The sequence below is a fragment of the Manacus candei genome, unplaced genomic scaffold, assembly GCF_025592945.1.
Source record: "Manacus candei isolate 608988 ecotype Guabito, Panama unplaced genomic scaffold, ASM2559294v1 h1tg000023l, whole genome shotgun sequence".
Classification (NCBI taxonomy): Eukaryota; Metazoa; Chordata; class Aves; order Passeriformes; family Pipridae; genus Manacus; species Manacus candei.
The window spans coordinates 14,392,588-14,464,676 of NW_026138071.1; the positions used below are offsets into that span (position 1 = coordinate 14,392,588).

The window sequence follows — 72,089 nt, forward strand, 5'->3', positions numbered from 1 at the left end:
ACAACAATGTATGATAGAGAGAAATATTATTTCTATTCACCTGTCCTTCATATCAACACAGATAACTAATCCAGGTGAATCTACCTACATTTGTCATTGCTAGGCTTTCAAACTTTGTCTGAACTTCAAACATTCAGAATTCACAAAAAGGAACAAAATTCCACCTTTTTGAAATTTCACTGTTATAAACTACTAATCTGGAAAGTGGGATTTTCAGTAATGACTATCAGTGCCATGCTATGGCTACTAGTAATCAATGAATGAGAAAGTCAGGAGGAAGGGGAGGGGAGAATGCATTTTAGCAGTGTTTATTTTTTTATGATGATTTGTTTGTGCTGCTCACCAGAGATGCACCAAACTATTTTCTGAAGCAGTCCGGTGTCATCTTCTTGTCATGTGCAGCAGGTTATTGAATGAGAGTAATTTCCAGCAGTGGAAACGGCAGCTGAGTAATTTAAATATTTATCTAAAAAGAATACTTTCAAAGCTTTTCCCCCTACCCTGCCCCTACTAATTTGTTTCATCAGTTGCCTTGTTTGGGGATAGATCAAAACTGAAACTGCCCAGCTCCTGGGAGCATTCAGTCACATGAATGTTTCATCCAAATTTTCACAGCTGAGAAGGGTGAGACATGAACTGAGTGGTACCAGTGAAATGGTATCAGCCAGGGTTTGCAGAAAGCCTGGAACCATTCTTGAAAGAAGTGGAATGTTTCTGTCTTTCAATAGATTGGAACCTTTGCTATTGCTCAGGGTGAGAAAGGACAGATGCCATCTCTTGCTGTGGTTGCTGGAGAATCTACACTGTCTGAGCTCTGTCTGGAAGCACTGACTAACATAACTGTTGCTTCAAGGTGACACACTTATTTCTTCGAAGGATAATATCATATCCAACTACTGCTCTAAAGAGGAGACAGAGATTTAAAGATAGAGGAATGAGGAAAGGTGTTATGGTACATCCAAATAATCTTACTCTGGTTCTGATGTTACCTAGGGAGAAAACACTGGAGGAAGGGGATGCAATGAAAATGTGATCTAAATAGCTTTTAAAAATCCTGAAGGAGAAAAGCAGTTTTTTTTCATTCATGCTGACAATGACGTGCAGAATGGCATCTCTTTCCCACATCTAAGAAATGCTGAAACTTGTGTATTTTGTTATACGGCATCTGACTTGGTGCTAAATGTGTTTCACATCATGTTTCCACGGTGATTTAGCAAAGGTGGGTTTTTCCTCTCCAGTACTGGTAGAGCTGCAACAGGGAGGGTAATTCTGTTCTGCCTTACCGGCAGGCAGCCGTTCTAAAATCAACAGAGTTTACAGGAAAGTAGAATTTGGCTGTACAGCAGACAAACCTGCTTCAAACCTATAGCCAGCAACATTTTGAGTTTGAAAAACCAGGTTCCTTTTTAGCACATGAAAACTGTGTGAGTAATTATTGGCACTTACACTTCCAACTCCCTCATTTGTAGGCCCAAGAGGTAGTTAGACATCTAAGTAGCAATAACCAGGAGCACAAAATTGCTGGCACGAAAGGGAGTTAAAAAAAATCAGGCCATTAAGATGTGAGACAAAGACTCAAAAGGACAAAGATGACTAAAAATGACAAACAATGAAGAAGAACCCATAAATGGATGAAATTTTCCATAACCTCAATTTCAAGTTAAAATTTTTAATTGTAATAATTTACAAGAATAAACAAGAAGGAATGTGATGCATAGAAATAAATTTGTGCCTAAAATAGCAAATGAACTTTGTAACGAAGTACAGTTGAGAAGTATATTGCTACCTTTAAATATTAAGTTATTCCTATAAGGTACTTTTTTAGGGTGTGATATAATTTTTTTCCTTATTTTAATAGAAATAATAAAAATGAGATATTATAAAGACATCATTAGTTGGAGGAGTAAGATCTCCTGCTCTTAAGAGAACACCGTGCTAGGATTGCTGCTGTACCTGATATCAGCAAGTCACCACTTGTTTAGTGATTTTTAACCACGTGAGGTGAAAAGCTGTGACCTGCATTTCAGGTGAGACTGATATACATGTGAACTCTGCATGTGTATAGTGTTTCTGGCAAAAAAAAATAGCTGGCAGTAACTGAACTCTCTCTCCATTGAAAGAATGCTATAGGGCTGGATATAGCCACTGCAATAGTGCAATAAAATGAGATGAGCTTAACACTACCAGATGGTACCCTGTGCAGTGCCTGAAATAAAATGGAGAATTAGGGTGCCCTAAGGTGTGCACAGGAAAGGCATTTACATGAAATAAATGGGCCTCAGACCTAGATGATGCTCAAGTATGCTACACAGGAGACAGATAGTACATCTGGTGAACAGATTTTATCACACACTGGAAAGCTATAAAGCATTCTGTTGAATTTCAGATCTGGGCTTCACAATGACATTTTACCTGTGTTGGTATTCAGTGCTGTTTATTTTTAAAGGTGCTGTAATCTCAATGATGTGTTTTAAAAGCCTTCTTAACATTGTTTTCTGATGTGCCCCATTTTTTTGGACAGATTGATGTAACATGATGCTTTTTTCATGGATAAAATACAAACTACTTTGGCTGTAGATGATCATGTTTTTATTTAATATATCACGTTCCCGATGTGATTTTAGTAATATGGTTATACTTGTCAGCACTCACTGCTTGGGAGAAAGCCAGTATGTTTTTAAAGTTAACTCCTACTTTTCCGTTTCACTGCAAGGTCTCACTGTCTATAAAAGAGCACAAATTCCTGGAAGTTTAGGGCAGATATATCAGATTATGTGAGGATATGTACTAGAGTGAATCAGAGCAATATTTTACTCTTACCTCTAGATGAAATTTCTCTTGGTTTTGTAAACTTCCTGCTCCACTTGACATTAGGTCTTTTTAAGTTTACATTTATCATAACAGAGTTCAAATTGTTAGAGGTGCTGATGAGGAGGACAACATTCAATCTGTGGTGCTGTGATTTTATAATGGGGAAATAATTTAGAGCTTTTCTCAGGCTTCACTGTTTTTGATATCTCTCTCTCTAATTCCTCTCCTTTCACCTCTCTCATATAAAGCTATTCAAGGGAGCTAAAATTTCTACCAAACCTGCATAAAAGAAAAAATCTGAGTGACTGTAAGGTGAATATTCCTGACAGAAAGATCTATGAGCTGTGAAATAGTGTCTCTACGGAAGTCATGAAAGTTCCATTCCCTTGAGACATTTAAAATAAGAAGAAACAAAGCACTATTACACTGAGGATATGATCCTGTTCTGGCCCCCTGTGAACAGATGAAATATTTCTAATATCTGAGACTCTCTATACTATTACTGTTCATAATGCAAAGCTACAATTTTCATAATGTTAAGGGTTTTACTTGAGGCTTGCTTATACAAGAAAATTTACTCATTACTATACTGGTATAACTATATTGCTGGAGTCCTATTAGTACAATCACTATATCTCAATGCTACTTCTCCAATAAGTGCCTTATTTGAGCTATTGTATACCAGTTCTAAAATCCACAGAAATAGGATAACATGAGTAAATTTTCTACACTAAGCTCACCTTCCCCGCTGTTGGCAAGGTGAGAATCTTTTAATTATTAAGTTCTAGTTGAAGAAGAAAATACATAAATAAAGTCATGATGTATCAAACTCACACTGAAGTTTATTATTAGCTGCATGTGCCACAGAAGATGGATATTGATGGCAAAAGGAAAGTGTCACTTAAAACTCACAACAGTAGCCTCACTTGCAAAATGCAAGCAAAATTATCCTGTGTTCCGAGTAGGGACAAACTCGTTCTCTGTTTTTTGCTTATGTCTAAACAGCCTCAAAACAGGGCTGTTTCTAACCTGCTCTTCAACACTTTTGAATTTTTTTTTGCTACTGTTATAGTAATTTAGTATCAAAAGACAGGAAAATGATGGGAAAGGTTTATGTGACTTTCTCTGAAATAAATCAATTACTTCAACAGAGTCCTTCCCTTGAGAGTACATCTACTGCATAAAATTGTGCAAAACTTCTTGTCTATAATTTGAAGCAATAGGTAGCACAATTTTGAGAAGACCACTTATGAATTTTCTTAGTTCTAGGGAATTCACCACAGCCACTATTGAAAGGAAGCAGGGGTTTGGAATATTTTCATAGTTCAATTAAAATTGTGGCACCAACTTTGAGTTTGGGTATCAGCCTAAGCAAATTTTACAGGCTAACAAAGGGTTATAAAATATATACAATGACAAGTCATCAAATAAAGCAGTGCAGTTGTGCAGTACCCTGTGTACAATTAGCACTGCCAAACAGTGCCTTTCAACAGTCAGTTATTCAAGAGCTCTGCTTGTCCTGCTATGCCTGCAGCTCAGTATTTCACTAAGTGACAGTCCTGAACAGATCTTGAATAGGTTGCTGAATAGGAACAGTTCTTTAGCTAAGCAAGAAATGAAGAGATGAAGAAAATAAATGTGGGAAAGAGAAAAATAAAAAGAAGGGAAGAGAAAAATCCTTATATTGCACAGATATTTGCCCTGGCTAGTTACACAGTTTTGCAAATCCCTCCTCCCACACACACACAGCCCCCAGCCCAGAGAGGAGCCTCATACACCATGGTTTCTGTTACGTAGCTTCAGTCTACAAAACTAACTTATTTTCTAAGTGGCAGTGACCTTTATTCAGCATTGGTACAGCTACAGAAATCATGAAAGAACAGGAGTAAGACCTCCCAGAGAGAACATTGGTGAATATGGCTCCTCCGTAACAAGCTGCCTCCATACCAGCTATGTGTTGATTTGATTAAAAACTCCAACTAAAGACAGAGGGCCAAATCCTCTTGTAGTGTAAATTATGTAAGCTTCAATACACTCAGTGGTACTATGACAGTAGTATAGTATCTTATTAAGGATCTTGTCCTCAGGGTTTTTCCCATAGCAGCAATCTTCCAATGCACTGAAGGCTAAGGGTGGGATTCAGGTGGATATAGGATCTGGTTGCCATAGCAGGCATCCAAGTTCAAAGTTTAGATCCTCAGTTGCCCACACCCACCCACAGCATCCCAGCCATCAAAATCTCAGAGCACCTAAGCTTTCAGGCTTACCTGTGCTCAGGTTAGGCACTTCACATTCATGCTGATCATGTTTAGCACATTAAAGCCATTCTCATGTCAAAGCCCCACAGGGTCTCCAGCACCAGGATTACCCCACGCTTCTGCAGCTTCACCAAACACCCAGGTGATGTTATGATGCGTGTGGCAGACACTGCACAAGCAAGAGGGACAGGTGATGAGAACAGCTCTGTGTTACCACCCAGGGGCTGGCAAACATCCAGCACTGAAAGCCTTTGTGTCTGCCTGACAATGCTCCACCAGTGACACACAGCAGATCTTTGTCCGATTTTCATTTTTTTCATCTGTTTAGGTAACACAAGCTGCTCAGCATTTAAGGGCTGAGCTGCACTGCCTAGACATGTCTGAGCCTGTTACTCTTTCTCTGCTTCTTGAATGGCCAACACTAGTCAGCTGTGCACAGCAGTGCCAAATTGAGACTAGGAGAAAAGATTCTGTGGGTCACTGTACAGTTTGTGTGGGCCTGTGAGATTCAACTGATTAGTGGCTGTTGTTGACAGTGAGCACAAAAGGGATACAATGATAACTGCAATTAATTGCTGTAGAGATTAATGCAACGATTCAAAGAATTTTTAAGTTGATTTTCATTCACACCTTCTTGGCTGTTAGAGCTCTGCTATGAATGTACTTTTTAAATTTATGTGATTCATATTTGTATGATCTAAATATTGTGCAGTTCACGTAGTGGAAACATTATTCTGAAAATGTTCATTGCCAAAAGAATAAGCTCTAAAATGAGTTCACTGCTAAATTAACATCCCAAGTTATCTTAAGCAGAATATTAGCAAACTTGCAAGTAAGTTGTTTTGCAGGAGGTGGGTTTTAATTATGATGGAATAGTGTAAATAAATGGAATATCAAAAAATTTCTATGCATTCAAGAGAACATTAATGATTATTGCAAAAAATAGACTAACTTTCAGTAAGATTATGGAAAATTAGAATCACTTCACTGTGGTACTAATGTTTAAAATGTATCTTTCAGGAACTTCACATCTATTAGTTTGGAATCCACAAAAGCAAGATAATAGAAATACCTAGAAGGAAAGCAGAGGTAAATGGACATTGGATTACGCTGCTCTCTGAATAGAAGGGGGAACTGAACATACTCTGGTTTATTTGGACTCACAGTGCATTAAAGAAGAGTACTTCTTTGGAAATACGTTTACATATTACTTACAAATCATGATTAACCTATAGAAATGCAATCTGACAATATGGCAAAAGGAAACAAATGTGTATTGGTTGCTTTTTGCATGATTAATGCTTCTTTCCATCAGACACATACATTTCATTTTATTAAAGATCACATTTCTGATTGCAAGAACTTGATCATAAATAAAGCATGCAAGTGGAAGTTGAAAATCCTCTAATATTAATGACAAGAAAAATGGATTTATTGAATAGTTACCTGCAGTTCATACATACATAAGCACATAAAATGATAACCCAGCAGAGGTACCATCTCCAACCTGGGAGAAGAGACCCTGTTTTATAAATAGCTTAATAATAATAGCAGTACATTTAGAGAAAGTTATTTCTGTCTTCTCTGTCTAAAAAGAACAGAATAACAGCCATTTATCAGCTATTTTCTACCTTGTCACTGTATCTAGGAATTATGAAGTTTGTCTTTACTCGTTCAACTCTGAATCCAACATGGGTGGAATTCAATTTAATAGTTCTGAACTTAGGTATTTTTTGCCAATTTGGAAATTGGTAAAAAAAAAAAAAAAAGGGTTGCTGATTAATAAAGAAAAGGCTAAGAGCTAATCAAATGGGATTTTTTTTGTCCAAAGAGATGATATATAAAAAATCTAGTGTATTATTTAAAACTTGTATAGTTCTGGGAAAAAAATTAACACATCAATAAACAAACATAATTTAAACAGGGCTAATAGCCTTCACATGACATAGTTCAGTGTTGCTGAGGAAATATCTAGAGCAGTGCAGGGCTGGTTAGGATGTAAAGCAATTAGGAAACTCCTCCCTAAGGCTGGCAGGCAGCAGAAATAATTCAGTTGCACTGTGGAAAGTACCTGTCAGAAAAGTTCATTTTGTGAATCTACCAATAGCTTTCCTATCACCCACATGAGGCTGCCTGACTGTTTGCCCCACATAGAAAGGAACATCTGAGGACAAAAAATCTGCAGTTTTGTCCCCTACACATCACACCCCAGGTTGGTTCATGGATCCTGGGGATGCTGTTGCCTCACTGGCTGTTTACTCCATCAAAGCTGCTCACTGTGTCCCAGCTCTGCTGGGCAATCTCCCTTCCAGTTACCACCAGCTCAGCAGATCGTGGGAGTACCTCTTGCTCAGTCACTGTCCAAAAGAACTGGGTGGTTGCAGATGTCCATTACTTCTGACACAGACTAGCAAAGCACAAAACAGAGAGAGCAGAGCTGGGAGAGTCAGAGGGGTAGGTGGCAGGTAGAAAAAATCTGAGCAAGCTTTGGGCTCACAGTGAGCACCCAACTGTTTTGGAAAGAGCAACTCTGGAAGATCTGCTGCTTGCATGTCTCCAGCAGGCAGGGCAGCTGCCCCAGCTGGCATGGGACACATCCTCCAAAGAATGCTCAGTGCATCCAGGGATGCTGAGAGCCAAACTGAAAAGAGGTGTTTCTCACATAAACATCCTTGCAGGATATAGTCAAGCCTATGATTTGTCAAGTAAATTCTTTTTAAAATAAATAGTAGCACTTACTTACAAAAAGTACAAGTTGGATTCCTGTTCCCTGCTCCTGTTCACACAACGTCACATAGAAATTTAAAGACAAATCTACTGACTCTAAAAAAATGCCTGCCAGGCAAGGTTACATCAGTCACACATGCAGCTATACAAGAAGGATAGGAACTACCATAGAAAGCAGGCAATAACTTTTGTGCTGAAACAAAACTAATTAAATGGGAGATGATACATGTCTCATAACAATAGCAAATGAACTGAACAGTTCCTTGAAAACCAATTAAATCAACTTCTTACTTCCAAGACTTAGAAAGAAATTAATATAACCTTAATAAATGACATATAAATAAAACTTTAGGAAGCCATTCATGTAAAAACAATATCAGGTTGTCTTATGAACCCACAGAAAATAATTGTAATCTAAACATTTCCAATTCTGATTTGGGAGATCAAGAGTGAGATCTCCATGTTTCTGAGTGGGTGTTCACATTACACAGACTACAGATGGGAAGGGTGTTAGGCCAAAGTACAAGTTTAAATCCCTGTTTAAAAACACTATCTCAAAATATTATACAGATAGAATCAAAGTTGACAGAACTTGTCACAGTGCCATTCCCCAAAATGAATCTATTTTCCTTGGTTTAATTATCCAGATACATATCTTAAATTAAAACCACACCCAAGCCGTCGTTTCTAGCACTCTCCTCTGGCTGCTGTTGACAGCACCAGATCCAGCAGCATCTTACATGTTAGTAGCCACATCCACAGCCTGCTTCCAGGCCTCTCTGCTCAGTTCCTGTGCCAAGCACCATAACCAAGAGGGAAAAAAAAAGATACTTGCACAAGTGCCTGCTTGCATATGTGTGTTTTCACACACATACACCCCACACCAGATAATATGTAGGGAAAAATATCTAATCTCTTATGCTGTGCCAAAAATTGGGGAACAGGTGCATTGATGGGAGCTTATTGTATCCTTCTGTACTTCTAATGAATTAATAATTCCTCTCTTCTTTTTCTTACGTTTTTAAACTAAATTTCTGGTGCCAAGTCTTTTTTTCTGCTTTAGATGGCTATACAGCTATAGTTTCTAATGACTTGCAGTAACAATTCCAGAGTAAGGAACTACCTCTCCCTCTGCTCACAACCCTCATTCCTGTCCCATCCTTTCCCTTGTGCTGACATGATTGTTTTTAGGGACATAGGCACTGGCTCAAGGAAGTAGGTTTCAATTTAAAATAGCACTGGAAAAGTAGATAAAAGCAGAGGAATGTTTTTAATCTGAACCTGCTCCCTTACCTATTTTCCTACACCTCTTTTAAAAGATTTGTATCAAAACAACTAGTGAGGCAGGTGCAGGTCAGGAAAAATCAACTGAGGACTGAAACCCTCTAAATGTTGCTGAACAAGAAGAATGTGAAACTGCACTGTTAAACAGTACCAGGTATTATTTAGCTAGTTAAAGAAGAAGTAATACAGAGTTTGGGAGGTGAGGTTAAAGCCCTGTTTGCCATTAACTTCAAAGCAATGCAAAGAGGGAGATCAAGTCAATCTTCAAGAGTGCCACTGGTGTTTGAAATGTATTCATTAAACAAAGGAACTGCAGGAACTGTAAGCGCATTTCAAATAATTACTAATTTTAATGTTATTTTCTTGCAGAATTTTTTATGCTTATGATGAATTTATTTGTTTTAGGGGCTGCAGGGGACTATTTTACTTTACAGTTTTATTAATTATTTGTTCTTGCTACTGTGCAATAACATGCTTTTTTGCCTTTGTTTGTTTGTTTGTTTGAAGGCTTTTTTCCCTCAGAAAAAGTATTATTACATGATAGAATTACCCACCTGTAACAAACTCACTTCTGTGGGAGAAAATTTGTATTAAATTGCACTTCAAGATGGGAAGACAATCTACCCCTTGAAGAAAGATGAAAATAGTTGTATGGGAAACTTTTGGCAGAGAACAAAGGTTTTCCTAGAAAATGCTGGTCTACTGAGCAGATCCTTTGCTGTTTCTTCAGTTTTTCCATAACTCTTCAAGATTAATTGTCAGTAAGAATATACGGATTAGATTCTGAGTCACTTTATTTCACATATTTCACAGTTAATTCATGATTTACTCAAATAAAGTTCTCAGGGTTTGGCTCCATTAGAATAGTGTATTTAGGATTTTTACACAGTATTATTCATCAATAATTACTTAGCTGCTTAGGCCTTATTTTTCAAAATCTACATCTGTCTTTGGCTACATTTTAAAATACCTAATATCCTGCTAGGACACCTCATAGGAGTGTTAGAATCCAAGGCAGTAAAAAAGAAGTGTCTTTAGGATTTGGTGAATATTTTAATTACTTCAGAATACAGAAAAAATCTTTACCAGAAGACATGGAAAACATAATTATACCGGTTCCTGTACCAAATTAATTTAATTGGAACACAAAATCACTAACATTAAATTCTAGTGAAATATTTTAACTGATGGTATTCAGGCACTTAATCTGGTTGAAATTCTCCCAAAGACTGAAACAGTAGCTAAAATTGCCTGACTTTTAGGAACTTTAGGTTCATTTCTAAATGAACTCAAGATTCATTTCTGTCAAAGGGAGGAATTCATATTGTTCAGAATATATTGTTCCAAACAACCATGCTTATGAAGAATTAATCCAAAATCAGCAGAATAAGTAAAAATACTCACTTTGTGCCCTTTTTTCTAATCTGGCCTTTCACTCAATTCCCTGCCCCAAGGGGTTCTGCTTCTGAGCTCTCTCTTAGTGTCTGCCTGCATCTTTCCTTATTTCCTGGTTTTTCTTTGCTAACATATCTGATTATGAAAAAATTCCCTAGAATCTGGATTTATGACTGGTGTCTATATGGCTTAGTTTTTCCTAGGTATTGCCACTTGACTCAAATATCAGCTTCTCTCTCTTTTTATATATGTCTATCGATATCCATATATTGGTTTTGATGGTGTTAATGAGAAGGTTCATAAAATTTTCACTTTGACTCTTAAGTTTCTATTCAGGTAGTTCCAGCTCTCATAAAGGGTAGTGCCCTGTGTTTACTAAGACAAGTAACAAAACATGCTTCCCTTCCCTGTTTATTAAATCTACAAGGATCTGAGACAGGGATCCAAAGCTGTCTTATGCTTTCATATTGCCATATATCACAGCAGCTTCAAAGTATTCTGTTCTCATCCAGGAGCAAATGGGCAGGAGGGAGGTACTGCCTAGAGTCTGGGTTTGGGTTTTTTTTGCCATTGTTGCTGGGAATTGGAAAACTTATGTTACAACTTTTTCTGCGATATGGCTAAGCCTAAAGACTTAATTTAATATTACATCCCAAGTATATTATAAATATTATTTGATTTGTTATTTTTGGAGCCTGTATGACAGCACTGGTTTTCATCCCAGATTACATCTAAAATAAGAAAGAAAAAAAGGCAGATAGATTTCCTAACAAGCAGTATCTGTTTACCATCAGTTGCCAAGAAACTATGTAGTGGCTTAGAGAAATTGAATGTTTTTTTTCTATGGCTTAGTAGTCCAGACCATCACGGGAACTTATGAAACTGGGAATCCACATGTTTTATAAAATTTCTCTTTTGGAAATAAAAATTTGGCTTAAATTTATTAAATGTTAAAGGTAACACAGAATAATTTTTCAGACTAAAATCCTTAAAGAGGGATTCATGTAATAATGTGACAGAAATTGTTTTTCATATTTCTAACATTCCTTCTCTGTTCATACAGCTCACAATCTATCAGCTACAGGGTTTTATTTGCCTGTATCTCTTAAAGAGTACAACAGAAAGACCAGGAGCTAGCCTTTCCTGTACCGTGATCAGCAGCCATGTATCATTAACTAAGTCACTACTAATGCTTATGTATATAATATTCCTGAGCAATATCTAAAAAAGTTGTTGCTATAGGAGTTTTGTAAATATGAGCCCAAAGTAACTATAATCAGTTTATTGAACACAATGCAATCATTGACTCAACAAAATCCTTCACCACAAAAATGTGCAGGTTAGAAGATCTGAATACAGGTCAGCAGTTGTTCTTGTATTTTCAGTAATTGAACCATTTCTCTAACTCTGTAGAAATATGGAAGAATCATAAAGAGACAAGAACTTTTCATTCTGGCAGTGTAATCACATTTAAATCCTAGTCAGTACCAAGGTTAATCAAAGAAGCAGGCTTCATTACAAGTGTTAACTGTAATTTTAAATACCTTGCAATAAAATCAGGAGTTAACTTTCACAGTCTTTCAAAACATGGATATGCCCCTGAAAAAAGCTATGTACCTGCAGATGCAATAACTAAAGCTAAAGCTGTTTAAATACTGCATTTAAGAGCTTTCTGAAACTGTTTGTAATATTTGATGAAAAAATAACTAAAAATTATTTTCTCCATAATTAGTTGATCCTACTAGTATAACCATAGGATTAAAAAAAAAGCATCTATTCTCCTATCAATTTTTTTTTAAGTGTTGACATAGATGACATACAAGAAACAAAACAAGACAAATATCAATATCTAAGCAATGTCTTCAGGAGAAAGTAGTTTGAATGACTAAATATGGGTTTACCAAAATGACTGAGCAATTGTCCCTTGCCCCTTTCACGTCCTGAGGGTATTCATATCTCCCCTAATCAAAGTGCTCACTTAATCTGAGTTGCTCCTATTCACTCAGTCTGCTTACCTTCTAACCTACCGACACAGCTTTCATCAACATTTATAGAAATTTAAATTAGTTTTTCATCAATAATTGTTTACTCTCCTGAAAACATACTTATGCTGAACCATAGCTTTATTTGTTCAAAATTTTGCCTCTAGATGCGGTAAAGTTCTGCAATTAAGGATTACAGCATAAAGGCAAAGATCTGCAAGTCAGGATTTTGGGGCTCTCAAACTATGACAGTATTCAAGATTTGGAACTAGATAACCAGCTAGAGATATCCCACTATACTTTTTTTTTTTTTAAATGATGTTTCACTTACAATTTGTTAAAAATGGGATAGCAATCTCTGACCCAAGATTCATGTATGGGAATATTTTATTGCTTTTCCTCTAGCTGATTCACAATAATTAACTGAAGCACAGAAGTCCCCTCTTAGTGAGGAATTCTTTCAGCTGGGATATGCTTTGACCTCCTGCATAACAACAGATGGGTGAAGCTTGCCAAATATCTCAGAAAAGGTGGCTCAAATCAATGCTTTTTCTGTGTGTCCAAAACACACGTCTGACAATCACAGATACCATGTACATGCTGCTGCTGTTCCCAGACTGCTATCTCTATTGCTGAGGTCCTGGTAAGATATGACACAAGGGATGGATCTCTAGACATTTAATGTAATAAATGAAGCAAACACTATATTATCTAATTCAGGCTCTGGGCCCCAAATTTTCAAGCTTTTCACAAAAATTGTAGTTAGGACTAGAATTCCCAAAGTATACGTGAGCTTTTTAAAGAAGCCAAATTCTCAGCTTGCCTGAAAAATACATCCATGTATGTCCACAGGTGAGATACAATTCAAGCAGGAGAACTTCCTCTAGTAATAAGTATTTGGAAATAGTTCTAATAGGTATAATAGTGGTGTGATGAGATGAGATCATCTCTCAACTGAGGCTCAGAATAATCTCTCCACTTTCCTTATAAAATATGCAGTTGCAAACAAATAATGATGTCTCTTGATCTCCCTTTCTGGGATCCTTTTGAGGCAGAAGATTATTTTGTTAATAATTATTACTTGTTTAATAATAACAGACAACAGCTAAGGAACAAGTATAATACAAGAGATATATTGGTCATTTCAAGCAAATCAACCATCTCTACCAACTTAGAGGAGAAAGCCAGAAGGCACATACTCAGATGCAAAATTATAATTACAGACAGAAATACAGCATAAATCCTCAGCTACCAAAACTATTCTAGGCTGGAGACCTATTTTTACTCCTTCTTTAATATCTATTATCTTGATATGTAAAGATGACAAAAAAAAATAGTCTTCAGATTTTTCACCAGTATGTTACCGTATGCTCTTTGCTGCCCCACTCAGTGTTTTAAGGTTTTGAATTCATTGGTTTCACTTCTGAAGGGTTGAGAGGAGAGAAAGCCAAACAGAGAAGATGGATTTTTACTTTGTTCTGTTTAGCTCCAGTAAAAAAAATATGGCATAAATAAAATGTGCCAGGCCCGGTCCCTTTGAAGTTCTTACAGGAAGGTCATACACATTCTCACAAACTCTCACATCCCTCACAGAACAGGGAGAACAAGTAAATAAGGGGAGCTCTGGGCAAGCAGCTAAATACCGCATCTGTCCTTAGCTTCTAAAACACACCTATGAGGCTATAGATGGTCAAGCAGTCTGAAGCTGCTCTGAGTTATATCTGGGACTCATTCCAGAAAAAAACCTGCAGAAATGACATGAACTGTCTCTCTCCTTCCCAGCTATGCCAATGATTTCTCTGTTGCAGTCTTATTCTTACTGGAACTCACTGAAGAATCCCAGGCTCCATGATGTAAATAAGGAGAGACACTGTTATCCCTTGTAGAATCATCAGGCCACAACAACTTAATCTTTAAGGCTCGCAGTAGACTGTCCCCATTGCTTTCTGAAGTGACACAGGAGGAGGCATACAGTTAAGAACACTACCTCTGAAATGAACATTGCACACTTGCAAATGAGATCAGTAGAGAATAGAACTAATGAGAGAAAATTCCACATTAAGTTTAATTTTTATTTGTCAGTGCAAACTATTGTTCCAACATTAATTAAGAATATTCTCAGGATTACAAAAAGTGAAGATGAAAAAGCAGTACTGTCAACACTATCCCTCTGAACACTGAAGATGTGAGGACCAACCTTGAATTAAATTTCACTCAGTGGAGTCAGAATAAAGAATAGAGCACTGCAGAATATTCCCATCTCTCTTTTCTCCTCAGCAGTCAACTGTGCTTGAGCTACCTAAACTGCTGTAGGTTCTAGCAAGAGACTACAGATGTAAACTGTCCATGGAGAAAAAATAATCTTTAAAAGGAAATTCTCCTCCATATTGTCATAATCATTCTTTAAATAGATATATTGACCAACTTGTGTCTTACAAGTAGCTATTTATCAAAGCCCACATCCATGTCGTACAGCCTCTCTCTAGTTTCCTCTAGTTTCCACTTTAAATTACTAGGAGATATCTCTCTGCTTCTGTATTGACCACTAAGAATATCAAAGTATTTTTGTAAACTAGTTGCAACAATGGAAATTAAGCTTGATCAGTGTATTTTTTTTAGCAGGTATAAAGTCCTTCATTTAGACAATATTACTGAAGTGCCTACCATGAACTAAAGCAGCTGGGAGTTTAATTGATTCCTAAAAGTGCAATGGAAGCAGAGAACATAAAAAATGACAGAGTTGTTGTTGATGCAAATGAAAATGTTACAGCAAAGCAGCTACGGTGAATACTGTAGATGTTTACATTTTCCCAACATTCTTACATTGTTTCTTCCAGATTTTCCAGGCAAAGCTCACCTGGTTTTGCTCAAGGCCTGGAATGCACCGAATTGTGTACAGCACCTAATATTTATTCATGCCATTGTCAAGAACATCTTTGCAGCTCCTGCCAAAGTCTGTCATTGAATGTGTTTGTTCAGCTGCATAGCAAAAACATAATACACAGTCATCATTTTTACTTCGTCACCTACTCAATATTTTTCTTCTCTGATTAAATTAACTCATAAATACTGTGCTTTTCATGCCAGAAAAAAATCTTACTACATCCATTCAACTAACACCCATTTGTACATTTTTATGTTCTTGAACATTTAGCTACTTCAATAATTAATTCTGGAACAATGAAAAAGCCAAATGCCCTAATTTACTGGGGACTCTGGGAACTCTAATCACAATTCCAAAAGATTATATATTCAGGCAAAACTTTCTGCTAAGCTAAATTTCATCATTACTCACTATCAGCTGTAGAATGATGCATAGGAATGGAGAAAACACAAGGATAGTAAAGCACTTGGTAAAAAAAATATTTAACACCACTCTGCGTTTCCACATGAAAAGACTGACTGTACAAGAGATTGACTGCAGTGCAGATGATGAAGAATAGTGTTAGGTAGCCAGACTAAAACCAGAGCACACGAGGGAACCTGGCCAGACACTTCAGCTTCTAGCCCCCTCAGTTGCTGCTGCTACCCACAGGAGGTAAAGTATGGATATTCTCTAGCACTGCAAAGAGATCTCCTACCCTGGATGGCACAGAAACCGCAGCTTACAGGCATCTGACTTTGTGTCCGGGAATCGGTGGAAAATAAGATTCCCCTGGGAGGTCTACCCTCTCTCTAGGCAAGTTTAATTTGAGAGATGTTCCTCTTAAACCCATTCTTAAACATTTTCAGTGATGAAGACTCCACAGCCCTCTCAAAAAATCAACTTTGCTATCTTTAGAGTCAGAAAGCTGTTTTCTAAGGTCTAATTTGAATTTGCCAGAGCAAATCTTTTCTATCTACCATAGAGAACAAATAATTCCTGTAAAAGGCTGCCCATCAGTCTTCTTTATTCTAGAGAAAGAAATACAATACACTTCTTCCAATTTTTCATATATGTCATGTTGTTGTGACCTGGTTATTCTCCCCTGGGCTCTAACTACCTTTGTATCTTTCCAGAACTTTGGCACCCCAAAACCTGATATAACACAGGCCTTAAACAGTACTGAAATAGTTGTTCAAGACAATATCATGCAACATGGTGTCAAACAGTCAGAATACCTGTGACCTATCATCTTTCCACTTTACTTGTGACCGGTTTTATAAGGGAGTGAAATCAATTTGACATGATTAGTTACTGACAAATTCCTATTCATCAAGTGAATGAATTTCACAAATTCATATCGGCTGCTACTTATTTCCTTCTCATCTTTTAGGGCTTGAATTTTGTTATGAATTACAGAAAAAAACTTTGAATAAATAGACGTGGCTAGCCAGAATTCCTTTTCTCTTTCTCCCCCTTTCTGAAAAAAGGCATCACATTTAACGTTTTACAATTTTTCTCTTTGGTCTTCCCAGTGTCCTCCAAACAATTGCTAGCAAATTTGAGGTGACCACGATGAACTTGATTCTGTGATAATTAGGGAGTGTGTCAAGAATATGAAAAACATTTGTCTTGCCCTTATGTTACTCTAGGCAGAGGCTTTACCCTTTCTAGGTGGTGTTAATTACACTAGCCAGCTGCTACAGTTGATGCATTTAGTAGAATCTGGTCCAATAAAAAGTACAAAATATTTCAGCTGTCACAGCATCACATATCCTTTTCTCTTGAGCTTGCTTCCCAGTTGTCTAACTTCAGAATACTTTCTCTTCCTGAAGACTATAATTTTACTTTTGCTGCTTTGCCTTTCTCTCTTCCTATGCATTGTGAGTTGTGTCTGTCACAATCACAAGTGCTGCTGCCCGCACATGTCTGTCTGCCACAAGTGCTGCTGCCCTCAATGTTCTGCAGTGGAATAGTGTCATATCTTATGCACATTCCTCAGACCTTGGTTTCTTATTATTCGCATCAAAGAAAGTATTGAACATTTGCTCAGGCCCTTTGAATGTCCAAGAAAATCAGAAACAAACTACTTGACTAAGTGAAACAAACTTATAAGCACTCAGCATTATCTGTCTGACAATGTGTCCCTGAGATATTACCTCTTTCAGGCTTTCAAAGAGTTAAGGCACAGTCACAGTGTGCACCCCTGATCACAGTGTACAGCATGTACGGAGGCAGCCTGCAAAAGGGAGCAAAACAAAGGAAATAATGTGGAATAGGCCCCCCAACCAGGAAATTGAGAAAGACGAGTTGTGAGTTATCTAGTCCTGGCTGAGAGGTCTGATTAAGTTATAGAACTGAAAAGATGTCTGACAAGAATAATTTCTCTGATGAAGGCAAAATTTAAAGTAGGTCTGGCTCTGAATTAAAAGTCCAAACACAAGGACTCTGCAGCTAAACTGAATCCAGATTAAAATTAATCTGATCTTCACTGAGCTTTAAACACAGACCTTACACTTTCATTATTCAGTACAACACACTAGAGAAGATGAATTCCCCATTGTCTTTGTTGTCCATGCTTCAAGCAAATCACAGGTATTACCAGACCTGAGAGGATGCCTGGGACCTGTTCAGCAAGTCCAAAAGACCTTTTTGACAAGGTAAAACGTGAGTATCTGAAAAAGTCTCTCAAAAAATTGGAAAACAGCCTCTAGGAAAAAACCCCACAAGCTTCAACTGTTTTGGAAAACTGATTCACCTTCAATTCTTCCCTTTTAACTCTCATCAACAAAGAATTTGCTGACCAGTGCCTTTGCCAACAGTTTGATTGTTAAAGAACATAGATTTCAGGGCTTCAGAGGAGTCTACTACCTAAATATGAAAATTATCCCTCACTTGAACTTCCAGATTTAATGCTTTGTAGGAGACCCAAATGGTGATATTGCCTATGTCTGTTTCTTCTTCACCATCATACATATTCTTTGAGCTCCATTCTGGACATCTGAGCGCGTGATAACCTTCCTTGTTTTTAACCTGCTTCTCCTTCCTGAAGAATCTGTATCCTTTATATGCTTTATATTAATATTCCAGCCATATGAATTCTCTCACCAAGTCTCTGTTACTCCAATTCAGCTATAATCATAACCAATTACTTAGATTTTCAGTTTTCCTTGTTTATTTTTTATATTCTTCAGTTTAATTATTTATAATACTCATGACTGACCTGCTGTTTTGCCCCTTGTCCTTGTGACTTTATTAGGAACAAACATTTCTCTATTACATGAAGTTTTTTAACCTCATGCAAGTTGGTGGTGGTTATTTTAGTACATGGAGTTTTGCCAGCTCTTTCCTTAACTTTTAGACTAAAGTCATTCTTTCCAGGATAGCAAATGACTGTTGAAGTATTTTTTTCTTCTAGTGTGGGCCCAATATTTGCCCAGCGACTTTTAGAATATCACTAATAGTCAAGGTAAATTAACATCCTTTCAGTGTCATAGTGTTCATCTTTGGGTTGTGACCTGACTGTCAAATAGGAGGTTTTGCACGAGTTCCACCTGAGTTTCTGATCTCCACATCTCCATCCCTTTTCTGCAAACCTTTTGATCTGCCCAGCATTGCTTCCAACAGTATCTCTGTGACAGGAGAAGAGGATGCAATAGAAGAGACCAATGAGGCAGATGAGTTGGAGAAATAATGATATTTTGACCCAGACTGGTGAGAAGGAGTAGTTCTTTGGGGACATTCAGGAGATGTTAATACTGTCCTGAAAGTGATGGGATGAACTTTTTTCCCTTTCTGGCAAAATGGCTGCCTGCCCGTAGCCCTCTTCATGGTTTTGGCTTTTCCCCCATTATCACTGAGACAATCTTATTGTGGCTAGAAAAGGGTTGTTCTCAATGTTGGCAGGTGGCTGGCATGAGGTCAGACACTTCGCTTACAAAATGCGATAGACTATACATTCCTTCCTTCAGTACTGGACATCACCTAATCTAGTTTACAATATCTGTTTGTCTAGTTTTTTCAGTGGTGATTGTATGTAACCTGTTTTATGATAACAGATGCGTCTCTACCTGACCACTTGCAGCTCTTTTCCCTGCTTCATAAGAGATTTTAGTAGCAACCACAATCCAAACCAGATGTCCTTTCCTACCCAGCCTTCTTTGGAAGAGAATGTAGGTCACACTCCCTACAAATCTAATGCAGGACCGGAGCCAAGGCATACAGGATCAGGTCCCCATCTGGGCACAGCATTCAGTTTCCTAATTGCTTGCACAAACTAGGATATTATATGCATAAAGAATTACATTATTTGCTGCACTTCACCAAAGCATAGTAGAAAACCTATAGATTCAGGGTGGAAGAGAAAAGGGGGAGGAAGAGCAAGACAGAGGCAGCTTTAAACCATATATGTGTCTCTGTGGGATGTTTCAAGAGCCCAAGTAACTAAGTTATAGTGCACCCTGAGGTGTTAATGGGCTGCCCCAAAGTCAATAGCAACTGAAAATCCATGTAATTAGGCTATGGAAACACTCCCTTCCGTCTCAACGTAGTCCCATGCCAGTCAGAAGCTTTTTCCTCAGTTACCGAGCAGGAGGAATGTTACCCTGCCTAGACTTATCAAACTGCTCTTTAGACCTCTGTACCTGGAGTACAGGAACCACAGCCCAGGCAAGAATATGCCACTTTTTCCTGCAGAAGGTTGACATTCTCTTTGTCAAAGATGGAATAGTCTTTTTTTTATCATATGACTAGAATATGGCTATCACCTGGCTAAAATGCTGGCTAGCTGGCTAGGTACCTACCACCTGAGCAGCACTGTTGACATGTGGCAGCCATGCTTTCAGTCATCAGTCATATGAAAACTGGAGGTGACTCTTCAGCTGCCAGAGGCAGGGCAGAAAACTAATGGGGGAAGAGCAGGTCCTCGATCGTTATCTCTTTGAAGTTTTATTACAGCAGAACTTCCTTCTGAATATTTGACTGGCTGCAGCAGGAGTGCTGCACTTCAGTGGGCCTCTGTCAGACTCCCTCTGATGAACATTAACATGCAGGCTTGGGAAAAACCTCTATACTCCAGAACACACTAGGATCTGCTAAATAACCCGAGACTCGCCTCTGCTAAGTGTTGTACATACTGTGGAAGGAAGCCTTTTGTTACAGGTTTTACAGCTGTTATTTGCTTTGGGTTTTGTTTTGTTTTCAAAGAAAGGAAAATAAAATGAATTTAACAAGTAGGTTTCAGATCTTTTACAAGATAAATTGATAGGTTTTCTGCATGATTCTCATGTTTTTACATTATTGCACTCGTTTAAATCACCCTGTTAGTTCTCGGTGTTGGAAAACCTAGTGAATACATATGGAACCCTTAACTTGCCTTTGCAACTATTTGAAGCATTTAGGAATCCATCAACCAGAAAAGAGAACAGCATATTGCAACTACCATATGGGCATTAAATGTGATCTTGTCAAAGGAAAAGAGAATTAACTATTTTTTACATTCCTTGTGGCCTGCATTTTTTTTTTCAGAATATGAATTATTTCTAGCCATGTTTTGTTTTTGAAAACTCATTACAAGCCAAGGAAATATCCAGGTTACTAAAAAAACTCAGCAGGTTTATGATCTTCTCCAATGATTACCTAATACATTTGTCTCATCTGCTTTCCTTGTTGTGTGAAAACACACTGAGGAAATGTGTAAATGTAGTGAATTGTTCCCAACTCTTTTATTCACCTTTCAGCATTCTAGTTCCTTCCCTTGGCATTGATATCATTATGCATTTGTCAAAGACAGACTGTCACTTTAGAGCTTCTATTATGTGCAAGATTTGGCAGCACATTTTACCTTTGGGATTTGCTTATATCCTTTGCATGTTATTGTACTGCTTTGGCATTCAGCAACTTCAGTACACCCTCTTCTTTGATGTTCATTCCAGCCCCTAAATGTGGAAACAATGACTGAAATTTTGGATCAAAGCATCCCATAGATGGCAGGCAACATAATTTTGTGATAATGTACATGAACAGAAAGAAATCCCATAACTAGAATCTAAGTCTCTAATTGTTCTACAATTTGTGTACTCTAACATTCAAGAAAAGGAAAAAAAATGGGAATAAACAATGTAGAGGTCCAGTTGAATTCATACCAATGGGCAATTTCTCAATATAATTCAAAGAAAACACCCTTTTTTATTTTTCCCCACAATTGAACAAGAAATTACAATGTCTGCCTCATATTTGTTCTATAATCAAAGAAAAAAACTAATCTTCCCATTTTTTACTGTTTCCTAAAATACAGTAGCAAGCACAAATACAGTAGCCAATGAAGTTAAATGCAAACTTTCATCCGTGATTTAAAATAAAAGAAGCAAAAATATTTTAAAAAAACCAAACTATTTTCAAAACCATCATTCCCATCTATATTTGTAGTGAAAATGAAAATGGTTTGGTCTAGCTGATTTTAAATTAGGTCCCATTGACCATGAGTTTTGTGACCAATTCAGCTTCCTCACCATTCATGTGGGCAGATAGAGGTGTGCAGAGAAACTAAAACATTTGGGTTTACTGGTGATTCGTTTTACATAAACCCAAATTAAGATAGATTAAAATAAATGAAAAAATCTATTATAAAATATGTGGGGTTTTAATTTTTTTTTTTTTCTTAGCAAGGGCATATGCAAGTGCTAGGACAGCTACTGAGGTTATTACAGTAATTTATTAACACCCGGGCTTTGACACCCCCGCGGTGCAGTTTGCGTGCCCGGTGACCCCACACCCACAGGTGCGTGCGGCTGCCCCAGCCCGCGTTTTCCAGCCGGGGCTTCCAGAGGTCAGTTTTTCCAGCCAGCCATGTGCAACAGTGCCATCCAGTGGCAGCTCTTCCTATTCACATCCGGATAACCTCTAGGAATCCAACAAAATTACTACTTATAAATAAAATGAATGAACACTCCCACCCCCCATAGGTAGCAAGCTGCCTTCATGTTAACTGTTAACCACAGAGCAACACATCTTCAGTTGCTGTAAAATCCTCTCATTGTATCCATGGGCAGATTTTAACCATACAAACCAGAGTGCTCTTTTCTGTGTCTGGGGGCAATGCCCCGTGGAGGTGAGAGCACTGAGCTCCAGGCTGAGAGCCTTCTAAAGTGTGCAGAGCTGCACAGGCCTGGCGCTAGATCACACCTTACCTAAAGTATATATTCACCACTGAAGCAAGACTGTGACTAATCCTGGCATTAATTGCCATTTAGGGCTACTGGTTTAGGACCCTAAAATCCCACCCCTCCTTCTCCTATATGACACTGAGTTTCTTTCAAGTGATAGCAACAGCTGTACTTTGTACTAAGGTAACACTCTTGATTGCTGCATTTAAAACTCTAATATTCATATGCAAATAACCCCCCCCAGATTGACGTACAGGTATTCATTCTATATAAAGCTACACAGAATAAAGTATTGCCATAGTAATTAATTCACAAGAGCATTAAATACCCCCCCATTGCTTAAAAGAGTTATATGAACATATATGCACAACAGAAATCATGCATTTGATAATTCTCACCCTTGCACAGTTTCCTTGTTGTGACACAACCTGTCCAAAGCCTTTAACTATTTAATTCCCGTGTGATAACTGCTGATAGAAGTGCTTACTATTTTAATCACTTTAAGGATGGATAGACTAAAATACAGAAAGTCTACACTAGTTGCTCAAGATCCTGTCACAAAACACTGATATAGACAAGAAACAGATCATGCAGAACTGACCTTTAGTCTCCAGCTCAGGCTACTAGCCCATAGTAGGAAGTGTGATTGTCTTTTTTATTCTAAGCAAGAGAATACACCCCCTTGTTATTTTAAATGTAAGAAAAATGATAGAGTGTGTTTCAAGAAAAAGGCTGCAAAAACTTTCAAGACTGAGGGAGCATCTGCTTGGGGGAACAATCGTATTAAACTTTTGCCTAAAACGTCTATCAAGGAAAAAAAACCCAATCCCTATCATCTGAGACCAGATACTCTTCAAGGCCTAATCCAATGATCAGCACAGTGAACTCGCTTATTCAGGCCCCAGTCTAGTAGATCCTGTTGCAGGAATGCTGCATTAGGCTTATGAGCAACACTTTGGAAGTAAGTATGCATAGTTCCTTGCTTAAAGTTATAACCATGTTCAACCATCCTTTTGAAAAGGAGCTTAATGATAAATGAACATGAACATTTTAGTGCCTGCTCTAGAGAGAACAGGATATTTCAGAGTCCAGAGGCCACTAACATGTGCTTTGGCAGACAAGCTCTCCTCACATCACATTCTGCCTCTCCAACCCCTCCAGTTCAGGGAAAGGGACATCTCAGCATCCATGGAATAAACTTTTAGTACCCTCCACTTTCCTCACCTCATCCTCTGCTTTCCTTCCTTGATCTCCCATACCTATGTGCCTTCCCTGAGGCTGGGCAGAGCTGGATTGGCCTGCCCTAGATGCCCAGTGGTTCCCCTCCAGCAGGGCTGACCCACACTCTGCTCCAGTGCTATCGTGTCCTGCTGGCCTGAGGAGCAGGAGACCGGCACTGGGAACCCACGCTGGGCTTCTCCTCACAGCCCAAAGCCCAGATCTGTTTTGGTGACCTTGGGTGGGTTTGGCAGTACAGTAAAGAGGTCATCCATGGTGGTCCGTGTATGTTTGCTCATAACCTTGAGATAACTGTATACTTTAATCTATTGCCTAATCTAACATTGCATTACATTTCTTGAGGATAATTTATACTTATAGGCTATGGTTTGATGGGATCATGCACAATAAACCTGTCTGACCAAATCCAGATTTTGGAACACAGCAGGAAAATTTGTTTTAAATGGTCGATTGGTCGTTTTTTGTATCTCAGAACATATCAGACTGTCCATAAGAAAACATAAATTCTATAAAGTGGTAGCAGGTTTTCTGATTTACTGACAGTTGCTGGTTTGAGTTTTCACAAAAATATTTGCTATAGGACAGTGTATTAGGCGTATTCTTAAAGGTAAATAACTGCAACCAATAAAAGTTCAGCCCATAAAGGGTCCCATCTTCTAGGAGTTTTCTGTACCGAGAATTACTACCAGCATAATCATGGCTCCCTGCACACTAATATTTCCTCTGATACAGTATGATCAATGTTGTGGAAAAACATTTATTATATTTCTTCTAGCTACTTAAAGGCATTACTGAATTATGAGCATCGCAAAACGAATCCACTGTGCATTTTTTCTTTATGTGACGTTTTTACAATCTTCATTTTCTACTTTGCAGCCACTGAGCTATAGTGATCGCACTATGCACCCTTTTCCAACTGACACAGGGGCCAGGAACTCCTTTCTGCTTTATTACATTTGAAATGCACTTCATATGACAACATTCGTTCTCATTCTGCATTGGACCCTTATTTAAACAGAGAAGCCATTTTTTTACTGGGCTGTACTTAAAAGGGAGAAGTTATGAAAGAAATTAAAATGAGGGAAGAGGGTTTAAATAGCTGTTTCAAATATGCCTACTTAACAGAGGTGACAAAGTTTTGACGCAAAAGGGACAACAATGGACAAGATACATCAAAGCTGTTCTTAAAATGCTAATAATTGTAAAGATGGCAGTTTATTTTCTTTTATTTTACATGTTTTGAGACACAGTGCATTACTGGGGTATTATAACTTCACTGGAACAAGAAATAAATGAGTAAGGAAGGAATAAATGAAAGCTGAGTCAGGAGTGAGATTCAGCTACGTAGGATACGATCTTGCAGAGGCAGTCCATCTAATGGCTAGCATTCACAGCAGTCATAGACTCATTAAAGCCTTGTGGTAGGAAGTCAGTTAAAATAAGATGGAAATAGTAGCAGGTTCATTGAAATTGTATTTTCCTTTGGTAGAAGAAAATAGAATGTAACTCTTCAAAAAAAAAAAAAAGCCTAAGTCATATGTAAATGTATTATTTTCTATGGGAATGAAAGAATTATGCACTCTTCCTGCCTTCAATTCAGTGACTCATCCAAATCAAAGTATAAACAGAAAGAGAGAGTGAGGCAAGAGAGAAATGTATAAGTTTGAGCACTTGAGCCCATGATTTATGGCCTAGAGCTACAGCCAACTTTATTGCAAAAACAACTTCACCTATTATAACCTTACCCTAGACTCTCTGGAGATGGGAGGGGGTTGAGCAGCATTAGAATATCAAGAGGAGTTCACAAACAATTCCAGTCTCATTCTCACTTCCCTTTCCTCTCTCGCCCTTAATACGTATTTATCATCTGTTGCCTCCTTTCCTGCTCCTTGATGTGGGCAGATCATGGTACCTCTCTCTTGTCTTCCTGTGGGAATTGACCAGGGCCTCTTATTTATCATGAGCTCTGACTGAAAAGTTCCTCTCATATTTTTGTCTCCTCCTGTCTGAAGGACTGTACAATTCTGAAGGTGACACCTTTGACACCTTTGGTAGCCCTTGAAATTTGCTAATGGTGGTTTTCTGCACACTCCAGCTGATGATGAACACTTGACCACCATCTTTGAAGCACTGCACAACACATCAGTTAGGCTTTGATTTTATGAAACTATTACATCAATTTCCGGGAACTGTTTTATTAAATATATATCTGTACATGTTTTATGGAGATTGCACACCCATTTGCATTACTCCAGCACTCTGTCTTTAAATTGTCTAGTGAGAATCCTACTTAAGACAAATTAATACTCTCTAAATGGCTTTAGAAATAGAATTTCGTTTCACAAATGCAGATAAAATAGTAGAGCCCACAACAGATGATTAGCAAGGGCAGTTACACAACTAGCTATGGACTATCACAGGAAACCTGAAGTTGTCAACAGAGATGACATTTCTTCAAGTTAACAGAGATTCTTCAAGCATTACTCTAAAGAACTTCATTGTCAGTCATGAGAAAACTTCCTGTGGCATGAATGGAAGTGACACAGAGTGCCCTGATGGTATCCTGGGGGGTCTGTAAATTATGAAGGAGCTGTGTATTTACCATGAGGTGAACAACATCACAGCTAAAGGACATGGGTTCTTTAAGTAGCTTAGGTTGTTTCCCTTCAAAATAATATTTTGATGGTATACACGAGATACAAGACTGGCTGTCAGCCAGGTTTTAAAGCATAAATAAGCCATGATCTCATTTGCCTACAATCTTTACAGGCAACAGTAGCATGTATGAGTGACTGCTGTATTTAGGAATGACAAGATGGACATTATTAATAGCTTAATTGACATTAATGCAATTACCCCTATTCTTATTACAGTTAGTAGAATTACACAGAAAGCACTGGTTGAGGCTTCATTTTCCCTAGAGCTACCCAAGGATACGACATTTTCCACCACACCAAATCTAGTCTTTGACATTAGATACTTAGCTACAGAATCATTCCAGTATATCATTATAAATGCATTATAATAAAGATGTTATGAGGTACTGGATATTAACCCCCAACCCCTGAAGAGAAATAAATACACTGGCTGCAGGATTTCTGCTTTTGTTGTGCAATGAAGAGAGAGTTTTGCTCACAACTAAAGAATTATAAAATGTTATACTGATAATTAAAAAACAGACTTAACCTTCTTGGGTCAGATTAAAGCTAAACACATCCTCAACATAAAAAATAATATATTCATAGGATATAAAGAACCAAATTTTTGGTCCATCACAATCAATTTACAATTTGATTTGCAGACGTGTGTTTGTGTCTATACTTTTTGGAGACACAGCTATCCTATTTGTGTATGCAAGTATCTCCATTTAGACATCTGATAGGTATGCCTGATCTCTAGGAATTTTGTTCCCTTTTTAAATTCTGTTTCTTTGTTTGTTTCTTACTCTTGATGTCTCTTCAACACAGAAACACAAGATTTTCCAGCCTCGGGACTGCCTAATATTAAACTTTCATCAACCGTACAGGAGTCATGAATTAAATCAGTTTCCAGCACATATAGAAACAGAGAAATAGAAGTATCATGACCATACATTGATTATACTGAAGCAGCATACAGGAGCATTTAGGACTACCACACTAGGCATGGGATAATCTAATAAAGCAATGGCACATTGCTTCCTCCACAAAGGAATTGCATTGCAATACAAGCAAAGTAAACACAAAGCACTAATCAGTATGTGTTGGTCATTATGAAAACCAAGAAAACAATTTTCACAGGAGAGCACATAAAAACCCAAATTGGGATCATAAATTTCATTTTCAACCCAAATATAAAGTTTTTCCAACAAAACATGTTACATGTTAAAGAGAATACCCACATGACTTCATGTTTTTGTTGTGTTTGGTTTTTCCTAATTCATTAAATCCAATTGATTGTGGTTTTGTTTAAGTCTGAAGTCCATTGTAATAAATCCTGTCATATGTAATTATCATTTTATATATTCATATGAGTTTCTATGTCTGTATTAACATGTGTACCTGCTGGTATGCACATGTATAGAGGAAAGTTTTGTTGTCTTCTCTTTTCTTCTTACCTCCTGAGAGAAACCTGTAGGCACATAGATTATAAACTTTTAAAAGTCACATATCATTGTGGTGCATTCCATTTTTAGTGAGTCTTTCTTGGAGGTGACTGAGAATAAATTCGGCTTGAACTAGTCCCTGAAAGAGATCTGTCTCCAGTACAACTGACTGCTCAGCTGTGGTAGTTTGTCAGCTTTCAGGCCAGGGTTCATGTGCCTTATCTGTCCTGGCTGTGCTCCTGATCACAGCTCACACTCCCAGAGAGAACAACTCCCGTAATAAAGAATGAATTAAAAATGAAGCTTTAGCACCGGCCAGGCACTTCTTATCTTGTAAAGTCTTAAGTCAGGTACTTCATTATACTTCAGCTCTTCTTAAACAAATACAGATCTGGCATCTGGTGAAAACGCTTCCTGGGAAGGTTTTATCTGTTCTAACGTGAAACTCAAGACAAGGCTATAGGGTGTAATTTAGTGTTTTAATCGAATCCTCAGTTCACAATATGCACTGTGTATTTTTTGAGGATAACATTTAAGTGTTTGCAAAGTCCCTGTATTTTTTACAGAAAACATTTATTTTTGACTACCAAATCGTTAATCACTGAGGCTTATCAGCTATAAGGGAAAAATAATCAGGACAGTGGTGGATGTCTTGCCTATTGATCTCTTCAAAGCAAAGCTGGATGCCTACAGAGAAGATCCCATGGTCCACTTAAAGGTGTGAGACAATGTCAGGAGAGATGAAATTTCACAGTCTGTAGAGATAAACAGACGATCTACTGGTCCTTGTCAGCCTTCAAGGCTAGCATTGTTTAGATTTATAATATGCATGGAAGGTTTTAGAGAAGAAAATATTTAAGTCTGTGTTATTTACTCCATCATTTCACATCGTAGAGCAAAGAAAAATAGAAAAAAGTAGCACTACTTAGGTACTATCCTAATTAGCTGAGATCCAGCAACGTTATAAATCCCTATTCTTCTCTCAGAGGAGAGGACAGGAGCTTCTGCAGCATCAGGGGATCTGCAGTTAGGAGGAAGTCTGAACTACCCTGCACTGAGGAGTTTGTAAGGTAATGTCTGAGGCTCAACTCATTGAATTCAAGTCTAGCTTTGGAAGATATCTCTGGTATTAAAAGATGTGATATGGAACCATTTTTATAAGTAACTTGCCTTAAGAGAACAGGATTTTTTAGTCTTTGCCCAGGTAACATCTTGGGTCTGCCTCACAATCCCTTTTGGAATAAGATGCAGCAGCTAAAGAAACCTCTACTCTGTAGAAATTATTGAAACTACAACCCACTTGCTCTCTGAAGAATGTGTGGAGCCCAGTAAAGAAGCACAGAGGGGTAGTGTGCAAACTTCACAGTTGCTGCAATTCATTGTCTTATACATTAGTGTCTTTAAAAAAAAAAAAAAAGTTAATTAAAGTTATATACCAGGCTGTGAACAATGGTAAATGATGGCTTTGATTCACAACCCTACTTGGACTTAGCTGCTGCAGCAGCAAAAGTTACTGCACCTCTTTGTTACTCAGTCACTGTCATAAAAATGGTGAAATATTATCATTATCCTATTATCAAAATCTGGTTTTCAGGCTATAATCTAACACTGATTTTCAGATGGCCTTGGAGCTGTCATTACCAAATGTCTGCGCAGTGAGTGACCAAATGTTCTAGATAAAAGTGAAACCTGACAGAGGTAAAAAGAGAAAGAAAAGCTGCATAATGGATATATTTTAAGATTACCTTGATGGTACCTTTACCAGAACAGAGAGGGGAGGGAAATAACAGCCTTAAAGCTTTCCACCTCACCTCAGTATCAGGCACCAACAGCCAAAGACAAAACATGTCCCAGAATGACATCTAATGGATTTCTGACAACAGCTGCATGGCTAAGGTACAGCAGACCGCAAGTCGAGGCCAACAGTGAAGAGGTTGTTGGACACTATCTGTAGATTTAGTCAAAATTTTGTTTAAGAAGGTCAAACCTTGCTGTTGTGGAAACATCTCTGACAAGCTCAGTTTTGAACACAAGCTGGAAAGGAGCAAAAGACTGTCCTACTACTACTTTTGTTCATAGTCTTAGTCCTGTCTCAGGTTTCTCAGATTTATCATAATAAGAATGTGCTGTTTTGCATACTAAATAAACATTACTGTGAATTTTTATAGAATTTAAAACTTTTATATATGGGAAGTGTCACCAGTATGTATTGAATAAAAATTATCCTTTTTAAAACAAGTTAAACAAGAAGTACTGCAGAGAGAAGGTCACTACTTCTAACCACTGTTGATTACATCAACTCCAGTTTTACTGCTGTTCCCTGTTTTGTTTCTTTTGCATGTCAAGGCATTGTTCACACCCAGCCCTTTATGAAATGACACTCTGATGCTGCACCAGGTTTTTCCTGCAAACAAAGTGACTTTCATACAAGCTCCTTTTCAACTTCAAAAGTAAAAATTTTTTGTAGTTATTAATGATCCGTTCTTGTGACTATCCATGAGTGAAGGGCATTTGCCTCACTCACATCTTTAATAGAAAATAATTAATGAGGTGTTGGAAATTAACAACAATTAACAATGCCTGGGAACAACAGCAGAAGGTGTTTGATCCTGTTTAGATGAAGTTGAGAGAATTTGTTTCTCAGGCAAGGGCTTGTGCCTGCAAGAAGGGAGAGATGGAGGGGGATTTCTAATGTGATCCTCCTTCTTCTGCATTACCTTGTTGAAAGTCATTACAGTGACTTGTCAAGTTGAAAAGAGAACAGGAAGGCCTGTCTCACTGAGATACAGGTACATCAATTCTAGCTTCCACAGGGACTTTGAACCTAAAGTTCTCAACCTTCAAGAAGATAAATCAGAACTTTCTGAGTGGGATCATAACCCCAGACTTTTTGCAGTAATTAGGTAATTTCTGTAGTAAACACAAAATTCTGGTCTTTTATATGCAATTATTCATGGTGACATCAAGGCTGCAGAATGCTTGCATGTGTTTTGAAAGGTTAGATATGCTCATGGAAGATGCACCACAGCTCAGGCGATACAGTAAGAATGTTCTGGGAATATTCACTACAGTCTTGTTTTGTGCTTTTGGTCTTACCCAGGCATAGACAAGATACTTGATCTAATGTAGTACAGACTATCCATTTCCTCTTATGTTATATGCAAATAAATCACTTTAATAAACAGGCAAAATTGCTATAAAAATGTGTAAGATAGTCATAAGCATACATAGGAAGGGGAACAGGACTATTCTCCTCTAAGTGATATATTTACCATGGTCCACAGAAATGAAAAGCTGATGAAGAAATTTGGTGATGTTTTTCCCTAGTTGCTCATGCTCTACTCAGTACAGCAAACAGGAAGATAAAAACTTCAAGATAAACAGTCAAGTCCCCACTCCAACTCCTCATCATGATTTTGCAGAAAAATCTGCTGGAATTGAACTGAAGAATGTAACTGTGTCTGTTTACTCTCTCTCTAAATTTGAACAAGCAGCTGTGGAAATAGTTTGGGCTGACCTTTTCCCTTACTGGAAAGCAAAAGAAGTATAGAAATTTTTTCAGGAACCTGCCCAAAACACACAGAGTTTCTTCAGCCTTCTAGCTTGGAATCCTTCAGTTTTAGCCTGTGGGATGTAGTTTAAAATGCCCCAAAAAATCTACAGCATACAGTAAGAAAACAGATAGAGGAAAAATTCTTTCACCTGAATAAATGAAATGCAATAATATTCTAATCTCTTGATTTATATATGAAATTGAGAGTGTCTTATTTCTAAGAATGAAATTATACAACAGAACTGAATGATAATGATACATCACACTCTGCCTCTCGCCTTTGCCCAGGGGAACAGGAAAGATTTTGACAAATAATGCACTAGATGTAAAATACAAATTTTCTCAGCATGAGTTCAATCAATGATCCCAATTTACAAACTATTTGTGATTCATCCCTGAATTTCCACATTTTTTGAATATGGTATTACTATTGGCATTTCTATACTCAGTAGGGAGTTATAGAAAAAAGAAGAATTTCTACTTCTATAAGAAGAAATAATATCTCTTTTTGCAGTTGTTTAGTGTTGGAGGTTTAAGACACTGACTCCAGAAGTGATTTGTTCTGTTCTCTTTCTGTTTAGTGCGATGAAAAGACTAGATTTGATAATTCCATGTACAAATGCAAATTCCATATTCAGGAAATTTAATAGAATGTACATCAATTGTATTTTGCCTTTGGTTTCACACTGTGGAGGTGATTTCTTGCACTGTGAATCTGATGATCAGTAGAAGATAATGAGTGTACATATCACTTCTCAGTATTATATGTACAACTTTTTATTTCAATCAGGCACTACCTGATTCTACAATTTATTACCTATTTTACTCAAATTTGCTATCGGAAAACCTTAAAGTAACATTGCAAATACTGTGGAAGGATAAAAAATATGCATAGAATGCACATCATGACACATGAAATGAAAATTTTAAAAAATTAGTTTGTTTGATTCAAGACAATAGTAGCACAAACTCAAGCAAATAATGATGGGTGTTACTCAATCCCTTTACTCCAGAGCTACATAACGTGACAAACACGAAATACGAGTGTAACAGAACATAAAATTCAGAGACAAGGTCTGCAACTATAGGAGTCTTGTCTGTAAAGAATAAGATGGCAAAAGACTGGAGAATGTTTACAGAGATAAAGCAGATACAAGAAACTTCAGAGGCTTCTGTGTGAGGTTAAGCCTCCACTTTTCAGGTCAACTGCTGTGGACAAATTTGTCACTCAGTGCATGGTGACTAAGTGATGGGAGCTCTGTGTCTACAAGCAAGGGTCAAACACTGTTCACCCAAAATGATAGCAGACAGTTTCAGCTGAGCAAACCAGGTAGAGAAGGAATGCACTCCAACTGTTTTTAGCATCCCATTGGCTTTATCTGTACTTCTAGGCATGACAGCATGCGTGGTATTTATGGCTTAAAAGAATTTCTGTCTGTAAGTTTATCACCTTGTAAAAATAAGTGAGGAAATGACTTAGATACACCCAAACCAGCTTACAATAGGGTAGATAGATTTTATTCTCACTTTGTACACCAGAAAACCTATTAGCATGTTGTTATTAAAAGATTTCGTTATTAGACTCAACTGTGTTTCAGAAGAGCCAAACTGCTTCAGCTCAGCAGGTCCAGCTCCTGCTTTACTCTGCCTCCAAGGTCATAAGCAGATGCCTATAGAACAAGAAGAGGGGAAACATACTTCCCTCTCATATTCTCCAGCCTCTTCCTATTTTCAGTGTGGGGACATTCTGAAGCAGAAGTCATTCCTATACATTTTGTATAAATGAACCACTCCCCTCTTTAGCCACTGTAGTGTAAGTATCTACAAGATGCTCTGGTAACAATTTCCAAAGATCTGATATCCACATCATAAAGGATCCACCCCATCCTCTAGTTTCTGCTGCAGAATACTATTAGCAATCTATTTTCCTACTAATCTTATCCTAGTTTTCTTCGTTGTTTCACACAAAGCCTAAGCGTGCAGTCTTCCTTCATGCAGCATTTTCACTGACTCCAAGTACTGCATCTTTGGGAGCTGAGTCGTTAACCCTGAATGTGTTACCAAACCAGAGTACTTCTCTGACAGTTTTTTCCTGCAGAAGACCAAATATATGAAGCTGCTTCTGTAACCCATATTATTGGGCTGAATAGAATCATAGAATAATTTTATTTGGAAAAGAGTTCCAAGATCATCAAGTCCAACCGTTAACCTGAATGGTCAAAAGCAACTGGCACTATAGGATTAACTTTGTATTCAACTGATGACCTTTTATGCAAAGCTAGGTGCATTGCTAGGTTTTAAATAGAACACAAACCCCAAAATGGTAGATGTAGATATATAGCAGAAAATACTATCTATAAGGAGAGTACATTGACTTAGAGATACAGATATGTGAGTCTGGAAGTAAATGCAAATATTATGAATATAAATCTTGATTCTATAGAATCCCTTCCTCCTCTCCTTCATTTTATAAAATCCCTTCAGAGAATTCAAAGGAACTACTTTCAGAACAACCATCCACAGCAAGTTCTTCCATAACCACTAGAGAATAATTACACTTCACCATATGATATTGCCTTAAAACCTTAATGATGGGCAGACCTTGGGCATAGATTCTTCACAGTAAAGGTTCCAGCTGTACTTGCATACAGGTATCAGTGTCAAAAGTGTCAAGTGTTAAAATTACCTATAAATCACAAGAGAAGTTAAAAATTATTTGAACATTAAGCTGGCAAAAGAATAGAAAACAGATTTACAGGGAGAAAGAAAGGACTTAGAAGAGCTTTCTCTCACTCTTTAGCACACTACACAGTGTCACGGTCTTCCTTTTCCCCATTTCAATTGCAACTGTGTTCCAATCAAGAGACATCCTTTCCTTCCTAGAAGATTGAACAAGTAAACGAACAAGTAAATTCAAAACACTTTAATTCACTTTCTTCCTTAACTAGTTAGCAAAATGTTATCCAAGTTTATTGCCTTATGTCCCACTGAGAGCTACATAGGACCCTCAGATAAATGTATTCTTACACAGTGAAGTTCTTCCAGATAAAATACTCCACAGAAAGCAGGTAAATATAACATGATATGCTGGGTATCATACTGGAAATGGTACAAAGCCATCTGTTAGTGAACCATCTGATAGTATTGATGACGTCATTCACAATAAAAAAGAAATGAGAGGATTGTCAACACAGTCATAAAACGAAATTATAGTCCCCCAATATGAAACAGACTCTAATTGCACACATTCCCTGCCTGTGTGTCCCCTCCCCATTGCAGCTGTTTGCTTACCTTCTCTTGCAGATGGTTCAGATCATTTTGTCTCCTCCAAGGCCTTTTCCGTTCCTGCCCACCCCGCATCACCCCTTTTCATTCCAGACTCTTATTTTAAGGATACTGAAGCTGTTGCACGCTCTTTGCCAAACATAATGTGTTCTCAAAGCTTGTACGTGGTGCAAAAATAAGTTTGCATGAGCCAAACTTTGGGATAGAAGTACTACCTCACACTGAAGTCTTATACCTACTAGAAAAGAGGGGTAGTGTAAGATCAGGACTTGAGGACCTAGGAACCCTTACTGCAACCTTCTTTCTCCTCATCAAGCCCAGTGCTGCCACAGTTTAGGATATTTATTCAGGGATGCACAGAACAGAAGCCCCAAATACATACACATGTGTAAACATGGATAGAGTTAGTCAATGCTTCATGTGTAACTCCACGCGAATGCCAGGAAAGGTTCGTAAGTTCAATCAGAAGTGTAGAATAGGACTCTTCAGCTTTTTCCCCACAGACATATTATCTGATGAAAGGTTTATGGCAAATTAAATATAATTTTGGCACAATGTATTAAACACCAATGATATGTCTTTGGGTTTCCTACAATAAATGCTTTTCTTTTTACAATTAGTTGGAAGATTCTAAGGGAAAAAAAGGACTGACAACTTCACAGGAAAAAAAGGCTGGGGTTTTTAATATTTATGAGAAAACTTACAGCAACTTGCAAATTACAACAGAAATATTTATCCCCCAAAGGCACATCGGTCAAAAAGAAGGCAAACCACCACCTTGCTCTGATTCAAGCCCTTTGGTATATCACCTTCCCAACTGTTTCATTCAGTAGGAGAGTTCACCATAGTAGCTTGCTTTCTGAATGTAATCCTTCATTATAAATACTGTCTGAACCCTTCCAAGAAGAATCTGTTTTACTACCATTTTCTATCAGACTGGAACTGCACAGGTTTGTAAAATGTACAGTTACTACATAATAACTTCAAGTTCTACTAAGAAAAGATAAAACAATCAATAGGTTGAAGGGTGTGATAGTTTTATACACAAATTTAAGTTCAAAAAGGATGTAAATCCAAAGTCAAAATTGCTATTGAAATTTTTTTTTAGTGGAAAAAGAAAACCCACCCAAATAATCAATCCAAAATTCAATAGTAATATTAAGCAGATACATAAAACTAAACCAAAGGTCAAATTTTCAACCAGGTTTGGTCACCAATTCATATTGATATCATTATAGTTTACCCAATTTACACTGGAAACTGGTGAAAAAATAGTCCACATAGAGCTATAATATGGTAAGCCACTTAAACACCATGTTCATTTTTATAGTCCTCTGCTTCTTGATCAGGAAATACTGTATCCATTATCAAATATTTCAGTAAATACTAGACTTCAGATGTCCGAGCAATACATTCAAATGCACACCATATTCTCATGTGAGGCTGTTCATTTCTACAGATTTCTTCCTGTGTTAAGCAAGAGATTGTAACAGCAAAAAATACGTTTTTTCTAAAACATATTGTGTACCCACCACAAAATTAATATTTAAACTCTTAGTCATGATTCATATATCAGAAAAGATTTTCACAACAGTTAGTAGCATCTTATTTACAGTGGACCAAACTCAGGCAGGGTCTTGCATTCATAGCAAGTCTGAGCAAAGTTAGTTCTTTTAAAAGGGTTGACAGCAAGGCATTTTTGTGCCATGATTCTTACAGCATCTGTGTCGGAGGTGCTAAGGAATTCTGAATTCTCTTGAATTTTCTAAGCAAGAGAGGATGTTCTCAAGGGAAGGGAGAATGAAGTACATTCATTCTTCATTAATGGGAGTTCTCTGTGACTAAGGAACTGATTAGACAACAAAGAGAAATGAGACAGCATCTTTGCACCTATCAGACAGAAGTCACCAATTCAATGTCACCTACCTGCCTTCCACTACCCAAAAGTAGAGCTACTTACTGCAACTGCAATGCAGTCTTCCTTCCAAGTTACTTCCACCACATGCTGCATTGTGCAATGTGATTTGGATACATCACAGGAAAGCAGGTGAGTAGAGCATCAGCCCACACTAGATAAGATAGCTGGGGGAAATGGCATTTTCCAAACCTCTGTTTTTTAAATGAAAAAAAGGAGTGAGAAAGACAAGTTAGGTATCTCTCTTCAGGATAATTTAAAATACTTTCTTATCACTAATATCAATTATAAACATTTATTCTAATTTATGAACACCTGCTTGATATCAACAGAACTAACACACCCCTCCAATTACTTTTCTTATAGGATGGCATATTTATTTCACTCTGATGAGATGAGGCTTTTCTAATTTCCTGTATAACCACCCCCAGCTCTCTGTCTATCTCCCATTAAATTGTGAACAGGCTTCACATATATTTTTAGATGTTTGAAAACTGCAGGAAGAGCTTTTTGATGTTTCAGAACATGTTCAGTCCCAATGTCTCAATATTGTTTGCTTGCTAACTCCTCAAGCTTATGTCATCCATATGAATGGACTTCAGGCTTTGAGAAGGGTTACCATACCATTACCATCTGCCTAAACTGCTGCAGTCAGAGGTCTTTCCTTCTAATGTCAATGCCACTTTGAAAACAAAGTTGCAGGATTCCTCTGTGTCTTGGAACATATTTAGAAGTCAATGTCTTATTTTCTATGATTAGTCCGTAACAATGTCAAGTGTGAAATTTAAATTAATGACCGTTTCACTTATTGAAATGACTTCAGCACTTTTGCTACTTTCATTGATTTCTATTTACTTTGGCAACCGCAAATATGAAGAACATATTTCTAGATGTGACTAAACAGACTAATAATATGCCAGTATAGATGTACCTACTGATCGAACATTACACTTAACTCTAAACTTATTTTGAAAAATTAACATAATAGGGGAAATATATTATTTATAAAACACTGTTCATTTCCTGCGTTTCAGACAGTGTCACCTTTAAGTTATTTTCTTCCAGCTCTCTCCACACTAATGATTGGCCTACACTATTGAAACACAGCAGTAAATACGGTATCAACATTACCCATCCATAGAATCAATTTAAATTTTAACTAATATATTCATCATCCAGTAAATACTATCTCAGCAGCAGATAAGGCTGTAGCTAACCTTCAGGATATTTTAGCCTCCTGGTAGAGGCCAATTTGAAAGAAGCAGCTGTATTTAATTCATAAGAGGTAGAGAAAAATCTTTCCCCTCTGTCCTTCCCCACACATCAAATAGTAATTTATTTTATTTGTTAAAAAATCTTAAAATATTTGTATTTCTTGCTAACACCTAAAAGAATTCTGATCAGTGGAAAAAGCTAAAGGAATAGTTGCTAAGAAGAGAAAAACAAGGCCATAATTCTCTGCCTATAGGTTGGTTGGGGTTTTTTTTGAAGAAAGAAAAAAATAGAGAATAAAAGATAAGTGGAAAAGGGAAAACAAGCCTTCCCAAAGGCTATTCAGTATGTTTGTAATGCAGCAGGTGGCTCAGAGGCAGCATTGTGATGGTTGGAACTCTGCATATGCTCCACAGCATGGGTTACCCCTGGCCTTCTTGAAGAAGTGTTTTTATACAGCACAGCCAAATCCACAGCTATTAATGCTGCATTTTCAAGAGAAGTAAAACTAAAAAAAAGTAACTAAAAATGGAATCTGGCCTTCAAACAACAGAATAGTCACCGATGCAAATCCCCATTCCGTAAAGGGGTGTTAATCTGTATGCAAATATAGATTAAAAAAAAATACTGTAAAAGAATATGGAAAGGTTGAACTTTTTAGCTTCCTTTTTGTTTCACAGCCAGATTCTGCAAGGCCTTAAATTTCCCTAAGCAACTGTACCTAAATAGATCCTTGCAAAATCAGTTATTCAGTCTCTCAAAATACTTGTCTACTAATTAGGAAACTTGGATAATGACCACTGTGCCTGTGACTCTAAACCTGAAGCCTTTGTTCCTGTAGAATTACAAATGTGCAAATCCTCTGGACATCACTGGAAGATGAGGAGTGCAGCATCATGTGTAGTCTAGAAACTTCAACATAGCAGTCTGTTGATGTTGGAGATTTATGAATTCTTTCATAGATGGAAGATTGTGCTAGCACAGTGCTACTTGCTGCATTATAAGTTTGAAGATTAAATGACCTCTCTCTCTTTTGTTTCCATTTTGCAGGAAAACCTGCTACCCATGGAGAATTGCCTCTGGGGATACCTGACCACTAAATATGACAGCTGTGGAAATAGAAAGGTCTCAACCTTCACAATTCCTGTATCTCAGCTTCTCTTTTTTGCTTCATTAATTTCTCTCAATTTAGCAGACCAAAACCTTCATTTTTGTAAAGGACTAAATCTGAAATATTTCCTATTTAAATTCCTAAATGACCCTCATTCCCCCAGACCCTACCTGTGATCCAAATCCCTCTGTTACTCTCAAGTAGATTGCTGCAGCATGATACCAGTGTACGAGGGTCTTTAAACACAGCATGTCACTTTTTAAAATGGCATTTTTAAGAGCAAGAAGGCTATCTATTACTTCAGAAAATATTGTCTCTATAGTTGTGATTACACAGGAAGAATGATGTGTTTTTATCAGAATAGATGACAGTAGTTTTCAATGTAGAAAAGACTTCTAAGAGCGGATGACAGAGACAAAATTAGCATTTTTCTAGCAAGCATCCCACACATGCACATCTGCAAAGTGTTCCCGCTTCCTTCTCTGCAACCACTACTATACATGACTGTTTCTCCTGAAATTAGAAAAGCATGTGAATCAATTTTGGCTTCATGGTTGCACCTTAGTCTGACTAAGCAATTACAGATGAACAGCAGAAGGCTTACAGATCCTTTTATTTATTCAAAGCTCTCCAGAGTTCCAAGTAAAATGTGAAACCTTTCTTGATGTTTGCATCCAGATTGGAATTTATTTCTTAGTCTTCACTCATTTATGAAGACATTCCAAGACTCTACAGAAATTTTGAATTAATATGCCTATACAATGGCCTTTCTAATGTAGAGAAGAGAAGGACATGTCTGAGCCTATTAACAGGGCCAAAAGGCTTTTACTCTGAAGCCACTCACTAAAACTGAGATTTGAGAAGGTTATATAAAAAGATGTGAAGGATGACACAAGCTCTTTAATGAGCTTGTAAAGAATTCTTGAATCCCTATTTGTGCACAATGTGACCAAACAAAGATCTGGTTTCAAGTTGGATTTTTAAACTGATTTAACTTATAAAAGTAACACTATTTTTCTATCATTGATCTCCTAAGTCAATATTAGAAAAACAGTTAAAAGAACTCATTCACTTGATCAAAAAAAGTAAGTAGAATCAACTATGTGGTTCAATGGAGAAATGCTTTCTCTCAGTGTGATATATACACTCGTGAACAGAGAGAAATCAGAAATAGATAGCAAGACTAGAGGCAGTTGCTGCTAAGAGCAGAATGCTCAACAGTGGCAACTACTGTGCAGCTCTGGGGCAAGCACTAATTTGCAAGCAATGAGGAAAGAATTTCTTTGGTTGTTTCACATGTGGGGATGTGGAGAACAGAACTGCTTGCACAGAAAACGGGCAAACTGTCTGTATTACCATTTCCTAGGCATACAAGTCCAAAATCAGTGCTCAGTTACAGAAGTCTGAAATAACTAAAATCATAAAATATATATAGTTTTCTGGGTCTTGCACTGCACTACAAAAGTCTGTCAAAAGCTGCCAGAACCACTGTACACTTCAATGAGAACAGTGAGACAGAACTTCCAAAATTTGCTTTGCCTGTAGTGTTTGATAAAGAAGCCAAGTATGTTGCCCAATACACCATGCTGTCACCTTTACCCCTGCTGTTCTCTCCTGTGGTCACCTTTGAGTTTTATAACAAGATTACAGTGAGATTATTGCACGAGGAGGGCAAGGGCTCTTCTGATGAAGTATGAAGAAACTCATATAGCTGCACACTGAAAACATAGAGAAGAAATAAAGCAAGAACTGATGTGAGGGCAAAATTCAGCCTATACTGGTGTGCAGGTGCTCTCTACGTGTGGTGCTACAGCTGCACTGGGAGGAACCAGCAGTTCCTGGAAAATAGCTCTCTTCTGAGTTGTGTGAGTTGTTCTGGCACAATGAAAACACAGCTAAACCAGAAGCCAAGTCTCTTTGGAGTGTCAGGATATCTTGCTGCTGGTTTTAATGAGCTGTCCTGTGAATTCAATTCATCGGCATCCCAATGACCCAAGAACTTTGCTAGGTCCTTCCTGTGCTTCCTGACCCTGCCATAGTAATAACAGTAAATGCATAAGAATTTTGAGAGTACTAAGGCAGATGGCATTGACACACAGTCATCATTTTCCACCTCACACCATCAAAACATGACAACCAGCAATTCCTAGAAACAGATACTGCAACTGCTCAAACTCCACCAATATTTTTACTCCTTTCACTGTGCTACGTGTTTGAAAATATATACATTGATTGCTGCATTAAATAATTGTCTTGCCCCACACAATGCAGTGTTTTGCATATTTGCTGATGTTTCCCCAAAAGCACTGGGGGAATGAATCATTACTGAAACAATTTACTTTCAGTTAGTGCATGAATGCCTTCCCATGATGCTTTGATGCTTTGTTTGTCCTCCTATAAAAATTATTTATGACCCATGTGTGATCTTTTAAATCAGAATACTTATTCAGAAATCAAAGCTCCAGCATGTTAATGCAAGTAGAAGCCCTAACTAATTTTTCAAAGCCACGTTGAATATTCAAAAGCTAGGACTGAAGGAAAGGAGTTAACATTAATTAATATTTGAAGCAGTAAAATAAAAGCAACAGTGAAGCTAATTTTGCAGGACAATTAATCATGAGTCTTGCTAATTACACATGGGATTTTGCAAATGATTTTTTTTCTCAGGTAGCAGAGTAAAAATGATAATCCACTACCCATCAAAATCATTGGCTCCTCACCAATGTCCCCAGCAAGAGCAATTAGTGGGAACAGCAGAGCTCTAGTAATTGCATGTCAAGAGAGGAGAATGTAAGAATTTTAATTGCTCCAAATAAAGACCACTTGCTTATACATACACCTGACTGTCCAAAACTAGTCTGCAAGCTGGAGCAAGTATATAACCACTTCCAGGTGTCTGCACAAAAATAACTCTGTGGGAGAAGTACTCTAAGCAACACATGCAGTTTCTGGAAGAAAAATATCAATATGCACTTATATTCTGAACTGCAGTGTCATCACTCGACTATAAGAACTAGGAAAAAAATATATCGCCCACTTGGGAAAATGTGCATATTCTTTATATTTGCCAAATATTTATTGCTGACATTTTTTGAAGAACTTTAACTATCTTCAGGGTGCCAAGGGCTTCAAATTTACTGAATTTTAGGATCACCAATAAAATGTTTTTAACAAGACATCTCAAGAGGACATAAAATAAAAAATTACCATATTCATGAGAGCAAGCCTGTAAGATTGCAATGCTATAAACTGGATGTTTATAATTTGCTTGTGGCTTTCTTAATTAAAAAAAAAGAAACCCAAACAACTAGTAATTAGAGACTCCAGTTCCATTTTTGCACTTTATCCCAATCACTGACATGCTACTATTACTTTTTTGTTTAATATACCTACACACGGATGCACACAATTGCAAATAATCAATAATATTTAAGTATGTGTCCAAGTTCTAAATGATGATGGATATATTTAAATATTGCTTTCCAGGAAATTATTACTTTACTGGTCATGTAGTAACTTAAAAAACTTAGAGGTTGAAAGAAATGCCTGCTTTTTCTCTATTTCTCTTTAAGGTGTTTACCATTTACACTCATTTTCAAATGAAATGACTGAATTACCTTCCAGGTGCCACTACCTCCTATTGTCTTTTGCTCTCTCCTTCCGCTTCTACGTACACCATATTGAGGTACTAAACCACTTTCTGCTGTTAGCTTTGTTAAGCATTAAACCAAGAGCAGTAGCCTTAACTTGTCTAAATATATTCTTTGCATGTTCAAAATCACTGTACACTGTTTATTACACCATGACTGCTCGAGAGGAAAAAAAGCAGGTCATGCAGAGTGCTGCTTCCTTTCCTGAATTACCAGCAGAGCACAGGTGTTTATCAGACTCCCGGAGGTGATTCAGGTAATAAACACCAGGATGGCAGTTTAAATGGTTAGAAGCTTTTCCATCAAATACAGTCCTTGCAGTCCTATCATTTTGCATATATTGCTCACAAATGGCAAATTATTTATGCAGCCTCCTTAAGTGGTTCCTTATGGTTTTACTTTATTTTTCCAAAGCAGGAACCTTTTGAAGATGCGTGTTCTCATGACAAGGCAAACTATCATTCCATCTGTGATTCTGACTCATTTCTTAAAGTTCTCTGTAGATGTATAATGCCAGTGACCTTGTTTTGCCCTTCTGTTTAGCTCAAATATCTTTTCTAAGAAAGCACCAGTGTCATCGCGGAAGTTACTATTCTGTGCTTGTACAAGGAGATCAAGAATAAACTGTATGCAGTAGAAACTGGCTTTTAAATAAGAAAAGCTTTTTCAAATATTACCTTGTGAAAATAAAATTAAAATAGACATTGATTAAGATTGCTACATCTAACACAGATTTTTAGAAGAATTTGCTGTAAAATAAAATAGGATGAGTTTTGGGGGAAAAAATGTTTAAATAGAGGGGTTTAAATGTTTAAATAGAGGTCTAAGCTGACAGAGATGAAATTGTGTAAATTTATGCTATTACAGAAAGTTACTGACTGAGACATACGTGTAGCAATTGCCCATTACCTGTTAATAACTGGAATTTGTTTCATGGTGCTGAATCACCAAGCCCATATTTAATGCCAGAGCTGTGACACAAACCAGTGCACTGGTATGCAGATCACCTGCTTCTTCCCTTCTTGACAAACAGCTCTGCAATAATTACATAGAAATTCCCTATATGCAAAGTAGATATCAGGAAAGGATTTATGGTTGTTCAAAAAAATTTAGCACCATGAAAGAAAGAGGAAAAGCCAGCACAATATAAAATTTCTAAGAATCATCAGATCATAATTACTGCACCAGTGGTGTAATAACTCTGAATTACTTACAATTTTATCAGTTATACCCTCACCTTGTGAAATAATATGGATTTCCATAAAAGTGGTATGGAATAGAAGGTGTTAGGAAACACTCAGAACATCTAAGATTAGTTTCTGCTAATTTTCTACAGTTTGACAGATAACCTCAAACCATAAACCAAAGATTATGGTTGCATCATACATATCAGGTAAGTAATAAAGTATCACCATTTTGATCTTGGTGGGTAAGAGTAAACAAGTATTACCCTTTCTGCTTTTTTACAGGATGAAAATTAGCCACAAAGGAAATAAGCAACTTGCCCAAGAATGTACAGTAAATCTATAGAAGCCCCAAAACCTGAATCAAAATCTATGAAGCACTGAAATCCTACTAACCCCACAACGTACCCTTTCTTTTGGATTGAATATCACAAATAAATGTACAATTTTACAATCAGTAATTTTACAGCTTAATGAAAACTTATTCTGAATATAATTTTAGATATGATGAGGAATGTCAAGTATTGTGCTACCAGTACGAAATCGAGACCGAACTCCACTCCTAACCCATTATCTGATAAAGGCCTAGGATATAAGTTCTCTATCATTGTCCATATTCTCATGACATTTTAGACTGTCACTGAAATAAACCTGTCTTACCTCACAGGCTGTGAAAAACTTTATTGACCTAATCAATATATATGAACAAAATGCAGAATGGGAGAAAATACCACTAGGTTGAAATCAGACAAGAAAGATCTTCTATGACTTCAGTTTTGGAATTCCAGACACTTCAGAGAACAATAATTTTCAGAAAAAGTGAAAGTAGTTCTACACACCAGTTCTGTTTTACAGGCAGAGGAACAATTTCAAAATGAACTCCATATCACAGGAATGTCTTATGAATATTAAACAGACTGGCTTGCCCAGGGAATTTGTCTTTTTATAACTGTTTTGGAAGAAAAACAAGATGAATTCTTTTCACTTCGGTAAGTCATGACCTAATCAAAGCCAACGAAGAAATAAGCTAAAAGGTGAAATACATGTTTAGATGAAAAAAGGTAACTCACTTTCTTTTGTCATTGAAATGAAAAAATAAAGAAATAAAAACTCCAAAGTCAAAAATTTAATCCTCATGTAATCTCAAGATTTCAAGACACTGATATCACAAAGTCTTACTACAGATTTTGCTCTATTGCATCGGTCTTTCACCTTTGATAAAAACCTAATATTCCAAAACACCTTGAGCAAAGCAACTTGAAAAATGGTACTGCACGTGGTATGCAAATTGCAGGTGGATTAAATAATATACATTCAGAGCAGTTGGGTTTTATCTGGCAAACAGGTGCTAGATTTTGGATTTGCTGAATAGCCACAATTGTAATGAATTTTTGATGAGAGGTGAAATGGGGACCTGGGGAGTCTTCCATTCATGCTTGTCCAGCTATTTTGGTTTTGTTTTGTTTTTACTAGAAAGTCTCAAAAGAATATAATATATGAGTATATCACAATATTCTTCCTCAGAATATCTTACTCTAAGTCAAAAACTGGCAGTTAATAAGGCAGAAAATAATGTGTTTAGACACTGGATTAAAACAAATCCAGTGATGTGGCAGAAGACATTTTAAACAATGCAGCCTAAAGCATCAACACATATGAAGTGCAGCACATCAGAGAAGGTACTTTAAATTTCTAGCTAAGAGTCTGGCCCAACATGTTCAAATACACAAGAAGAAAACTAAGCATCAAAGGCATGAGGTTCTCTCAGATTTGGAACAATAACAATGAGGTGCATTTGCTGCATCTGCCCACAGGTTAATCTGGTTCTTCTAGTAACTGTACCTTGTAAAGTCCCCAGCATATCATATAGCCATATTTTTTAACAATTCAGAGTGGCATGGTCTGAGTGCTTTTTACCTGCATAACAAAATGATTACGCAGACCAATAGTGATTAATGCATGGAGCAGTGGCACTTCCTCCCTCCCTACAAGTAAGGTAACAGGTTATGCTGCTGTGCTATGAACTGTGGGCGTTTTAAATATTTTGACTCACAAAACATACATAGGAAATCTTTAATCACAATTATAGATACATTAATACAAACTAAAGATAAATATTTGGTTTGAATATCCAACATTGAGGCACAAAGTAAAATCAGACACTATCAGTAAACTCAGAGCTGAACTATGACCTTCCTTCTTCAGGGGATGCAGCATGTAGAAATGAGTCCTATCAAAACCAACAGCCAGAAAGGACTATTAGAGTAGTAATCTAAACTGAATTAAACACCTGAACAGATATTACAGAGCAGGATCATTAGCTAAATGATTAAACAAAGCTCCTGGGCTTCCTACTTATCCTCTCAGTCATAAAGAATGGTAAAAATGCCATTCTACTGAGTACAAAGCAAGAAGGCAACATTGTCTCTTGGAACAGGAGAAAAGCTCTGACTGGAAAAGAAACTTGCCTAAGGTTAGTACAATTCTCTGGTTTCAGATACTTTATACTTCCTATCCAATATATCACTGCAGACTTGCACAAAACGCCAACACATAACCACAGTAATACTGCCTACTCATTAATTATGCCATCAGTCACTCATCCTAAACATGCTGTAGCTGAAATGAAACTGCAAGATGCATTTCCCTTTCCTCAAGGCTCTTTACCTTGGCCCTGTGTCTGTTTTAAGTTTCCATACACGTTTCTCCTCTCCTACAGTCTTTGACCTATTTAGCCTGTTATTTGGCATTCTTTCAAAAAACAGAAATCTAAAAAATGTACAGTTTGGAAGCCAAATAGAGACGGAAATAACCCCAACTCCCAGAATCAAAAGGATGTTGATTTGAGATCCAGAAGTTCCTTCCCACCAGACAGATCAATGAACAATTATCTATAAAGCATAAGGCTAGACAGCAGGGTTCAACACTGCTCAGAATTATTTACTTCTCCTGTAATTTTAAAAACTATTCTCCTTGCCCTTCAGTGTGAAATATATGTATAGAGGGGCTCTGAAAGCTGAAAATTCATTAGATGAACTAGGAACAAGCTAATAAAGCAAGCTCCCTGTAACACTAATAATCTGGGGGGGGGGGGGGGGATGAGGGAATACCATTCTCCTATAAAGAGAGTACCTGCATATGACTGTGTTCAATCTGCTATTCATCGCAGCAAATACTGGTCCAGAAAGAATCAGCCTGAAGTCCCTTTTCATTAGGGGATAAATAGTGCTTGTCTTTTGCGGGAATACAGGACAACTGTGTGAAGAGTTTGCAAACTCTGTATCTGAGGCCCACTCATGCAGTCGAGACGATGCCAATTTCAGCCTCAGCTTGTGTCTCCAAAAATTTTTTGGCCTGACTGTTCTAGTGTCCCTGTGCTCTGTGAAGCACTACCTCCAGACTGCAGTGCTGTTTCAAAGGCATTACAGCAGAGACAACAAAGACAGCCATATTAAGAGAGAGGATGCTGAAAGTTACTTCCATTGTGCCAGCAGGAGTTATCTTCGGAGTTGTCATCTGGGACAGGGATGAAGCAAAGACCTTCTTTCTATTTAGCCACCAACACATAGGTTCATGCTTTCAATAATCTGCTTCAGAGCCATGATTGCTAAGGTCTGCTATACCCAGATGTCCCAGTAGAGATACAAGTGTAACTGGGATTGGCACCAGATGATAGTTAAATAGCAAGAGAGAACTAAAATAGTGAACCCAAAGACTGGAGGTGGGGAGGATCATAGCTGTCATTTGCTGCCGAGAAGGAAGATGGCATATGACCATCTTGAGCAATGAATTCAAGGATACAGAGCCCACTTGAGAGAAGCCTGTTTCCTTTGCCCACAGCACACATAAGAGTCAGTACAAGCCAAGAATCAGGGAGGGCATTCCTGGACATCACTGGCTAAGCAAAGAGAAGGAGGCAGATTCATCCCTAGACAGGCCTATACCATGCAGTCACAGAGTATTCTGAGTTGGAAACAATCCACCAGGATCATCAAGTCCAACTCTTAAGTGAATGGCCCACTCAGAGACCAAACCACAATCTTGGCATTATTAGCATCATGCTTTAACCAACTGACCTGCTCTCAGCTATGCAAAGAGGGAAAAGGGAAGAATTGATGTTTGCTCTTACGGAAACAACTTGACACGAGCGTCCTCATGTTTGCTGTGTTCACATAAAGCAGCCTTCCCTGACTGGCTACAGCACTGAACGACTGGTGTGAGCAATGAAGGAAGTACAGGCAAATGTCATCTGCCAGACATCTATCTTCTGGCAGGCCCTGCACCCTTCCTGCTAAGCTTGGTAAGCGAGGAAAGTCTTAAGTGGTGTTTTCTCAGTGAAATTATATCAAGTGAAAGATAAGACTAGCACAGACCTGGAAATTTCTCTCTATCCATTTAGAAGAGAATGAGGATGCAAAAGGCAGGCTTGTGGTTGCTCAAGAAAGGACTTGTAAGGGCTTGCAGCAAGCACTGGATATAGTTTCTCTAGAGACTGGACACCATCAGCAAGTGTCCATGCTCCCTAAGAACATTTGTTCATGCTGGAAGCATAAGCAGCAGGATAACAAGCACCTCTAGGCACTACTGTGTAGCTGACATTTTGATCCTAGTCACCAGCTACAAAGGAAGGCTCCCAGCTGATATTTTTCCTCCACCTCCTCCTGCCACTGGAAGGCAAACCATACTTGGAGGTGCTGTGCAATCTGGCCAGGTGGGAGGCTGGAGGGTGTGCACACACCCCAACTGAAGGAATTGGCCTGGCATTAATGGGATAAGGGCAAGATAGGATCAAGTTAGCAGGTAGGCTGGCAACTACAGCCTGCAGGAAGCTAAAATACATGTTTTTAAAAACTGTATTTTGGACACAGCTTCTCCAGCTCATGAGCTGTATGCAAGATCTGAACTTTCAAGAGCTGAGAGTCTCAGGTCCCTTTATTTTTGTTTCAATTATATTTAAAGACACTGCTGGTTCTACAGAGCACTATGAACTCTGTTGTCTGTGCCCAGCTAGAGCATGGCCTCTTTTTGCACTCGTTGTCTTCATCAGGGTGAGGTAGTTAAGGCTCTTGTGTTGAGACTCAGAGGAATTCTGGATGGTCTCAGCAAGAGATCTCTCTTCTAGCTTCCTGTAAAAAACTTCTGACTCATCTTTATGACTTATCATAAATAGCTTGTTTGGAAATAGTCAGTGGAATTTAACTGGTTCTAACTAATCACAAAGAAAGGCTGGGCCCCATGCATGAAGTCTCTCTGGTATTTTGATTCTGTTCATCAGGCAGACCCACAGTTGCCTAAACTGTGTTCTAACTTTCAGGGTGTTCCCTTTGCCAACAGTCTCTGTGAGGACAGCAAGAGATTTTCTAATGCTTTGAAACACTTGAAAATATTTTTTTTAAGAATTGTATCAGTACTGAATGCCTTTCTTCTAGACATTGTTGTAAGACAGCTTTGCAGTCTCCTCTTGCTCTTTTCCCACTGCTGTGTGGCAATCTGGGAGGTGTTCAGTACAGTTACTTTCCTTCCCAAGAATGATGCTTATTTCTGGTCTGGAGCTCCTGTCAATTCTTCATACAAAACCATGAAACTAGCCTCCGCATTCAGAATTATCAACCCCTTCTCACCTGGAAAAGAAAGTAAACCCTCTAACAGGCTACCGTGATGGAAGGCAGGTTGGAGTGACACTACAGAGTTCAAAGGCATCAGCCTCCAACACCTGTGCCATGCACACAATGTGTTGGACAGTATTCAACCTGAGCCGGGTGCCAGTGCCAGTTGCACAAGTATGACATCTGCTCTGAATGTGTCTGCCAGGATGCTTGACCAGGAGCCAATATCATTTTCCAAAAGGGGTGTTAATTCATGGGTTCACACTCACTTCTCAGAAACAGAGAGTAGACAGAGAAGAAACATGATTTACAAAGTAGATCTAGCAAGTGGGTCATCTCTCTTAAATCCTGATTTGCTTGCCTATGTGATGTAGAAAGCCTCTACTGATGTGTTAGAGTTCTGTGTGCAGAACTCTGTTAGAAAGAGAGATAATTTAGTTTTCCTCTGTGTAAAGGTGACTGAAGATAATGGAGCAGGCTGTAATAAATTTCTTTCTTTAATTAACGCCTCTGAATCTCAGAAAGGGGAAGTCTGCTCTGTAATTAGGTATGTGTTAAGCTTTACTCCACATCAGTCAGGTTCTCCCTGCAAAGTAGCATATCCCATTCCAGTCTCGTAAAGAACAGGGTTCACTTTGTACAGATATACCTGCATCTAATGAACATCATTTATTACTAAGCCTGTGATGCAGGTCCGATCATGCTTCCTAACTCATGATTTTTTTGCAAAGTGTCAAAATTAACTGTTGTTGTAGCTGTTCTAAAGCCATCTGTAACACCAAAACAGATCAACAGTGCAATATTTGAATGCTTGGAATGCATGGCTGTCCAGTTTTCCCAGGATTGATTAAAAAGGATATTTGTCAGAGTTGCATGTTGAATTGGTGGAAGGGATGAAGATGGAAGTAAGTAAATGTACTGAAGAAAAAAGGTCATTGTGTTTTCTGGAGGCACTGACTGACAGGAACATAGCCTAGCTGAGCAAATGCTTCAACACATCCGAAGAGCTTCCTCTGTCTTATTAGAACATTTCTTCAACTACTCTTCACTAATGGACTTACAACAGGCTTACTGACTTGTTCTTTCCATCATCACTAATGCAAGACCATCATTCTCCTAACTGAAGTCAGTCCCTTTTGACATAGTTCATATTCAATCCCCTAAATTCAAAATATCTCTATGATAAACTATAGACATGGAAAAATGAATTTAACCTAGACCAACTCTGCCTTCTAACAGACTCCGTATGTCTATTCCCAGAAGTTCTCTTCTAACAGTGACAGTAGCACAGTGCTTTTTTTTCCTATAACATCCATGATGCCACTCTTAACATTATCAGACTGAATGACAAGTGTGGAAGCTATTCTAACTACCTTGCTTTGGGCTTTTGGAGGAAATTTTTACACTACAGTAACAGACCAGGCTGATTCTTAACAAAAAGTGAACTTAATGCTGAGAAAATGCCTACTGCACTGACCAAATAAGGCCTAACTCCAACTTTTGGTAATAAATTGCATACGTAAGTGCTAAGTATAATTTGTTATTAATAATTTATTATTATTATTTATGTTATTTAATAACAGCATAAGCATGGTCAGGAAAGGAGACAGAATATCCCACCACTTTCTTAAGTGAACAAGTTCCTTCCTCTGCATGAGTATTCCGGCCCAGAGGTATTTTATGTCAGATGAACTACCCAGTCCATCTCTTTTTTTTTTGCAAGGGAAGGAAGCTTCCAGCTAAAGGAAAGAAGCGTCTTAAAAATGAGATACACAATGGTGGAGACCATAATGGCATCTAAAAGCATTTCCAGTAACACAGAAAAATCTTTATTGCTTTCTGCATGCTTGTTAATTACGTTAATCATGGTGAACTTAAATACTATTATCTACTAATAATCTTATATTGATATCAAGGTAGATGCAATACATATGACTATAGGATTTCCACACTTCTCTGCATGAAGGACAAATGGAGTGCATTTTTTTCATTATGATTTCTGTTATGTTTTCTTCCTACACCCTGGGTAAAGTCAATCATGTATTGCCACAAAAAGAGATCCATAAGTCATACTGTTTTGAGGTCAGCATTTCTTATTTTGGGAATGGACAGGTTTACAAATATAGACATAAAATTTTTATACAGGTATGGTAAAAGATAGCATAGTCAGAGATTTGCATACTTAAACCAAAAAAATGGTAAATGTTAATATTAACTGTGTAGAAGAAATTTGAAAATTAAGATGAATCTACCATCCATTGCCAGACAGCAGTTTATATTGGAATGTCAGAGAAGAAAGTTAACTCATTAAAAGGACAGTGCCAATAAAAATGCCTAATACTGTTTTATATAAAAAGTACTTGTATTTGTCATCACCAGAGAAGATTGACTGGAAATTATCCAAAAATAGAATGTCAAGGAAATCCTTTAAGGAAGAAAAACACTGTAAAAGAGAAATAGCATAGCCAGGGGTGGGAAAATGGACTCCCACTATGTCTTAATAAAGAGATAAAGCAAATGGTGTGATAAGGTGTTTTACAAACAAAAAAAGAAAAATACTGGCTGCATCAGTGCATTTTGCCACTGGATTTCTAAGTTTGGTGTAGGACATAACTACACTAAAGACTAAAGAAAATACCTCTGTATTAGACAGCCAATGTGTACAGATATGCCAGTCAACCAATTTCCCTCCATAACTCTTATGTTGTGCTGTGGACAGCTAAAACCCAGCTCTGAAAACACGCCTGCTTTGCACATTGTCCTAGGCAGCCAAGCAGCCTCAGGCCTGCAAGGTAGTCTGAAGCTATTCCCATCATTGCCTCCTCACCTCCCCACCTGATTCTTGCTTCTTCGGAACTTCTTACTCATTCATCATAGCTGTCACAACTTCCTTCTGTAAAAGAGCCTGAATGAACATCCATGCTCTCTGCCTCTGCTCAAACAGGTTGGAAAACAGCACGGACTGGGGCAGGCACTAGGACGTGAATGCTGAGCTATGCCCAGCAGGCAGTGATGGGAACCAGAGTAGACCAGAATGCCTGACTGAGGCTGTGAGACCCAGGACATCACCTCTGCTCTGCTTGTCCCCATTCTTCCAGTGTCAACACAGCAGGAATAGATGAGACTCATTATTTTCCTCATAAAAATGGGTGAGAGCACCTAGAGGAGTCAGGGCTCGTCATCCTAGACATGGACACACATGGCATCCCTACTCTTTAAAGGCACAGCTCAGGCGAATAGCACAGGCCCAAGAATCCCAATAGAACCTTTTCTCAGCAATATCCAAGCCACAAAAGATTTATCTTCCTCTGGTGTCCATTGTATGGTCAGAGGCAGAGAAACATAAATATTTTTCAGAAAGCTGGAAAACTGGACCCTGACTGTCAGGGTCACAGTAATGAAAGACTCAATCACAGAAAAGCCTGTGGGCATCTTAGCTAGCACGAAGAGGTCTTAAGACAGTATTAAAATAGATTGTTGTGCTAGCAGAGCTTTCTCAGAGAGAATAGCACTCTTTCTCAGTTTCCCTTCTTTCATTCCCTTAGTCTTCCCATCCACAATCATTCTCAAGCCATTAACTCTGGACACCCATCCACCAGTGACAGTCGGCTGGATGGCAGCCTTGCGTACCACTGCATATCTGCCCTTCTAAACGTGCATCTCTGATACCTGCCAATACCAAACCTTTATCAATGGAAAATAAATCTTAAGAAAGAGTGGAGAAAGAAGGTGACTTCTTTCTAATTCCCCAGGAGTTGTTTTTTTTTTCCTCATCTTCAAAAGGTAACTGTCTCATTTATCAAGAAATTTCTACCTGGAACCCATACAAAGAACTGTCACACAGCCCTACCTATTACTTCCAGTACTATTTCTCTAGTGAAAAAATATTTCACACTCACTCATCCCTTTGTCTTCTGTTAAGTTTGGGGAACTGTCATATGGGAAAGCCTTTCATTTTTTCAGTCCCATTATATCTTAACAAAAGCCTCAGAAAAGGCATTCAGCAGCCTTACACCTGATTAAAGGAGTAGAGAGAGGAAGTAAAAGTCAGTAACCAGAACATGGAGGAAACATCTCAGCCAAACCCCAGAAACTCGTACTGATGAGGAAGAAGATAGAACTTCAAAGGGAACTCAGCCACATAAAGTCTCTGGCATAGAGAAAGGGAATTGGAAATCCCCTTGGAATCTGCTGGAAATACAGGAACTAAAGGGTGGGACAGATCTCTGCAACACTTGCTTGAGTTCAGACAATACCACACTCAGCCTTATGGCAGGCAATTGATTAATAGCAAATTGGTATAAGTGTCCACTCACATCAGAGATATTGGATTCCCTGAAGAATTAGATTTAAATCACAAAGATCATAGAATAAATCATGACACCAGAATTTCTAACCTCAAACCTCCTAGATGAAAGGGCAGATGGATCCCTCACGTAGGAGGGTTTTACCACCGTAGGACTACCAGGAAACTGTCACTATGTCTGCTGGAATTGTGATCCCAAGTTACTCTAACCAAACTCTACTTATTACTGGTAGGAACAACTATTCCATATAGGCAAAATAAACCATGCCAGTCAAAAGATTTGTATATACACTAAGGATTACTGCTACCACAGTTGCACAATTTAGAGATCAAACCTATTTCTACTGCTGAAGCCATTCAAAGTGCAGTCTCTTGCATAAAACACACCACCATAGCTAATGACATATTGAATATAATTAGTCATCTTTAGCCCTCCAGGGGCTAACTAAGAGATTTAGCAGATACTCAACATGCAATTTAGACATTTTCCAGATTTCTCAAAACCATTTTTTGGAGGGTTACAGCTGTTGCCAGGTTAAGAAAAACTTTCTGTAAAAAAAAATCTAAAAATTCATGGAAATTAAGAACTCTGCATGCATTTGACCAACATTAGGAAAGAAATCTAATGCTAATTGTTTCTCCAGGATATTGACATTTTTTTATGAGATCCTTAACAGAAGGAGTAGTCTCTCTAAACACTTTTTTTTGCTCACTGAGACAAAGTGTTTAGTAGTTTGTGCCCTAACTAAGAGCATAAATATAGTAATGCCAGAGCTCTGACTGGCTGCATTTCTGATAAACAAATCAAAATTAAAATGTAACAACAGAACCAGGAAGGACAAGGTGCCAAAACTGGAAAGGAAAATTCCACTGAAGACAATGGAGCTGATTCTGACTTGACTTAATAGCAGTGTTGATCAAGAGTAATTGATGGTGAATTCAGAGAAGTTACTCAAGGAGAGGGAAGGGGGTGGAAAAGGAGAGAGAATAACAGCTTTAAGAAATACAGGCCATAAAAAATATTCAGAGCCACAAAAGAATTCCTTACTGATTTTCTATTACATTTGCATTTGGGAAACAATTTTATTTCTTTCCATGAGACCTTTGCATTTTCCAAAGCTTCTTAAAGATAAAGTATTTGGTCAAATGTGTTACATTTTCAACACTTAATAGAGCAACCAGCAAGAAACAGTTGTTGCAATGAAGCATATCCACTGCAAAAAGAGGCACGATAAGGAGAGGAACAAAATTGATCTGCCACATTCCTGTTCCAGAACAGAGGACACAGTGCTGATCAAATTTTGGTTTGGGTTCATTTTACTTGACCTGTGGGAATTCGTTACACAGACTGTAAGATTCAGCTTTGAGAATTTAGCTCTCCTTCTCAAGGCCTCCATCTCCTGAGAATCCTCCCCTCAGTTTCAACCTCTTCTGCGTTCTCACTGAGCATAGCTGTCTCTGTGGGTCATGGAAAGTTTATATACAATGCTGGCCAAAGACTACTGGCAACCTGAGACTTTCAGTGAGTATTTCACATACACATTTGTAGAGCTCATCAAGCTCCAAGAGCCATCCCTTGGCTATACTGCACTCAGAGCTCACAGTCCTGGCCTGCATTAGCACATCTGAAGTACAAAATACTTCTTCCTGCCCCAAACACTGAGTTTTGTTGGAGAGCCTATTTGTTCTGTGTCTGCATTTCACTGTTAGTGAATCAGGAAGGGTACAGAAGGAGACAGCAGAATCTCAAACTTTTTGTACCTGTGTTGCTGCTGCTTTTCTATGTCCACTGCTCTGCCAACCTCTCAGCACCCCATATATTTGTCTCCACTAATATGTTGCTCTGACCACACAAAGGACTGGCAGCCTTTCAGTTACCAAAACAGTGGCTGTGTCATTAAGCACGCCTGTTACATGAATAGTTTTTTAATCTCCTTTGTGTCTGATGCTGCTATCACAGTGCTTATAGTTCATAATTTGACCACGTTTTGCAGAATTCAAGGATTCCCACAGTATTAGAATGTCCAAACACAAATGCCCTCTTGATCTCATCTATCATTCTTATTCACCTTTTTTCCTCGAAACTATTCAAAACCAATCATAAGCACTTCAGGAAGGGCAGTCTCATCTAAACAAGAAGCAGGTCATCTGCACACTAACAGCAATTTCCACAGTGGAAGCAAAACAAAATCACAGAAAGCGTTCCCAACCCAAAATGTGAACTACACCAGAAACAAGTGACAGCTGACACGACCACCCAGAAATAAAATCAGAAGACAGTCCCCACAAGAGCTTCATCTATTCAGTCTCCAGGTACTAAAAACATGTTTGTGTTTGGGTTCTAGTGGAGGATCATTTAAATGTATCAACAGGGTAATGTTCTTTTTCAGCCACCCATATGACAGGATCACAAAAATGATATAGCATTAGAGATTGTTCTCTTTATCCCAGGAAAGTTACACAGCCTTCCTTAGAAAAAAAGATGGGTGAGTAGGGAAAGAAGCCTGTGTTTGAAACTGAAGGAAAGAAAAAATGCAGCATCCTTAGTTCTTCCCTGCAAATTAATTTTATTGTAACTAAATCAAAAATTCAGCAGGGATTTTATTTTCAGTTTCTTTTATACATTGTATACTGCACAACAGTGATTTCGTGTAAAATACATTTCCACAAAGTGTATTTCTAAATAGCAGAAAATTTCACAACACTTCCACCTGAAGACATGGACAACATCTATGGCCTAATATCATTCTAAACCATTCCAGAATACATACTGCTGTACCAATGCTGAAATTCCCCTGGGTTTTGTCCACAACAGCAAGCACTAATAGAAATCTCAGAAAAAGATCCAAGAAAGCCTGAATTGCTTTCTGGGTAGGCAAAGGAGAGTTTCTTACCTCTCATCAGATAGATATGTCCTAGAATATGAAACCCTTTTTTTTTATATATACTGTTTATATAAATGTTACTTTTAAAACCAGTCTGTGACTGTTGCATTGTTGCTCCTGTTTTTTTAGAAAGGTCTTGGAGGCCTCAATCTCTTGTGGATATGAATTTCCATGAATGAGCCATGCATTATCATAAGGAGGAGCTCACATATGCATGTGGTATTTTGTGAAAGAAGGTCTGAAATGCTAGGAGATTTCATTTGCATTGCATTTTAAAAACCCACATAACAATCTATTTCCTCAATAGTTACAATATAGGCTATCAGGCCTTTATACCATTAGAATAAACAATCACATTCATTTTACATTTTTACAGTATGAAGTATGAAAACAGTGTATATACATGCAATTTTAGGTATATGGAGGCTAGCTATTTGTGTATGAAACTAGGTAGCTTATATATGCACAGTATTTTTATTATTGATACACAAAAGACTGTTGGTCTATGTGACTGAGGTGTGACTAAATTTGTATTTACACTATAAAATATAGCTGGTTTGTGTAATTATGTTATCATATCAGATACCATTCCTTTTAGGAGTGTTATAATATGTACTTTCATGGCAACCATTCCTTTTAGGAGTGTTATAATATGTACTTTCATGGCAAGCTAATAGATCTGCATTTAAAGCTTCTAAATGAGGCATTACTGAGGTTTTTCTTTTAACTGCTTGGATGCTGCTGAACACTGCAGGTACTTTAAAATCCAATCTCACCCTTCCATGGAATGACACATCAATGCAGAGTATGATGGTGTTCCACTGGCTCTGGAGGAATCATTCAGAGAACAAAGGCAAATGCAATAGGTAAAGTACTAAAGGAGCTTATACAGTGCCTACTTTCAAACCTCCCTTGAGGTAAAAGACTGTGATGTGAGGACACAAAAGTATTTAAGCACCTGACTGACTTAGTGTTTAAAAAATACTTGTAGATAATACCCAGCTAATCGAGAAAGTGGACCTTAACAATTCAGACAAATTCTGAAACAAGTGCTACCTGAAGATCAACATGCACCATTAAATCTGAAAGCAGAAAAAGACCCTCCATCCTGAAGTCATGGCTTAATTCTGTAAAAATATGTTTCTGTAAGATCTCAGTACAAAAGAGATAGTGTTAAAGTTCTGCAGTCAGTTTCAAAAATTCTTGATTTTACCTATGTCAAAGGTAACATTTTTAGAAGTCAAAAATTTTGACAGAGATGTATCTATTGTAAGGTTTATATTATGCAATGGTTAGATAAAGTTTATTAAAACTACTGCTCATGCTTCAAAAGAATGCCACTGCATTATGTAGCTACCTTAATGTTCATCCTGTTATATCTCTGGTTGCCATGGCAATATCCTCCTAGGTATTTGTAAGGTCACAAAAAGAAGAGCTAACCCTCTTACTCCCAGAATAACTAATGCAGCTCTGTTACTGTCTTGATGTAAATAGTCTCAGGTGACAGCAAACTGTACATATAGTCAATTACAACTGCTCAAAGGAAATGATTTGTTGTAAGAGCCACTGTTCAACCTCGGTGACATCAATGTTTCTATGGCAACAGTTGCCTCTTGCACTGCTTAGAATTGAGTATTGATCAAACTAGGGCCAGCACTATTTCAGAGACTTGCTACTTTTCTGTGTGGCAATTTACAATAGGAACTCATAACATCACTGTATATTTCAAGCCCCAAGGAACCAATTTAGCAGACAGTTACAGTAGAATATTAGCAGAGGTCAATAATGGAAGTCTGATTATAGTCCTAGGACAATTATTCAAAGCTTTTGTTGTCTGCCCTTTCAGCATTCCACCAGCTATTAAAATTTTCAAATAATAATATTCATCCCCAAAGAAAGTGCTGAATTCATTCATCTTCTATTTTAAACTTTATTTTTCATTGTTATGTTATCTATCAATAAAATTATTCAGCTATATTAGCCAAGCTCTGACCTCTCAGAAGTAAATAACTATTGATCAAGAAGTGGAGCTCTGATGGCACAGTACAGGGTTTCCATTAATGGTCTCATTGGCCCAGCAGATAAGGTGATTCTTGCAGAAGAGCAGACAGTGCAGAGCAGTAAGGAGAGCAGTGAGGCACTCGCTGTTCCACATAGCAGAACGATGGGCTCCTCTCCCAGTTCTGTCAGCAGCGAAATGGAAAAGCCTCCATAAAGTGTGTGTGTTCCTCAAATGGCACTAAGAGCCATTTACACTTCTCACACGCAATCCCTGCACCAGGGCACTCTCACATTTCAGAGATGATAAGGAAAGTTTTCGTGTCACTTGCTTTCCTTTATGAAAACAGATAAGGCATGGGGTGAGGGGGAGGAAGGGGTATTGCATGTCAAATGGCAAAAATGGCCAATCTCAGAATTAATTAAGAATTTGTGATGAGTAATAACACTGAGAATGTCAAGAGAATGATGTTCTCTAAGAATGTTTCTTCTTCATTGATTGTGAAGGGTTGCAGATTGAAGAGATTACTTGCTTCTTAGTTTTAAAAACATCACACACACTAGCCTACAATTTATCACTACTTTTGTCCCTACAGTAGTTTTACAATAATAAAGAATTTACTGTATTTGATCTGTCTAATTGTATCAATTCATGAGTAATCACAGAATTAGCCTGTTAACATGATGCACTTCAAAAAACACTTACTTGTACTTTCCAGTTATTTGCAAAATGAGGTTTTATGGGAAGCAAAGTTTGTCTCCTGCTCTTTTACCTAATTTAGTAGGTCAACCCAGAAATTTTATTTCAGGCACTTTTCTATGTAAATTGTGCCTCAGATGCACATACATTTTCATTCAAATCAATAGGAGTCAGACATATCAAAGGAGGAAATTATCCCCTCATTGAGTCGTCTTCTCCAAAGTAGATATATGTAACTCCTACACAGAGATAATGCAGTTAATTACATTCTTCTTTTAGTGCATCAGTGGGAAAATGGGATCTAACTATCAGGGATGCTAAATAGACAAATTCACAAGGAATTGAGAAAATTCCTTTTCTCACCTCCAAAAAAGAGAGGGAGAAGCTTCCAAGTTCAGCAAGACCTAAATGCAAAAGCTAGAGGGAATGAAGAGAAAATGAACAATCATTTCTGAGCATAGTAAGATCCTCAGTTTGTCACTATTCTCATTTAACTTCTTTGTCACTGTCTCCTCAAAAAGGGTCAGAAGGATCAATCTGCGATGTCACCAGGACACACTGGCAGCTCCCCCATCTTTTATTCATTAGGTTCAGACTGTGTTGTTTCCTGTTTACCTCAATGTCTAGCCAAGATTGAGGCCTGGATGAAACTGGTTGGCTGATATACAATCCAGAGCAGGCACATGTTATACTGGAACCGGCAAACTGAAAGGCAGTGGAACACATGTAACTACCTTGTCATTGGAGGACCAATTGTAGCAACCTAAAAGCTTGTAGAGAATCCTCTCTTTCTGCTTATCAAAGAGAAGAAAAAAGAAGTAATAAGTGCCTTTCAAGTCTAGTATTGATCAAGGGTAATGGGAACTTCCCATTGCATCTGCAGAAGTCATTCAGTTTCCTGCTTGATGAAGAACTGTTGTAAGAGTTGTATGAAAGTGTCCATGGACACTCTTTAAAAAATATGGTTAATAAAATGCAGAAATGGCTTGCTACTGAACATGTTGCAGAAAGTAGAGTGCAATGACTGCCCTGCTGTTTTCTGCAAGAGTGGTGTACATGAAAATTTTCTGTTCATTTGCAGAACAGGTAGCTCTCCTACAGCTTGGAAATAATTTTTTTGTATGAATGGGCTGTGGCAACTAAACACTGACACAGTGTTCAAGTACATTGACCAAATAAAATGCATCAAGCAGAAGCATCAACCCGGCGGTTTCTATTATCATTTTTATGGACTTTGGTGGAGTTTCACTTCATACACCATTTTGTACCGCAGATTTTAAGTGTGTAAGTGGTACCATTTGCTACATGATGTTAGAGTGGCTAAAATTGCAACAGCTTCATACTTTAAATAGAAAATGGGATAGGATGAAAGAATCAAGAAAACAAATATCACAAGCACTATTTTAGGGTTAATGACAGCTGTTTCCTACTGGAACTAACAACTATATCTAGACCGAGCTTTTAGATTACTGTTCCATTTAGGCACAATCTTTTTTAGTATGTTGAATAGGACCTTGAAATTATCAAGGAAGAAGACTTCAGTGCATGCAGGGACAGACTTTTAAAGCAGTTCTGTGTGGTTTTGATCAATAAGTACACAGTTTATGTTCTTGACTACAGCATCTTGATTTAGAGAGCTCTCCTGTAGCCTAAGACATAGTATTCCTGTATTGGGATGAGCTACAGTGAAGCAACATACAGACCATGAGCTCACCTATCTATCATTTCTCACCACAGTCAGCAGGTAAAAATATAACACCTCATCCTTTTTATCTTTCTGTATATCACTGTACAATCACCAATACTTTCTTTTCACCAAAACCTACTTGACAAAAATTGTAAAATTTGAAAAAAGCACTAAGTCTTTCATGTTGCAGAAATACAATTCACATCAAGCCCAAACTTTAAGTGAGCCAATCATCCAACTGGAAGACATAAGATGTCAGAAGTGTTTTATACAGACTGCTTTTTAGACTGCTTTTGAATTTCATTGTGAGCTGACATCACACAATAGTCACCAGTATCAGCAACAGCAGCTAGCACCAGAGGTGCACCAACAGTTATCACTTCTGGATTAATTAAATTACTTACATTCTAGGATTTTTCTATTTCCAGACTTGTTTCTTTTGATTAGGGGATTTGCTAAAAGTAAAATTAGAGACCAAACAAGTTTTCATATGCTAAAACCTCAGTTCCTATGTTCCTCACTCTGGCTTTGCTAACACAGGTTAACACCCAATCACGTATTTCAAGGCCAGGAGGGACCACTGTGATCATCTGGTCTGCAGTGCTGCAAAGTACAGACCGTAGAATTTCACCCAGCAATTCCAGTGTCTAGCCAAGTAATTTGTGGCTGAACTAGAGCATATCTTTCAAAAAGTCAGCCAGCAAGCTCTTAAGGTTTTGTGGAACTTTATTCGCTTGAGTATGTTCGTTTAGCTCACTTGAGTAGATGTAACTGTTTAGACTTAAGAGTGTTCAGGGTCAAAACAATAAGCAAACAAAACTCAGCTGCCAAAACCTCAAAGGTTTTCCATTGGTAGTGAAGGAAGGCACTGTTTTGATTCACAGAGCACTCGGTCATTCTTGCAAGATACAAGGTTTTTTTAATTTGTTAGGACATAGAATATTTAGAGCTTAAAAAAATATCTGTCTCAGCAATGGTAAAATCCTTTGGCTGACCTCACAGGCAAAGGGACAGGCAGAGATCATAATTTCCACAGATTTTGGAAAGAGCAAACACTTGCCAACCTCTAAAAAATAATTCTGAAAGTGAAAAAAAAAAAACTAAAAGGAGGTGGGGAGAGGGAGAAAAATACTCAACACATCTTTAATATTTGAATAGACTCATACAGCTTCTTCACAAACGAAGGAAAATCTCATCTACCTGTTTAAACCATCATCCAATCTGTTTGTACAGACTAAAACAACTTTATTTTATCTTGATTATTTAACTGCGTTCTCAAACTCCTGTTCAAGAGGAAGGATCAAGCTACACAATAGGTTAGATTTCAGACAAAGACTTCATAATTTGAATACAGTCCTGACTAGGTCTTTGGTAGAGGCTCAGCTCCAAGTGTATGGAGCCTCATTTCAGTAGCTCAAGCCCTTGCCTTTGTAGAAGAGATTTCACAATCAACACATCATCTTTTTCTAAAAGACAAAGTAAAGGCAATTTCTTTATGGAAAGAGTAGAGGCAAAAGAAGTACCAGTAGAATGACAAAGTACTGTAATAAGTCAAAAATATAGACAGGTTCTATTTCTATCCCTGTTACTAATGTGGAAAATCTCTTCCTTTTCTCCATGTTTATTTCCAAGGTTTGTTCTGGAAATCTAATTAAAATTGCAAGCCTAATTAATACTGTAAGTTTTCCAGAGCAAAGTCTGTACTTGCTGTGATGATATTTGCATGACCTTCTAGTAAGTACTAGCACAAATATTTTAGTGTTGCTTGCTGTTATATGTTATAGAACCAAGCCAGACAAGAACAAAAGTGAGAAGGAAGGTGATCAAACCTTCTGAAATAAGGTAATTTGAAATACCTGAGGGAGTAGAAAGCTAAGATGCTAGGAACAGTAAAAAAGTTGGGAGCAGAAAAAGATGAGGAAAATGGGAATGGTATTGAAGAGACAAGTGCTGAGTGGAGATTTAAAAAAAAATAAAAAATAATCTAAGCTTGAAGTCAAATTGCAGAATGGTATTTCCTGATGGGTTGTTTGCAATGTGTTGCATCACTGTGCCACAGAAGATGGATATTACACAGCTAAAGCTTTGAAGACTGCCTGGATTGCCAGTACGGAGCCTGCCTTCACCTTTATTACTGAAGGAAGACGATTTTATTTGCCTAGTGCAATGCATTATACCCATAAATTCCATCCACTCAGCAAGTCAAATTAATGCTAACCTACAAGATACATTAGGTATAGGTTTAAATCAGTCACTGAAGATATACTGCAACCTAGTTTCTATGCAGGTTTGCAATACATTCACCATTAAAATACCCTGAAAACATTTTTCAAGATGCATTGTTTGTTGAGGTGTTTCACCTTTGCCAGCAATGTAAAGATGTAAAGAATACAAGATCTAATTTGTGTTGTTCCATGATCACGACCAATGAAATTGGAGGCTGCCCAAACATTCCACTGCCACGGGAAAACACACCCAGCTGAAACACATTAGTTAGCCACATAATAGTAAAATCTACTGCTTTCCATCATGAGTAGTTTGCACGGGGATTATGTGAGAATGTGAAATCTTTTCAGGTGATAACAGAAGGAGAAAAGCTGATGCATTAGGTGTGAATCTTTAATGGTATATGGCAAAATCAAGGTCTATTTTATGCTGATGCCCAAATTTTCTCCACTTATCAAATGTTCCTATTTTACATAACATTAAACATTTGTGGGCATAATCAATTATGCACTATAATTTGTGCATATGAGTTATCAAAAATAATTTCAGAGTTAATAAACTGATTCCCTTAGTTGCAGAGCTATACGTACTGCAGTCATTTTAGATGAGAGAAGGGTAGCAAAGACAAAAGGAAAAAAAATCTTATTGAAAATTCAGAATGCAGAAGTTTCCCTAGAGGGAATTCAGGATGTAGATACAATTCTACGGCATGTGTCTCTCCTTTGTCAATATTTACCCAGCAAGTGGAATGATAATGTGCAGTCATTATTAAACTCAGCCTTCTAAAAGAATAGTTTCTGACTCTTGATACAGTTGCTCTATGTAAATTATGCCAGGGATTATGCGTGGGTTGTGCCACTGGCATAGTTATTTCAGATCTACGTCTTGTTTCCAGATGGTTCATCTGTTTGTTTCTTTAATATATTCAAGATTCATTGTGTTTGCCACAAATTTACACATTTTTAATGTTGGTTACTCAGATAAATCTGATCTTAGACAAAGGATAAACAGCTAACATCTGTAGGTTTTCATGCTAATGCTAACTTAAAAATTTCCCTAAACAGTGAAAGCACAATAAAGTTTTTGAAAGATTAGCCAAACATTAGTGGTTTTCTTGCTCATCAAATATTGTAGGAAACAAAAGAAGTCTGCTCAGTTTCACCAAATCTTTTAGTGCAGGAAGCCAAGATACGCATGAGGCTAGCCATGGCTTGTATTTTTCCTGTCAAGTTTCAGACTTTTGTTCCTACTCTTGAAACAAACAGTATGCATACAAGGCAGATTCATACAGTCATCCCTTCTAAGCCCTTCTTAATACTCATCAAAAACAGCTACTGCTTTCATGGACAGGGAAGAAAGGTAAAAAAAAACCAGTAAGACTGAACTCTAAGCTATGTTTTCAGGGTTTTGTTGTAGAACTCCATAATATTTTCCCCTCTTACCTTCCATATGTTTCTTATGGAACTGTTCACAGAGGACAGAAAAGAATCCCTCATTTCTACAAGAGCTTTGCTTTTTCGTTACATATTTTTATGTACAGGAGATGTTAAAAGTGTCTACTAAAATAAAGATTCCATTGGCTACTGTCTACATACAGCTTGGATTCCCAACTCCTGGTCTAGTTAGGCAATTAAGGCAAATAGTTACTATCCCAAACACACAGGTGAGAAGTGGGCATAGGAGGGTGACTTGCCCAGGTCAAAAAAGACTGTGGGAGACATTCAAATGGAGCTCAAGTCTCCTGAGATCCAGTCCAGTGCATTGTAAGTTTTTCCCTAGATTATGCTAGTAAAGGAATGGGAAGAGTGTGAAATATTAAGAGCTTTCTCTGACAGACAGGAATGAACTCAGTGAAAAGGTAGGGGAAACAACACATTCTGAAGGGTCATTTTTGTGTTTCACAAACAAATCCTGTTGTATTACAGAAACTCAAGAAACAGTTCTGCATGACATAGCTGTTTGTAGAAAATACTAAACCTTAATCTCTGATTATCAAGCATCCCCCCAAGTTTTGTTAGAAGTGTGAAATGACATTTATCCCAAAGGTGTAGCATTCCCACTCCTATTTCATTATAACTAGCACTAAATGCTGATGAAGAAGCAGAAACCAAGCTCATTGTCCTGGCACATATGTCAGAGAAAGGATTATATAGCAGCACAGACAGCAGGTTCATAGAGGCCATTTCAGACAGAACTCCTTATGTACTGCTTCATTTTCATATTCAGCACCAGTGCGTATAGGCAGTGTCTCCAAATTTTGGTCGTCTTTATGTAATAGATATTACTTTATGAAACATATATAGCTGTGGATTTCTACTAAGCTACCCAGTAGTTCTGACTTTCAAGTATCCGCTCTCATACAATATTTCCCTCTTCAACCCCTGTCACCTTCACAGGCCTCACATCTACTTGACTACCTCACTGTCCCTAGAGAAATGCTACTCAGCAAACTACTCTGCCATCCATGTATTCTCTCGTAGCTTTCCTGAACTCATTGCTAACTAGCTGGTTGGTAACCAACAACGCAACCTCCTGTTAAAAGCAACCACCACTCCTCATTGTCAGCTATGTGCCTCAGCAACAACCCCCAGCTGGGAAAATTTAGACTTCTTTTTGCTTTAGAAGCCTTTGAATGTGCTTCCATGATTGGAAGGTCTGATCAGATGTGGGAGCAATCAGAGAGGCTGAATGGTTGCTCAGCCATTATTCAAGAGCTTATATGTAAGTTGCAAAATAATTATAGTAAAAACTACAAAACCTACTAGGGGAGGTTTCCTGTAGTAAACATTTTCTGGAAGATAAGCCTTGCTCTTCCAGTTAGAAGCTGCTAGTTTCGGAGGTATGTTTTAATTGTTTGTGGAGGGGTTTGCTGTTTTTTCTGCTTATACCCAGAATAAAGCCATTTTGAAGTGAAGCTTCAAAATTGTATAATTCTGAAATATTCTTTTCAGGTCAAGTGTCAAAGCCTACCCTTGAAACGCAAACAACTGGATATACATGCACAAGTTTATCCAGTTCAAATTCTGCTCTTAATCCAAAAGTACAAACAACTTCCCACTGTATAAACAACTTCCTCCAGCTGATCAAGAGCCTATGGTTAGGTAGCATATAAAGCCAGCTAGCTTTTCCTACAATTCCTATATTTTCCCAAGCTATTACATTTCAACCCTTCTGTTGGAAACACTTCAGAAAATATGAAATAACTTATTCTACATCTCCATTCATGCAACTCTCCAATTAATTCTCTATCTCCCAAGTCATACAAATAGTAGCAAATATTGGACAGGGCCATCAAAATTTCTTTGATACTCCTACAAAACCAGTAGGTTTAATTGATAGAACCATGTCTGTGATCTTTTAATGTGGAGGGGTTCTGGAATTTCATAATCCTGACAGGTTTGTTGGATCCGATGAAGTCAAAAGCCAGAGCTCAGCTACAGAGGAGTGAACAGCTATACAAACAAGTTCAAATGATGCTGTTCCTCAGTGCTTTAGTACTAGAAATACCATATTAAGCAATGAGGCCATTCCCTTGGAGATCTGTCATCTAAAAAGCTTCAATTACCCATACTGAAAATAACAATGCCACATATTTGCGAAATACTTGTGGAATCTGTGCGAACAGTGAACATATTTTCTGGTCTATTTTTGAGATAAAGAAATTAGTCACAAAAATATCTTCAACCTTTTAAAACTGTTAAGAGTTTCTACAGTTTATTTGTACATGCATATTATTAATCAGTGGTAACATTAAAAGCTGCATGTAAAGTTACACTTGCAATTATATAGATAAAGTTTTGGGTCAGTGAATGGAAGGTTAAATCGAGTGCTTAGTAAAATACTTCAAGTCACAAAGAAAACTCTGGAACCAAAACAATGAGGCCCCTGCCCTGGGTCTCAGCCCCAGGAATCTTTACTCTATACTTGACAATCTTTTTTTTCAGAGCTTAAAAAAAGAACCCTTTCTGCAGCCACAGAAGCTGTTCACTCTTCTCCAAACAGTACATTTGCAATTCATCAGTTAACATTCTGCATTAGATAATGAACCATTAACACCATTTACCTGCACTGCAATGGAAATGATGTCTCCACTTGCTATTTGAATAGGCAACACAAGAAACATAGCCCATGTATGGTTTTAAATATCTATCTATCAGCTCACAGTGGCATGTCACAGCAAGAAGGCTGAACATATATGCAAAAAATTGTTGTTTAATGGGAAGAAATACAGTAAAATTGTTTATAGTGGGGCAGTAAGTTCTTAGTAGCAAAGTAAATTACAAACAGATTTTTCAATGACATTTTAAGACTTCATATTAGACTTATATACTGTTAAAAAATCAATTTTGCATGGAATTTCTGTGAATGTTTCATTATTAATAAAGCAGCAGTAGGCAACTGTGGCTGCACTCTTGTAACAGCAACACCTGAGGGGGAAGAATGTTGCCACAGATAATTCTTGCTTTAAAGGACTCAGTCCTGAATTCCTAGCACAGTGAATCTCTGTCTGGGATTAAGCCCTTATGCCATATGTAATCAAAAGGCTGGAGAGGAGGTAAATTATTGATATATCTCTACAGGTCTTCACTTTACCTAACTCAAAGTAATTTAGCTTCTGTGGGCATTAAATCCATCTGCAACCTTGTGCAGTTAAATTCAAATGAAAATTCTCATAGAAACCAGTTAGAAAAATGTGTGAGAATCTAAAAAATGTTTACCTAGATACAGATGGATTTAAATTATTTCTCATTGTGTATATCAAACAATATTTTATGAGTAAAGGTGGTTACTTTTTTTTACTGAACAAGGAATCTTTTTTATCTAACTCACTCTGGCTGCTGCATTTTTCCATATCATTTATGTAGATGGCATGGTTCTGATTTCAGAAATAATGATCAGAATTGGGATATCTTTATCCCAGTAATGCCATGTAATCCACATCTATCTTGATTTGCAATTCCCACTGCACCTCATCTTCAATTTCTATCTACCTGAGAGTACTGCAGATCTCAGCTTTTTAGGACACATTGAAGCATATGTTTGAGTTTAAACACATGTTTAAATGGTTTCACAAACAGACCTGGAGTGAGACTTTCACAATGAGGACATGAAATGCAGAGCTAGATCCAAAATACAGAAGACTAAAGTGCTTTATGAAAGTTAGCAGACAAGAGAGACTGCTGTTACCCTCAAAACCAACACTGATTAACTGCACAAGGCTTATGTGATCTGAAGTTTGGTTAACTTTCAAAAGAAGAGTTAAATACTCTTTCCTACAGTCCATGAATCAACATCCGTAAAAGGAAACAGTATGTCCATACTGATCCTTATGTCTAGAAATTACTAATGAAAATTTTCTGATAAAGTTCATTTGAATAAGAAATTCCACATTCTAAAGAAAAATCTCATAGCCTAACACTATTATATAGCACATTAAATAATAGAGAAGTCTGTGTACCTTGATTGTCTAACAGATGAAATCTGAATAGTGCCTAATACAACCTAATTCATTGTTCAGAATTTATGAGACTCATCATCATTTAATTAACAATATAAATATTAAAAAACATTTTCTAATAAAATTTTATAATTGTAATAAGACGCTCCACTATATGAATTATGGAGTATTAATTCACACCCAGTTGTGTTGAAACTGGGTGTGAATGAATAGATCATAATTCACAGCTTCTCATGTCTTACTGCTGAAAATAAAAACGCAGACAAAATAAAATGGAATAATACATTGCAGAGAAAAATTAGCTAAAATTCAAGTTATTAATATAATTTATTGTTCCAGCTCTTTATTAACCAGCTTCTCACATACTACATGATGCTTAATCTCATAGTCCTTACACATGGAATATGCCCGCTTTAGCAGTGATGCAATGGTGGTGACCTCAGAGATCTTGCCAGGAACACTAGTAGACAAGCTGATATTTGCATCAGCCAAGAAGCTGGCAGATTAGCTTAATGAGCAATTTTTTCTAGTGAAAGGACTCCAAAACAATGGATCTTAACAACTAATTAGGTTGAGTGACATGTTTTCATAAATTCAAATAATAAATTGATTTGTCAAAACTACAATTTAACCACAATGCTTCAAGAATCTTTGTTGAACCAGACTAATATCTACATTCAAAAAAGGCAGGAAAAAGAACAGAAACTCAAAATATATTTCCAGTTTCTAATCAGAAATTTTTGATTTTTCACTTCAAACTGATGTTTATTTCTAATTGATGAATATTTTTAACGTGTACATGCTAAATAAAATATTTTCATTTGTTCTGCGAGGCAAAATGTTGGTTATTTCATAGAATCATAGAATCATTAAGATTGGAAAAGACCTCCAAGATCATCGACTCCACCCTTTGGCCAAACATCATGTCAACTAAACCATAGCACTAAATATCATATACAGTAATTTCTTGAACACTTCCAGGGACGGTGACTCCAACCTCCTCCTTGAGCAGAGCCTTCCAATGCCTGACCACCCTTTCAGTGAAGAAAATCCTCCTGATGTCCAATCTGGCTCTGGCTAGAAAATGGAGAGTGTGCTCATACATGTTTAAAACACTTAATAAGCAAAAAGCTTTCAGAGTTTAACTTGTGTGAATCTTAGAGATGTTTAAATTTGAATCAAAGTCAGTTCTGGAAATCAGCCATCCAGTTCTGTAATAGCTGATGTAAAGTTTCATCCATCTCAAGATAAAATAGAGTGATCCAGTCAGTTTCCCAAAAGTTCCTCTCGATGTGCATCCCTTGTCTAGGTTCAAGATGGAATGTTGGAATGCTGTAAATCCAAAACAGAAATTAAGAGGAATTTGAACTTTATTCTTGTTCTCAGTGAGTGCAACCAAAGTACAAGAATTCTATCTCTGCTCCACATGGGCCCCAAGAGATATCGTTTCTCAGATAACATGGACTGTTCGCACAATGTTCACCGTGTACCCAAGCATTTGCACTGATGGCAAATGACTGGACTCGCCTCCATCCCACAGTGGATTCCATTCTAACCACAAGAGCATTTCCGGTCACATTATAGAGAAGTGTGTTAGGGCCCCTGGGGAAAGAACTCAGATTGCAAGAATTAAGCTGCTTGCAATCCACTTTCTACACTTCTGGTTAATTCCAAGAAGGGTGACATAGAATGAGCCAGGGGCCAAAACATCATTTTCTGTTGGACCAGATCCAATTATGACCCATAAACTGACAAAAGATGCTACAGACCCATTTCCCTAAGACATTCTTCTTACCACAGGAAAGCTTCCTATTTCCCTTGCTCTCCAGTGGACACTAACTCTTATGTCATTTCCCAGTGATCTGCTCTGCTTGCCTCTGCAAAGGCTCGGAAATAGCTGGCATTGATAACACTTACAGACAACTGTGTGACTACTATAACTGTAAATCTGTATTCCACTCACCCCAAGCAAAGAATTTGATGCAAGCTAGAAAATGCAGAGGAATGGATTACATTAATTCAGCGATAACTCAGTTCTTGTTCAAACTTATCTGACATATGAGAAGAGAGAACAACATTGGCTCTTTGTATTATTAGGGTGGCTGAACATCAAGGGTGAAATCTTGGCCCTTGCAAAATTAGTGGGAAATTTGCCATTGACTTCAATGGAGCCAGGATTTGACCCTGAGTGAACATAGTTCCCATATGTGCTCCCATAAAGAAAATTAGGAATGATTTGTCTGATAGCATATGGAATCCATTTATGCATTATGAAGACTATTATTTAAAATGGAAGATAAATGTAAATTAACTATTATATTCATGCATATATTTGCACATATCAAATACAGAACATGGGACTGAGAATCCATTATGTTCTCTTATTTTTCTCAGTGTTAGGTAAGAGTTTAAAAAACTTGTTGGGGTGGAGACTTACGGGGCAGAGGAAAGGCAACCAGCAACTTACCAAATTCTTTGCAAGTTTTATAATGATGCAACCAGGTTTCCTGGGTTCTGGATTTCCTGCTGCCTGTCAGTTTAAATGGATCTTTAACATTACTTCAATGTCAAGTTTTCTGTTTGTGAATGAATTTTACTATTAAAAAAAAATATATCTGAAGGATTAAGAATTGAGAAAAAGCCAAAAAAGGGAATCTCATCCCTCATGGCTCTGTACTGCCTGATCTTTCCCACCAGAAAAATTATTCTATTTCTTTGGAAACGTGGCTCAGTGCCATCCCCTCTACAGACATGGTTTCAAACTAACTTGGAGTTGTGCCACGAGGAACCTCTGGCTTATTATACAGGACGGATGCCAGACAAACTGGCTGAGGTGTGGTTGGGTTTTATGGACTTTCAATTTGAAAGTTATACTATACATAATGTGATTAGATCTGTCTGGAATGTTATTCCTTATTTTGTTTTATTGAAGTTTAATTGTTTCCTTATTTCTCTGTCATCTCTCCATTTGACTAACACTTGTGTATCACTGGTAAGATGTAATATTCAGCCTGGCTTTGTCTTTACACACTAGTGCTCTTTGGGCTCTTTTTTGTTCCCTCAAAGAAAGAAAGAGAGAAAGAAAGAAATTATTCAAAAAAGCAAATTCCTTTCTAAGATCAGTCCTAAAGTTTTTGCAGAAATTCTGCCTGCAGCAAATGTTTTACCTGAAAGAGGTTAACAAACATAAACCATCAATTGCACAAACAGACCTCATTTTCACTAAAAGGCATGTATAGCTTAGATGGCCACTGCACTCAGTTTTTAGTCCCTAGTTGTGCATTCAGATTTTCACAAACAGATTGCCACAAACATCCCATAGAGTTTCTTTTTCTCTGAATAGGTGCAGTGATCATGCAGTTTGATTAAAATATAAGGACCTTCATTTACACAGGTTTTTATGTTGGGATCAAAGTTACTACCATTTAAATATTTCATACTTGCTGTATTCCAGTCTAGCAAATCAGCTTGATAAGACAAACTTCTAAAGGTGAACTAATTACTTCT

General features: G+C 37.6%; 1 long non-coding RNA gene across 2 annotated transcripts; it reads left to right on the plus strand.

Annotated features, from left to right (window-relative positions):
- Positions 1-9,302: 9,302 nt before the first annotated feature.
- LOC127471274 (uncharacterized) lies at positions 9,303-44,282 on the plus strand. Of its 2 annotated transcripts, XR_007904612.1 has the most exons (4): positions 9,303-9,401; positions 38,822-38,896; positions 42,507-42,567; positions 44,002-44,282. It is a non-coding gene; the product is annotated as an uncharacterized LOC127471274 (long non-coding RNA). The 2 variants fall into 2 exon arrangements; XR_007904611.1 differs by lacking the exon at positions 42,507-42,567.
- The last annotated feature ends 27,807 nt before the right edge of the window (positions 44,283-72,089 follow it).